This window comes from Pipra filicauda, unplaced genomic scaffold, assembly GCF_003945595.2.
Source record: "Pipra filicauda isolate LSUMZ 115617 unplaced genomic scaffold, ASM394559v2 scaffold518_size375886_pilon, whole genome shotgun sequence".
In the NCBI taxonomy this organism is placed as follows: domain Eukaryota; kingdom Metazoa; phylum Chordata; class Aves; order Passeriformes; family Pipridae; genus Pipra; species Pipra filicauda.
Window position 1 is genome coordinate 171,785 of NW_024104663.1, and position 72,089 is coordinate 243,873.

The following is a 72,089-nucleotide window of genomic DNA, read 5'->3' on the forward strand; positions in this document are numbered from 1 at the left end:
ACAAATCTGAAGGATTATGACTGGGTGATGTACACTGGGATTGTTTTACAGTGTAACTGGAAAGTTAACAGAAAATGGAAGGCTTAAGCGTTAATTACTTGACAGGGAACTCTTCCCAGGCTTCAGCTGCATGCACATTTTGGGGACTAGAATATGCAGATCCATGAAATCCCATTCTCAAAAACTTGTTTTCAGGCCTAAAATTAGCAGGGTGCTTCAACTAATGAATTTTGTTTCCTTTATATATATATGTATTTTTTTCTTTGTTCTCTTTTTTTGTGTGTTACTCAGTTTACTTCTCATTTGTTTTGCACATAGCACCACCCTCTCCTGCCTTCTGTAAACAGACTTCAAAGAGCCTGGAAGATTCCTTCATCGGGTCATTTTTAACACCGACACCCACTTCCCTATTTAGATGTGTAAGGCTGCTCTCAGTGTAGAAGGAGGTTACGATACGGTTTAAATGGAAGGGAACCACTATCTGGTGGCAAAACTTTATTTAATCGCATTTATTTACAGCGATAAAGCGCATGAGGCTTAAAGACGTGCTCCCGATGGCTGGGCTTTGGCAGCTCAAACTTGCCCCGGCGCCTGTCACGGGTCAGGCTGGGCTGACCGATTCCCTCTTCCGCTCTCCGCTTTTCCCATCACAAACCCGGGGATCACATCACCCTCACATCACCCCACCCCACCGCCCCGCCCCCCGCGATGGCGCGGCCGCCGCCCCTCCCCGCGGCTGCTGCGGCAGCTCCGGCGCGGCGGGGCCCGCGCTCCGCCCCCGCCCCGGCCCCGCGGCCCCGCCTCCGGGGCGGCACCAACGGGCCCGGCGCGTCCCCGCGGCCGCGGCGGCCACAGAGGCGGCGGTGAGCGGAGCCTGCGGGAGCCGGCCCGAGGCACAGGTGGGTGCCGGGGCTCGGGCAGGGAGGCCCTTCCTTCCTCCGGCTGCCCCCGGGCGGGGAAAGCGAGGCCGGGATGCCCCGCCGGGCGTTGTTGCGGCTGGAGGCAGCGGGTCGGTCGGCCTGGGCATCCTGCCGGCCCTGGCGGGGCTTCGGGCGGCTACCCTCTCCCCTGCCCTCTCCCCTGCCCGCGCCCCCTACCCTCTCCCCTGCCCTTCCCCTTGCCCGCAGTCCCTGCCTTCCCTTGCCGCACAGCCCGGCTGTGGCAGTGGCAGCGAGCGCCGGGGTTGTTGAGCGCATCGTGGCTGGACAGTGCTTTGTGCAGGGGGCGAGAGGGAAGATCCGATGCTTGCCAGGTTTACCCTCGGGAAAGGCGTCCAGCGCGGGGGTGTTGGTTTGGGGTGTGAGCTGGTGAATGTCAGTGCCCCTCTGTGTGGTGCTGCTGCTGCTTTCCCTTTCACATTCGGGATTATATTTTTTGCCTCCCTTTGGCTGGCAGCTGCTGATGCAAATCTCTGCATTAGTGCCACTGCTTCACTAATACTTTCCCTGAGCTGGAATAATGAAAGCGGTAATAGGACAGAGGGATTTAATGACGTAGCAGAGCCTGCCTGGCAGCGGTGCAATAGCTACATATGAATATGAACTTTCAGATATTTTGTATTTCTTTTATATGGGCCCCTTTTCCCTCTTCCTCCCCCCCTGCCCCAATACTTGTTACTTTTTCTATTGATTAGGGTATCTCCCCTACCTTCAAGAAGCAAAACTAAAAGGAAATGTATCTTGTGAAGGGAGGGGAAGGAGACAAAACCCTTCAATACTTTTGTTGTCCCTCTAATTTGGTGCATAGTCTGGGGGGTGTTAGGGAATTGTTTATTTTCTGGATAGCTTTATCTGTATCTCTGCTGTCCTAGGAAGCAGATACTGGCAAATGCTTAGTGTACATACATAACATTGTGCTGTCATCATTGTATTGTTAGAAGTTGGATGAATGAATTCCTATTACAGTAAAATGAGCCTACTTCCATGAAGAGAGATGGAGAAAAAGTGGGGAGACAGTGAAGGAGATAAGAGGGGAAACAACATAATTGTTATAATTATAAGCATAAAGCCATGAAAATAGCTAAATTAGCTTTTAATGGTTTTAGATAGTTTCTGCTTTTCTGATAGCCTACTTTTCTGATAGCCCCAAATTTGGGTATGCCCTGATAATATTTGTTTACCTTATGTAGTAGGGCCTGTTTGTAAGGAGTTGGGCAAGTTTTAGTCTTTGGCCCTTTTCCATAGTTGAAGATGTGCAGGTGCACATTTGTTTATCTCTGAACATATATACAGTTGAAATACAGTAAGAGTTTACTTTAAACTCTAAAAATGTGGAAAATATAAAATTAGAGCCTAACAAACAAATTTGTTTTCCAGTCCTGCTGAAAGAAAGGATGCCAAGTCACATGAGATGTCAGTATAGAGTAGAGCTACTGCTGTTTTTCCATTATGATTTGTGTTCCCTCTCTGACATCAGAACAGTAGCACAGGGCAGCACTGTACATGACCTACCATATATCCTCCAGCTATTTCAAAAGTTCTCATTTTCAGGCATCAGTTTGTACTTTTCAATTGTTTGTAAAGTTTGCACCTCTTTATGCAGGGTCAGTCCAAAGGGGTCTCAGCCCTTCAAAGTGTCTCCATGAGGAGGGAAGCACTGTACAGGTGGGGAGCTGAGGCACACAGAGATGAAGGGAAATGTGGAAAGTCTCCTAGGAAACCTCAGGGAAAGGAGGAGGCAAGTCTTGAGGTATGATTTCAGGACTGCCTGAAAAGTCAATAGAGATGTCCTTTTTACTGCGCAACACTGACTCTTAGTTTCTCTCTTTAGCTGGTAGTAGCAATTGTATGGGTATGTGGTGAGTCAGATCACCCTGTTGATCCAGCTAGAAGTTATTTTAAAATAATAAAATATGAAATTTAAAATATAAAATTTAAATACTTATTTTGAAGCTGGTTTTAGTGATGTTAGTTTTCAGTGCTGAGACAAGGGCAAGATTTAGGGGAGTGGGGAATGTACATTTGGGAGGTTGGTGTGGGGACTGTGGTTGTACACTTCAACTGGCCCTGAAATAATTCTCCTGGACTCTTGGTTACCAGTCTGATACCCTGACTGTGGGGCTATTGGCCAGTCCTCCATTTGTTTGAAAATGAGGATTCATTACAGACAAGTTTTGAGTCTTTGGTTTGAATTTTTGATTTCACTTGCTCTCAAGAAAATAATTGGCCTTTTACAGAAACTTTGTGAAGTATTGCACCAAGTAAAGTCTCAACTATTTGAATATCAGAACCAAATGAATAGTCATCTCAAAGTCAAAGTCCTCATCTTCGAGTGAGTGTGAGTGGTGGTATTTTGGAGGGACCAGCAGCTTGGAAGATAAGTTTGACATTTGATCCTTTGACTCTCTGGCTGCTGTGAGAAGTCACAGTTTTTGGCACTGGCCTTGGCTAACTTGTAGTGGAAGTCAAATAGTTCCTAACAGCTTACTCTCAATCCTAAAATATTTCTGGAGATTTGGCTGGCAGAGAAATCACAATGCTCTTACTTTGTTGTAGAGCCAACCACATGCCGAATTTTGCTTTCTGATGTGGGACGTACAAGTGAATTGCACCTGTCTCCTGATTGACCAGACTTATTGTCCTGTCACCTGCAGGAATGTGGTCTGTCCCATGCAGCTGTGACTGTGGGGAAGTCTGGAACAAATGTGCTTATAATCAGACTTGGACAGAGTTTACACTCCTATTTACAGAACAAGCAGTGTCACGCTGCTCAGCAGAGTGCTCTGGAGTTCTCCCTCAGCTACTTGTCCAAATCAGGGTCATGGCTACTTATGGCTCCCTTTCAGGTCATGTGTCCAGGTTTCCTTTCCCAGGAAAAAGGAATATGCAAGGAGAGTGCTTGTCTATGTCTCACTTGATTGAGCTTGCCATACTGCAGTTGATATACAACCACAATGAGACACCTGCTTAAAATCAATGGGAGTTACACACCCTCTGAGATATAAGCCTTAATAACTTGCTAAAAACTACGTAGAAATCTTGTAGGAAAGTAGAGCCCTAAACTGAGGGCTCCCAAAGTCCTGTGCCATGTCTGCATGGCTCCTCTAGAGAAAGTAAATTCAGGTTCTGACTTTGCTCTGAGAAGTGCACAACTTTGGTGTGGAATTTACTCAAAAAAAGTACGATCAGAATTCATGGCAGTGACCTTGGTTTTGATTGATGTGGGAGCTAACAAATAGTTAAGATAAAAGCTTTCAGAAGTTCTTAATGATTTTCAGTTTCCAACCTGAAATTATTATTTAAAATATAAAGAGATTTTAATGTGACAATCACACAGCTTTAGTGACTGTACAATGTGTACTTACTAATAAACAAAAGTACCTCTTTTAAAAATAATAGAATGATAGTTATTATGAGCTTTTGTCTTTAAGAAGTCACTGTTACTATGCTTGTGGTACAGACTTGAAGGGCTAAGCTTAATTTTAAAAAAATCATCTAGGGAATCTTCATCTAAAATATTTCCTTCTCTCCCCTACATGTTTGTCATAAATCTTTTTTAGAACATAACCTCTGAAACTGTTTTCAATATGGTAAAGACTTAAATCAATAGTAAAATTCCATTAATTGCAGTAGAGGGAGTTGATGTTCGGTACTAAATTGCTTCAGTGTCAAGAAAATAAATGTTTGATATGCAGTAAAAGAGTGGCAATAAGCACTGACTTTGAATAATGTCATTCACTTTTTTTTTTTTTCTTTTTTTTCTGGTAAATGTGGAATAATTCTCTTGAAAGGACCACAGTCTGATTCCCAAATATAGTCTGGTCTCTCTCAAGCTTTACATCTTTAAAACAGAAGCCAAGGGCAGATCAGGTTTATAAAATTGTCATAGTTTCAGTGTTAGCAGCAGAGTTGCAATAATGTATTTTAAGTGAACGCTGGCTCATCAATTTTTGTCTCCCTTTCATAATCTCACAAGTTGTATGGAAGTTCTTAGGAGAAAGGTTGATTTGTTTTGTGCTTATGCCCACCACTTCAGTGGTGGACCAAGGTCTCATCATCACATCAGGTATTAAAAGTGTAACTGTCTATATGTGTTGTTTTTCCTTGTGCTAAGTGTTTGGTTTGTGTTATGTTTACCATTGCTGCAAATTTTTCTCTTCTGGCCTACAAAGCCAATGCAAAGTCATAACTGTAGAACCTGAGTAAATGGACAGAAAGGGACCTAAATGTTACATCCCTCCTACTGAATGAAATGATGCCAAAGTCCGTTCTGGGTGGCCAGACCAGCTAGCACCATCTGCTTACATCTGTTCTGTAAAGCTCTCTTAACCTCTAGAAGAAGGTGACTACTTATAAACTGGCCATGGGAGTAGTCCACAGTCCATCATCTCTCATTAGCTGTGCCTGGGAATTGTTGGGAGAGTGTTTATTGGCCTGAGCCTAAAAGGTACCAGAAGCAGATTTTGAAATTGAAATAGATTCAGTTGAGATGTCCAGATTGTAATGGTCAGCTCTGTGATGGGATATGGTTTGGTTTACTGTTTTGGTCACAGGAACAGCAACATCTTTCCCAAAGATTACAGTTGCCTGTTCTTAAACCAGTCCTAGTAGATATTTGTCCTTCTCAAAATTTTCTGCGTTGGAAATTCCATATCTTCCAGAGGCAGCGTGCTCCAGTTTTTAGTTAGCCTTGCAGCATGCTACCTAAATCAAGTGTCTGACATTAGAACATGTTGAATAGCACTTGTATCCCTTAGTAATTTGGATGTGTGTGGATATCTAATCTCTTATTCATTATGTTGTGGCACCTGAGGAGACAGTGGGTATTGCAAAAGGAAAAAAGGTCTTTAGTTCCTATGACTTTAAGTATTTTACTTTTTGAAAAGAAAAGAAAAAAAAATGAAAAGGTATGGGCAAGAGTTGAGCTGTAAAAAAACCCCCAAACAATCAAAATTGGGCCACAAAGAGCACAATTACTGACTTTTCCAGTGGAATTAGGACAGTCTAGTATACCTGTATGAAAGAAGTGGATTATCGAGATGGCAATGCATTTGATCTTACTGTGGCATGTAGTAGAGCAGGACTTTAAAGAATTAACTTTGCTAGGTCAATCTTTTCTAAGTGAATAAATCAATTAAGTAATAAGGGACGTACTTAGCTATTTATTTTTGACTTATTTTTCCACGATGATAAATTCTGAAAAATGACTGCTGTCTTTAGCAATCAAAAGAGTTGGAAATTTTCTAAACTTCCTGGTAGATGATGGTAGTTAAATTTACATTAAAAATTGTACTTTTATAATAGATGCATTATTTAGAGCTGTGAAATGTCTTCTGGCAAAGAATAAAACTCAAGCCATTTGAAAATCCTGACAGAAACAGTACAGACTGTTCTCTCTTGCTGCAAACTTGGATCAAAAGAATTCTGAATTTTCCCAGCACGAAAAAAAATATTCTATGCTATGTCCACTAGCATGGTATGAGAACAAGAGTTTTACTAAGTTGAGTATAATTAGACAGGCACAGGGGCTTTAGCCCATGACGTAAATTCATGTTTATTGCTGAAGTTACTGCTGCCTGGTCAGTAAGTGAAAGACTTCTTGGAGTGGCCAGAGTGAAGTGTTGCTCCAAAACCACATGCAGTCTCTCTGGGGTTTGAGGAATGTTGGTTTCCTGGAGTGCTGACATAGTATGGACTGACTTTAGGTTTGGAGTATAAACTTACAAACCTCAGACTCCAAACAATCTCAGCTTTGATTGGCATGTATAAAAGTTAGAATAAGGGGCCTACATCCATCAGAGTCTAATTTCTGAACTCTCCCCCATTTTAACTACAGCATCTTTTATTCCTTACATTTGAAATATAAACCATTTTTGTCAGGAAATGGGGTTTATGTGATTAGTCTCCTAGTCTGTCTCTTAGTTCTACAATGATTTTGTTGCACGTCAGGTTCAGCCCAGCTTCAAAGGAGTGTCCATCACCAGCAGTTTGAATGTGACACTTTCTTTATAAGGGATAGGAGATTTCCACTGTATGGAAGCAAGCTGTACTGTGCCAGTTGGCCTGGTCAGAGCTTGAGGATGGTGCCTAACTTTTTTAATTTGTGAGTATAAAAATAATTTCTGTGTCCTAAGATAGGGCAGGCAGTGCAGCTAAGATTTGTTTTGAACAAGAATATTTGCAAAATTCTCTGTTTATGATTTTAGGAGCCCTGCTGGTGTAACTTGTTAAGGGGATGCATCAGTCCTCATATTTGGATTGTCTGACCATAACTCTCCAAACAGTGGGGTGTATATACTGTCCCAGCAGCTCCTTCCCTGCCAAGGAAGTTATGGCTGTTTTACACCTAGAAATTTTGTTACTTCAGCAAACCAATCATTAATTGGGGTGAACTATACAGTGTAATTTTGAGCCTAATTGTAGCCATTGTTAAATTTAGTCTCAGCTCAATGAGAAATGTGTTTCTTATTGTGCTTTAGGCTGGAAAAATCCTCAGTAGAAACTGAAGTATTTTTCCACAGCACAGGGGTAATTTTAAAAGTTTCCTTACATCTGTCACCCTGGAGGCTCACTTCTGAACTGAAGTGTGTGCCTGTGTGGTGCCATCTTGTTAAAAAGTTTAGATGGTGGCCACCAAGATAATTAGGAGACTAAGAACGTTTGACTTAAAAGAAGAGGTGGAGAAAGCTAGTTTTGTTTAGTCTTCAGACTATTTAGTTACTTGTTAGGGGGTATAGAGGAAACAGCTGGAATATTAGGAGGCGCACAGTTATAGGACAAGAGGCAACGGCACAAGTTGCAACAAGGGAAATTCAAATTAGGTATTGGGAAGAAAATTTTCTCTGTGAGGACAGGCAAACATAGGAACAGGAGTGCAGGAAGGCTGAAAAATCTCTGTCCTTGAAGACACTGAGAACTCAGCTGGACCAAGGTTGTGGGCTGTGTGGTCCAAGTTGTCCCTGCTTCGGACAGTCCTTTGGACCAGGTGACCTTTAGAAATCTGTTCCAGCCTGTTGTTCTGTGACACAACAGAGAGTGTGGCCTGATTTTCAAGTGCCATTCCCTATGAAAGAGCAGTCAGGAAAGCATGTTTCTAATGTATAATAGGAGCCCAAAAGTGCTAATACCAGTTCAGTGCAGCAAAACTAAATATAATTGTCATGAAATTTTTATCTGTTGGCTTTTCAGTAGGTGGCACTTTCTAGGTGCCTGAATTGAGGGCTATGCAGCAAGGCTTCTCCAAACAGTATTTAGGGATTATTCTTCCATTAGTTAACATCTGTCCTGGTTTTGGCTGGGATACAATTAATATTCTTCCTCTTAGATGGTACAGTTTGGGATTTTGGATGAGAATAATGTTGGTAACACACTGATGGTTTAGGTGTTGCTGACCAGTGCTTACACTATGCCAAGGACTTTTCAGTGTCTCATGCCCTGCCAGTGAGAAGGCTGGAGGGGCAGAAGAAGTTGTGAGGAGACATAGCCAGGACTGCTGATCCCAACTGACCAAAGGTGTATTCTATACCATGTATTGTCATGCCCAGAATATAAACTGGGGGGAAAATTGGTCATGGGCTGCTGCTCATGTACTGGCTGAGCATCAGTCTGCGAGTGGTAAGCAGTTGCATTGTGGATCACTTGTTTTGTATATTGAAATTATTTTCTTCTTATTATTATTACCATTATTTATTACATTATTATTATTATATAATTTATTATGGTAATGATTATTATTTTCTTTCTTTTCTGTCCCATTAAACTGTCTTTATTTTAGCCATGAATTTTATCATTTTCACTATTCTGATTCTTCCTCCCATCCTGCTTGGGGTGGGGAGTTGGTTGTGAGTGAGTGGCTTTGTGGTGGTTCGTTGCTGACTGGAGTTAAACCATGACAACATCTTGTATAGTAAATACTTAAAAAAACCCTATAAAGTGGGAAAATAGTCTTTGACTTCAGTGCAGTGGAAAATTGGATCTGCTTAAAACCATTCACTTGTCCTGCCCTTAAAAGCCCGTGGAAATAATGAGAAAAGTATATTTGGTGTTGATGGCATAATAAATGATAGGAGATGTTATTCTGGAAGTAATGCTTCTCTCTTCAGAGATAATTGGAGATATTTAAGAGTTTTAGAGTCTAAAGTCTGACAGTGGTTTTGTAGGCAACTGATTTTAATGAACTTTTGAAGTTGTTACAATTTGCTGACTTACAAGATCTCATTTGCTTTTTTCTTTTAAAAGCTCTTTACAAACATGCATCAGCTGTAAATAAATCAGGTGGGAAATCCTGATTCTGTGTAAAATTGTTAATTTGTGAAAGAGGAGAATACCCTACTGCTAGATTCTCTGCCTCTCAAGTATCTCTAAAATACAAATCAGGGATCAGAATCTAATTTGTTCTGTCTTTTGCCTTTCAGGTCCAAACCATGAATTACGTTGGACAGTTAGCAGGGCAAGTATTTGTAACTGTGAAGGAGCTCTATAAGGGACTGAACCCAGCCACATTGTCAGGATGTATAGATATAATTGTTGTACGTCAGCCAGATGGAAATCTTCAGTGTTCCCCTTTCCATGTTCGCTTTGGGAAAATGGGAGTTCTACGTTCTAGGGAGAAAGTGGTAAGAAAATTGAGAATTTTTGTATATTTTGTTCGTGAGTTAGCTCTAATAGCATGAAGGTTACTGAATGTGCTGTGGTCTGCTAATCAAGGTTTTCTTTAGACACGCTTGAATTAAGGTAGGGTTCAATTAAAATGGTTGTTACTAATTCTTGCATTTCAGAGCATAATTTATGAGATATTGGCTATAACAAAAACCAAAAAAAACCGTGAAATCTGTAATGTTTATTTTCAAAAAGCAAAATTTTGAATGTGCTAATTTGAACCTATACTAGATTCTATTAGTGTCTGTGTATTAAAACCCATTTCTTTGACACGTTCAGTGATAATTACGAAAAAGGAGGTATTAGTAAAGTAATATTTTCAGATAATAGAATGTTGAGGTTAATTGAAGCTAGAAAAAGCAGTGAGGACCTTGAAATAAATGTAACCAGGCTGAATGACATGGCAATATTATATCAGATATGAATTTACCATTGAGTAATGCGTGGCAGATTATTTTAGGAAATAATTTGTAACTACATGCAGTCTGGGTTCTAATGTAGCCATAATTGTTCAGCAGAAAGATTCTAAAGTCAACCTGGATATTGTTCAATTCTTACATGGATCAGAAATAAATTCCAATATTTAGGATGGGTAAAAGTTGAAAATGTAACTGTGCAATACTGTGTCCTGAAATACAACATAAATGTAGACTTGTCCAAATTTCCAAAAAATTTACAATGGAGTTGGTGGCAAGAACATTTATAGGCAAAGAGAGAGAAGAAATGGAGATAATTAAGGCTGTACAGTGATGTGATAAATGTGTGGAAGAAATAGACACATGAATTGAATGTAAAATGATTTTTCTTATTTTTACTTCTCATAGTGTGCAGAGAAGTCTGTTTAATGAATTTGAAAGACAGCTTATTAAGAATTTGCATTTGGAAGTACTTCTTGCACAATTCAAAATTAGGCGATGAATTAAAAGACCAAACAGATTTGTGTGGCAAGTGAAGCATTCAGAATTATATTTAAAAATATTCAATGTCTGTAAACCTTTCTGAATAAAGGAACAAAACAGCAATGAGCTGAACAAGTTAGGAAAACATTTCTGTAATTGATTGCCTTGTGAAGGGGTAAGAAAAGAAACAGAGAGGTTTACTGTTTTATGTTTATTGTAAGGTTTCCTACACTTCCCTGAGAAGAGTTTGCTCAGTGACAGCAGAAGGACAGCTGAACAGGAACTGTGTACCTAAAATAACTTTCTTTTCATATGAGAATATACTTATTTTCTTCCAGGTTGACATAGAAATTAATGGAGAGGCTGTAGATTTGCACATGAAACTAGGAGACAATGGGGAGGCCTTTTTTGTGCAGGAGACCGATAATGATCAGGTAAGAGTCAAAAGTACTTTTAATTCATTAAAAATTCAATACATAGCTCTTCAGAGTCAGTTTTGATTTTAGGAATTTTGTTGAAAAAATATACTTTTACCCATTTCATAATTTTGAAAGTTTCTGGACAATTTTCAGCTATGGAGATTAAATGCTATGCTCTTATTTTGGGATTTCTTTGAGTTGCTGAGATTTGAAAAAATCTAAAGTTAACATGTAACTGAAAAATAAACCATGCATACCAGTGTGTGAACAGAAATGGCATGTACAGAGTTCACATGCTCCAAAGTTGTGTGCAACAGATTAATGTCCAAGGATCTGATTTTTTGTGGAAATCTTTAATTTGAACACATGCACTCAGACAGACTGCCAGTAAAAGTGCACATGCTCTGTAAACATCTGTTCACAGGTTAATTCTGGTACTCACTGTAAACATGATCTCACAACTATTATTCGTGTGGAAGTATATTTAAGTGAGAATGTCTGCTTTTAAGCTGTGGTTAAATACTAATGTATATAAGTTATGGTCACATTAATTTTGAGTAGTCCACACCTAATGTAACATAAGAAAATTTTGCAGGAATTTCTCCTCAGATATCCCCAAAAATTTTTGTCCATGTCCAGAGCAGGATGAGTTTTCAAATTCTTATATTGAGTATGATATTACTAGTTTCAGGTGAGAGCTGTGTGCATGTGCAGTATTCATTTCTATATCTTTATTTTAAAACTTTTATGTGGCAACAACTGTTTGGTGACTGAAAATTGCTGGAAATACTTCCATGAGTATTTGGAGATGTGTGTATATATATGATTGAATAGCAGGATGTTTTTGTGACCTAGTTATAAACCACTGACCTGTCTGACTACTATGTGTCATCTGAGTTGTGAGGGGGAATTGGATTTTACAAAATGCTCAGGTTGTAAACTAAGATTTTGTTTCTGCTCTGTGTCTAGCATGAGGTGGATAGAGACTCATGCCACAACCTGGCCAATGTTAGATGCTCAGAAGATGCTCTTTATTAAGAGTATTGTTTCTGGCTTGTCTAAGGAGATGCAGCTGTGGAACAATTTCCATATGCCATAGAAGCATGCTGAGCTGAGGAATAAATGACTTATATTTTGGTAGTTGTGCATAGGTTTTAGAACCAGTTCTATGACTGGTTCATGGTTTGAATTTTTTCTTTTCCAGGAGGTAATTCCTTATCATCTCTCCACATCTCCCATTCTGTCTGAGGGAACTGCTTTAATGGAATCTCAGCTGAAGAGGAATTCCATAGACAGGATAAGAAACCTGGACACGAGTGCATCCTCACAATTACCAACCCAAGCCCATGGATCCCAGCCTTCTACTGAAACACCTCCAGTCTCTAGCTCTGTGAAAAAAAGGAGGAAGAAGAGGAGGAAGTCTACCCATAAAATAGACAGCTTAAAAAGAGAAGACACACATGGAGACACTTCAGAAGATGAAGACATGTTTCCTATAGAGATTAGCTCAGAGGAAGAAAAAGAACCATTGGACAATTCAAGGTATTGCATTGGAATTAAGATATGTAATGGAAACCTGTGTTAATGTTCCATGCTATGACTTCCAGCAGTAATTTCTAAGTTAGAACACATGGGTGATGAACATGTTACTTTAAGAAAAAAGCTTTAGGCTAGAGAGCTATTGGGAATGTAGTAACAAAAGTAATGAAAATGACATTGAAAACATAAGAAGAATCCTCTGTGGTGTTGTGAACTAGAAGGTTTGAAATATAACATTTCTCTATCTCCTTTTAGTTCTTCTCTGCAGTAGGGTTTTTTTATTATCTGATGTATATGACAATTCAGTATTCAGATATACTTTTTAAATGTCACATCTTTCCCCATACTTAGGATCCCTGTTCCAGATGTGTTTGTTGATGATGTTTCTGACATAAAGACTCCTGCAGTTTCTGTGCTTTCTCAGTCTGCACCTTACTCTCGTTCAGATGGAGAATGGTCACCTCTTCAAAGGTACTTTTTCTGATACTAGAATCCTAGGTAGTACCTTCATCTTCTTTTTTCCATTAATGTCTTCTATGCCAGTGTAAGTGAAGTCATACTAAAAATTTTGATATCAAACATGGTCACTGACCACTGTTAGATGCATTCTGTAATTGCGTTCAGATAGTGTGCCAAAACTTCAGGTAAGCTTTGTCCTTGATTCAGCAAATGTATGCATACAAATGCAGGTCTACAAATTCTGAAAAATATTTTTATCTGTTAATGTCACTGTTTGTTTATAAATACTGTTGAGAGGATGAATGTTTTGTGAAATGTGAATATTTGCCTGATGCACACATCTTGTAAAGACTTTAGTGGATAAAGGTCTATAAGTCTTTAGTACTCTGAGTGTAATAAAGATTGGAATTGATGTATAAAAGTAAGATTTTTTTAACGAATAAGAATATGAGCTTTTCATGTCCCTTTTAGTATAGACATGGAATATTTATTGTGAAGAGGACACATACAGTAATTTGCTTGCTTTTTCCTGTATGTGTATTTGTGTGCATGTGTATACCTTTCATGTCAAATCAGAGCATCTCGGATCTCCTTTCTTGTCTGTGGAACCCTGGCAAAAAGGGGCAATTTTTGCTTAATGTGCATTGCATTATAATTCCAATTATATTGTGTGTGTGCCCCCGTGCACGTGTGCTCCACATCCTCCATGCAGACTGCTAGAGTACAGCAATATTAACAAGACCTTATGCTAAGAAGTCTAATCTCAATATCCTGCCTCTGTAGTTGAGGGGCAGAGGAAGGGACTGTGAGGAGATTATTTCAGAGCAAGGGCTCAATTTAAATGTTTTGAATTGCACTCTGGAAGAAACTTTCTCCTCTGCCTGTAAAGCTTAATGTGATTAACCTCACTAGTCTGATGATAGCATATGTCAGTGCTCTGTCCTTTTGATGGCTTTTGGAACTGCGTGCTCTGTTTGTTTCTTGATTGCAGTATTCTGGATTTTGAAAACTCTAGATGTAAATTCAGCATTCATGTAGCTAATGCACAAAGAGTTTATGTTAATCAGCACTGTTTTTCTTTCTCCCAACGTGCTTTGCTGCCCAGTAAGCCTATAGATTGTGCAGGGCAAACCTCTCTCCTCACTGTTCCAGCAGATGGAGGCCTATCTAACTCTTGTCCTCAACAATCTTCCCACTTTTCTCTTCCAGACAGGTAGAACGGTTGTCCTCTTTTCTGGACTGCTTTTTACTCCTTTTAACACATTAATACACTTTTAACACATTAATACTCAGTGAACTTCGTTGAATTTATAACTGTACTTACTGCTAACCCAGATGCTTTGAAAGTGACATTGAAAACCACTTCCTCTCCTTGCTTCTTTGTGGGCTTTGACTGGAGGTAAGTTACCTTGTTGAATCATCCATTCAGTGAGGATGGCTGATATAACCTGGGTTAAAACTCAAGTTGATTAAGATGATAAAAACACTAAAAAGGAAGAACATAACTAGTGAAAACTTATATTCCTCTGAAGATTGACATTTCCATGTAGCTTTTTACAGTCAGCGTATATTTTAATGATATTTTTATCCCGTGGTTTTCCTGAGTTGTTTGTTTGTGCATAGGTTGCAAAAGTAAAAGCAAAACAAAAGCCTCAGAGATTAAGTGATCAATAAGAAATGAAAAGCTTGTAATGGGAGGAACCCAGTGCCAAAAGAAAACTCCTCTTCCTTTGTTCCCTGGTTTGGGAGAGGGGAAGAGTTTCTGTGTGTTGAATTGGACTGGGGGAGAATGTTGCAGAATAAAGATGACACAATAGGTAAGGCATCCTGTCAGAGGTTTAGGAGATTAAGACTTAAACCTTCTCTGTAGGTAGGATTCCTCTGAGGGTGGACTCTTTTCTACAAAGGTAAAATTGGATACAGACACTTTTTGTGTTATCTTAAATTTGAGAAGTCTCAAGATTCTGCAGTCAGGCCCTTTCTCTCCATTAAGTCAGGGGAGAGAGGTCACAGCAACTCAGTTAAAAAATTTAAAGTAGATGTCTGAATATGACCTCTACAAATCTCCATTAATGCTGGGAAAGCTTTGAATAATAGATCAGGCTAAATTGCTCATTCATTATCTCAACACAGTTGCCCTACTAGGTGCCTAAGGCTGTATCAGAACTGATAATCTTGAGGTTTTCTCAGCTTCTAGGTCTGCCCCCGACTGTGTTGCAGCACCAAGTCAAAGCGAGATCCTGGGATATTCAAAGCTCTTTGCCTTAGTGTTTTCTATTGCAAGGAAGGGCAGTTGCACAGGTTGGAATGGAAGAGTAGCGTGCTCTGGGTTGCTTCATGGACTTTCCTCTGGAGTTCACCTACCTTAGAGTCTGGATAGCTAAAGTGCTGTAGTAACTTGTCTGAGCTAGGCCTTCTCTGTGTCTGCAACTGTTGAAATAAATGCTTGGTGGGTCTTTCAGCAATTTTTTCCTTCCATGTGAAATAAGAAACTCTATTATGTTGACCTAAGAGGAGGTTTGGAGGCTCTCAGTTGTTGCTGTGAGCATGCTGTGTACATGGCATAGGCCTCTTTCCTTCTGACTATGTTTTCACAGGTTATTTGTCATCAGTCAAGATGGGACTTTTTCTCAGATTACACTTATGCTTTCTCAGAGATCTTTTTTCTTCCAGTGGAAAACACTGCAGAGGTCATCATGGTTTGCTATTGCAGAACTGCCAACTACAGGCCAAGTTCCTTGTTCTTTGACATTGAATTAGATTAAGTGCAATCATAGCTTGTTAAGGAATACATAGGATTGTGACACAAGCATTCATCGTTTATGGGATGTGAATCAGAGATGCTGATCTAAATGACTGAAGTCTCCCTTCCTGCTTGAGCAGTGTTGCCAGGATGGGTGGCTCTAGTTTGATCTGAAATATCTCAGCAATCTTTGCAAAGCTAGGGAATTTCAGCTGGGCTGGATCAGTCCCTAACTTAAGGGCAGAGGAACTGCAAGAGATAGTTCCACCCAAGACAAACCCAGATGTGTGCATGGATCATCAAACAGCCTTTTCCAGCAAGAGCCTTCACAGAGCAGAACTCTGCCTGCTTTAACATACATGCACGTGCAAGTGCCATAGTTCTGGTACTTGCATGTCTATGTCTGGGAATGTAAATCATGGTGCTCTGTAACAGCCTGGGCTCTTCCCTACTCAGCTGTGTGTACAAGGGAACTGTACTTTCCATGAAAATTATGGAAAAGACCAGGTTTCTCTCCACCCCAAATCAGTATTCTCACTGCAAAATGCAGAGGTTCTAGCTGAAATGGAAACAATACCTCTGTTCTCTCAGGTTGGCTAATTGAACCTGCCTAAACACACTCCAAAAGCCAGACTGGAGATTTTTCTAAGGTATTCTGAAGGTTGAAATGGCTGTAGTGCACAGATTAGGTAAGTCATGAAGTGACAAGACTTCTTTAAAAAGGTGTTTTTGACTTAAAGCAGCAGTAGGAGCATTATTGCCTGCTGAGATTTTCTGAAGTGCCCAGGGTCCTGATTTCCAAAGTTTCAATGCACCCTAAGCATGGAAAATACTGCAAATCCTACAAAACTTTCAGTGGGAGATGTAGAAGTTTTTGAAAAACCCACTAGGAGTTTCTTGAATTCCTAGAGCTTGAAAATACTTAAAATTGCATTGTATTTATTCCTTCATCTGTCAAATTGTAGGTTATACCCTAAGGACTGATAAAAACTTGAAATTCTTAGGACCTAAAAAGATCTGCCACAGCGGTATGGCTTATAAGTTTTATAATTTAATTAGGTAACATAAATATCTGTAGCTAAAAAGTCATAGCATTTGTCCATATTCAAAATGTATCTTATTGCAATATAGGTGAAAACAGTGAATAAAGTAGATAATTAGATTGATGTTATTTCAGATGTGAGTGTGAGTAATCATTTTGCTGTGACCAATGAACTCCCTACCAGATAGCTCTACATAACTGCCTTTCATTGAAAGAGGGAGACCTTAGAGTAGTAACTAAAAGGGAGAGGGACTTTTCACAAGGGCATGTAGGGACAGGACAAGGGGCAATGGATTTGAACTGAAAGGGGGTAGGTTTAGGTTGGACTTTTGATAAGAAATTATTCAGTCTGGGGGTGTTGAGGCACTGGAACAGGATGCCATGAAAATTTGTGGACTTCTCATTCCTGGAGGTGTTCAAAGCCAGGCTGAATGGGGCTCTGAGCAACCCAGTCTCCTGGCATGTGCCCCGCGGGGTGGTTGGAGTAGATGATCTCTAAGGTCCCTTCCAACCTAAACCATTCTATGATTCTGTGATTCTACCTTCATTAGGTTAGGAACTTCATGAGATAGGAAGCCTTTTGTGTTTGAGAGTGAAAGTAACTCAGTCTGGACCTTTGACTTCGGAATGTTGTGGATTCTTTTGTAGCTTTTGTAGTTTTTAAATTGGGATTGGATGAGTATACCAACACAAGTTATGGCCCAGACAAAAAATAATGGGCTTTGTTTAGGGGGTTCTGAGTGACATTCTATGACTTATGTTAAGCAGAAAGACAGAGCAGATAATCGGAATTTTTCCTGTTGCCCTTAAAATCAGTGAATCCTTGTTTATTAATGACTGACTTGACATCATGTTATTGTCTTTACCACATTAAAAATATGCTACAAGCTGATAATTTACTAATTAATTATTAAATAGTTTATATTAGGTAGTTCTCAAAACAAATAGTTAACTGTATTTGAACTGAAGGGATCAAATTCTCTGTGTAGGTCTCCTGCTGTTCTCCATATAAACATGAACAAGTTAGTATAAAGGAGTCAACTGGATTACTTAGACTAATTTATTACTTAGTCAGGATGACGTGTCTTGTTGATGCAAGTAATTTCTGCACTTCACATCCACTATAACAATACTAACAACTATTCATCTACTGCTGCTGGTACCATCCACATTGTTTTTTCCATACAGAAAACCAAAAATCCTCCAGAAATGTTCATGTCCAGTGTTCTTGTTCCATCTCTTTCAGCTTCTCAAATCCTACTTCCTTAACAGCACTTACTATAAAATGGATGAAACCTCTGAATGCCAGTATCAGAGGATCCTGAACTGTTTAACCATTTTGCCATCCTTTTATACTTTCAGTTGGCTCATGATTATTTCAATCTTCAGTGCTTTGTGTTGGTGGATATCAGTTTTGAAAGTGCTTAGTGCATTGTGGTTACTTTTGGTTTTGTAACATTTTTTGTTTTTCTTTAGCCAATCGGATTCACGCCCTCCTACTCCTCAGAGTGACTCGGAATTAGTTAGTAAACCTATGGACAGAAGTGGGCTGAAGGATAATCCCCACATGCACTGGGCATGGGGAGAGCTACCCCAGGCTGCAAAGGTATACAACGTAACTTGTTTAATTCCTGCTAGCATCTATTGTGCTTTAATGGGGCACATCTACTTATTCTACTGCAAACTGCTGAAGAGGGAATGGATCCTTGTTTTACATAAAATTACAGTTTTTTATGTAAGAGAATTGCATCTTACTCGTTAGGAGGTATTGGATCTTACGCCATGGATGTTCTCAATACTGATGATATACAGTAGAAAATTAAGAAGCACCTAAGACTTAGTCTTGTAAAAGTTACAAGTGTAAAAACAAGATAAAATCAAACCCAATGTCCTTTGGTAAATCATTGAAATTCATAAATGGTCTTAAGATGGAAATTAGGTGCTTGGTGTTTGCAGTATGCATCACAAAAATTAAAATGTGTTCCTTGAGTACATAAGCATCCAGAAACACCTGTATTTCTGCATGCCCAGACGTGCTGTTCTCTTGGCTAAGAGGATTGGCTTGGTGCCATTTGGCCCAGTTAGGTGGTGGGATCTGCAGTGTCCCAGCAGCACTGTCTCCTGTGCTGCACAGTGACTGTGGCAGCTGCGTACACTGCAGTTCCCTCAGGTACTGTCAGCTCCTTGGGATGCCTGTGGAGTCAGAGCATCGCTATGGGAAAGGGAAAATGGGAGTTATTATGCCTGCCCTAGGGTGTGAGAAGTAAAGGTCAGGTTTCAGTGGAATACTGCAATTGTGGGGGCCAGGATGGTGCAGGGTTTGGCCCTTCCTGCTGAAGGCTGGCTTCTCTGCAGACAGGAATGCAGGAGAGATGGGGTCACACACACAGTATAAAGAAAAAAGAAAATCCTGCTTTGCAGGCCAGGGCAGTGGGTATCTTGCTCAGAAAGAAGGCTTCTGTGTTCTGGCGATGGCACCAGAGTTATGGCACTATTATAATTTATCTTTAATTCACTGTTTGTAACTAGTGACAAAAGCAGGGACGGGAATCCTGAATTCTTAGTTTCTTCAGAAGAGTTCTGGTCTCTTCTTTAACAGGCCAAGGATGAGCTCTACCATCAGCTCTGTGTTATTTTCCTCCTCATGTGTATTAGAAGAAAATTGGGAGCCATTTTCTGCTCATAGAGAACTGATTTAAGTGCACAGGTCCATGCAGGAGTTTCAAGTTGGCATTTGTAGTCTAGAATTTAGGGTTTCCCAGCAGATTTAGGCATATCTTTTTTATTCCAGTAACACAGCCTGGTGTGTGTTGCAAATCTGATTTCTGGAGGCTTTTACCTCTGAAGTCCCTGTCTGTGTCCTTAGACAAGCTATTCTGAGTTGATCTGGCCATACCTGAACTGGGAGTTATACTCTGGATGCTGTTGATCTTCATGTAAGAGTTGTTTGTTTGCTATGACGTGAAGGTTATAGCATCTATACAGCTGCTGCTGTAGTTCAGCTCCCCTCTGTAAGAACACTTCCTATCCCACACTCAGAGACGATCTGAAATTTTTCCTATAAAGTGATTTAAAATCTAAATCTGGGGTACAGATGAATGACAGTGTCCTGGTGCCTGAGAGCATTCTGATTGTGCAAGGACTTCAGTCTACACTGCTTTCTCCTTCCTGTTTGTCAGGGTTACCTCCTGAAGGAAAGCCAAGATTTTCACAGGAAGGGAGGAAGGCAGGGTGGGAGGTGGGATGTGCAGGTGAGTGGAAAATGAAGACTGTAGAGCAGATTGCAGAACAAATCTTTCCTGGCCCCAAGATGCAGATGAATTTTGTGCAAGCAAACACACAGCAGAAAGGTCATTTGTGCACTGTAGTCTCCATCTCAGTTAGTGATGGCTTTCTGCTGTAGGTGGTTATCTTGAGAATCTCATCTCACTGGAGTGAACTGAACAGGTTAAACTCTGGCTGTTGCATTTTTTAAGAGCTTTTCTTTATAATAATCTGTTTAATTTTCCTCACAGGCCAGTTCTTTGCTCAAAGCAAAGGAACCCAGCGTAGTGGATGTAAATCCTTCTGAAAGCACTCACTTTCGGGTCATCCAGAGCTCTCCTATAGAGGAGCTTAATACAGTGTCTCCTTCGCCTGCCCTTGGACAAGGAGATGCAGCAACTGCTGATGAAAGTGAGCCCTTACCAGTTGAGACAAATAAGCCAGAGACAGAGTCGCCAGGAGCAGCTGTACCACCGTTGCCTGCCAATGAAGAAATAAAACAAGCTGCAGCTTGCTCAACCCAACCAACTGGCAAGACAGATTCCCCTTCAAGAAAGAAAGGTAAAGCTGTTGATTCTGCACTTTTACATATATGATTTTGTCTTCAAATTTCATGGTGGTAAAGCACCTCATTGCCATATAAATTAATCTGTGCCCTGGAGACACTTTCAGGTCTGGAAGGAGCTTTCAAAACCTGAGTTGTGCAGCAGGCTGTTCACAAGAGATATGTATTAGAAGATTCTCCTTGGTCTGGAGTTCTTGGCAGCTCTGTGCATATGAGCAAGACTGTGAGCAAAACTTGCTTCAGTTTCATTCATGTTTGATAGATTCAGGGGTTTCACTCTGTAGATAAGCACTGTGTAGATCTGCTGGTTCACCTGAGTTATATGTTGCTGATAACTGTGGAAACTCTGCTCTGGTAAAACACTGTAGTATGTCTTTTGCACAAACAGCAGTTTTGCCTTAAAATGAGGTGCTTTTGTTTTACATGAGCCTTTTCAGTTCTGTTTGGTAAATATCGTGTCCTGAATATGTGAAATATAACTCCATCTACTTTTCTACTTCCTAATTTCTGGGCTCTATATTAATGATATTTTATAACAAGTGTTACAATCTTCACATGAAATTTATTTGCTTACAAATTATCTGTTTTAGAGCACTCATTCTATAATTATATAAGCATTATATAAGTCTAGTTTGTGCAGCTGCTTTTCAATCAGTAAACATTCAAGTTTCTTAGCTTCTTCCCCATGCATTCCACTGTCTCTGAAAACAAAAAAAACTGATGTGTTAGTCTGCTTACTATTAAGTATTTGCATAACTTTTTTCTAATTACTTTTCTGATGTTTGGTGTTGAAAATTGGGATAGTGAGAGGTTGTGCATTTGAGAATCAATTCCAAATTAGTTTTTGGCCACGCAGCGGTTACTTGTCTAGATGTACTAGCAACAACAGGACAGTGATGGCTCTGTGTGTTCGTCCTTGTGAGACTTAAGAGCGTTGTCTTGTCCCCTACAATGGTGCATGTGCACAGACAGCACATCAGTTGTATGTGCTCAGCAGTGAGTTGTCTCCTAACAAGCCAGTTATAGTGTGTTAGAGACTATAGTCTAGTCTGTTATTTCCCTTTTGCAAGGAGGGATTGAAGATTAGGAGATTAAGTGCTCTGACTGCCATACTGTGACAGTAGGCCTATGCAAATACTTAGAAGGTTTTCTTCTTGCTGTTTTCCTGCAGTGACCACTGACTTCTGATTCCTAGTGATCTTGTCTGGCATAGGGAGTCTTCAGCATGTCTCAAAACTAGTCCTCTACTGTCCCATTTTGTGTATTCATAGTTTGAACAACCTGTTTTGAAATTTTTGGCAGTACCATTCTGTACAAATACAGTTTACAAACTGTTATAACTTGTCTGATTTCTCAATCTTAAAATGAATAGTTAAACAGTAATAACAGCTCTGGATTGTTACTCAGAAAATCTTAATAGGCTGATTTGTGCTGTTCTTTACAGACAAACGAAGCCGGCATCTTGGTGCTGATGGTGTCTATTTAGATGACCTCACTGACATGGATCCAGAAGTTGCTGCACTTTATTTCCCCAAGAAGTATAAGTTCTTTTCTTATATTTTTACTTTCTAAAGAGCTCTTGACACCTTCCATATTTAGATCAAACTCATTGCCAACCAGATAAGACCTCTTTTTCAGAGTCCAAGCAGAGATGAAGGTAGAAGGAAAATAAAACCCTGTAGAGAGGAATATTAGAGCTTTTGGAAGGTGCTGCATTTGGGCCTGAGAAGTGTGCTTGCAGCTTGTTTTCTGTTTTGGTCAATTAAGCATCATATATTGTTTGTAGATCGTTATGTAATATACACTGATATTTGTGAGTGTTACTCATGTCTTTGGAGAGCAGTTGGCTTTGGGTTATATTTATCCCCATGTCCTGGCTTATTACCATGAAGAACATATCTTACTGTTAACAGTATTAGCAGAAAATTTTTGCTCTAGTGTTGCTCTACTGTGGGTGATCACCTATAAATATGAATGTGAGAAAATAATTTCTGGCAGATGCATGACAGAGTTATATGTGAAAATATTGCACCCTGAGCATACAATTTCCAACTCATTCTGATCTTTATTAGATCCTCTTGTAACATTTATAGCTTCTCTTTCCACATCATACTCTAGTCATTTGACTAAAGTCATCGAGCAATAACTAAAGTAGCTTGTGTATTTTATTTTTCTTATTTGCTTGCTTAAAGTCAGCTGTTGTAATATTAACATTTCAATAAAACTGAAAAAGATTAGTAATATGGAGAAAATGTCAGATTGAAAATTTCTTAAATGCATTCTTATAAATCTGGAGTGAAAAGCAGTTTGATGAGCTTGAATTTTGTAATAATTATCTCATCTATACAAAAATTTTAAGTGAGCATAATGATTTATTGTTTCTTTAAATTTTAATCCTAGTAGTTTATATGTAGAGTGTTTTATTTATAGATACATGACACATAAATACACAAACATACACATTTTTGTTTGGGTTTAGCTATCAGTTTATATAATTAAACATATTAGTTTATTGTTTAATTTACATTATTCTTGTTCCCATGTGCTGTAAAATTTGAATGAATTTTTTTACTTTCTTTTTTTTTTAATCTTAGTATGCACCAAATGTTATACAGTGCTTGTCAAAGGGAGTGAATTTGGGAAGGAATACATGAAGACTGAATTCCTGATTTTTCTTTTCCAGTGGGGATAATGTCCAAAGTAAGAGCACGAATGACACGGGGCCGCGGTCAGCCAGCCACTCTCCACAGTCTGTTGGGAGCTCAGGTGTTGACAGTGGAGCCGAAAGCACCTCGGATGGAATTCGGGATTTGCCCTCCATTGCCATTTCTCTCTGTGGAGGCCTTACTGACAACAAAGAGATAACCAAAGGTACAGAATGATTTTCTGAATTGCAGGCATTTGCTGGCAGCCAGGTTTGAGCATCGAAGCCTGAGGCTGCGGAGCCCTCCTGTGGCTGTGCTCAAAAACGTGTTGAGAAGATAAATACTGGCCATGTAATAATCAGTCTTCTAGAACTTTTTATGCTTAGAATAGTAGACTTATATAGAATTTACTATTTTTAACATGTTTTAGTAATCCACTACATACAAAAATGTTTGAAAGTATTTTATTGGTATTTTTATTTCCTGATAGTGCTATGTTTTGTATCACAATAGTGTTAGTGGTGCTTTTGCCACTTGGTATAGTATATAGCTAGGAAATTCACAGCTGTCGTCAGGAATGAAAAGGTGGTCTGTAAATGGGGACACGAGGATAGAGAGTTGGAATACTTAACATGAGTTCCTGTCCCAACTCCAATTTCTTGTGTAACTTTTAAGTACATCACCTACAATACTCTATTCCTTAAACTTCCAGTGGCATAAGGAGAAGATAAATGTGTTAAGACTTACACTTCCTGCAGTATTGTGGCATCATAAAATCATATGAGCCTAATGCTATACTGATTGCTGCTCAGAAACTTTGTATTAAAACATTTCAAATATACTGTGATTTATTGGAGTCATATTGTTATCTGAATCACTTGTAAATTTTATAACTTTTCTAAAAGGTTTTCCTCCCTCATAATTACATCCCTGAGCTTTCACTTAGATTGTATGTTGAACAGGAAGGACACCCAGAAGCAAAAAAAGAAACCCTCAGCATCTTCTGAGAGTGAGAGTCTCTGAACCACTTGCTTCCATATTACAGTTAAATTTCAGCACCCTCATAATGAGTGTAAAACCTGTGTACCTGAGAGATGCTAAGGGGTTTAGGTTGGCCCATCTCAGGCATCTATAAATGCATGCTTTACAAATGTAACTTTTTCCCCCACAGAAGAATTCTTAGAACATGCAGTCACATATCAGCAGTTTGTGGACAATCCTGCTATCATCGATGACCCTAACCTTGTGGTTAAGATTGGAAATAAGTAAGTATATTTCAGAAAAAAAAATTTACTGTTGTAACAAAGACACTTCTGTGGCACTTCTGTGCATTAGATCAGTTTAGCCATAGCTGAAAAACAGGTTTTGAATGTCTGTAGCTTGGATTCATCCAGAAAGATTCAATTCCATGGTGAATTCAGCCCCTTCTAGTTACCTTTCCTCCATTAAATTGAACGTAAAGAGCAGTTTCAAATGACCTATTAGAGCTAACTGACACAATTTGAATTTCAAGAAGCTACTATTAAATGCTGATAGTATTCACACTCAATTGACAGAGTAAAAATTAAATATGATATGAACTTGCTAAGGCTTGCCCTGAGCCAGTTTGGATAATTAATATTTGCAGGGATGTGTCAGTCTGCTTGCAGTCACTCAGTACCCAGCAATTTTTTTGTATGTACTGAATATTTTGCTAATATGCCTGTCTGGAGGCATTGCTTTTCAAGACTTGTCAAACTTCAGCCACTGAGTATGAGACTTAAATTTCTGCAAGGCTAAGATTATTTCATGTTTATATTGCCAGCAGCAGGGCAGCACTGTAGTCTATGCTATATGCAGATGCAGCTATTTGAAGGATTCTTTAACTTAAAACCTTACACCTGGCAAACAGTGTTAGAGGATAGAGGAGGCATCATGGCATTGTGCTGCACTTAGAGGTTTGGCTACCCTTAGTCACAGACTTTGCCTATGCAAATCTCATGTACCAGGTGATAGTTTGTATTGTGTATGTTATGGCCTCTTACCTGACCCTCTCTGTGCTCTGAGGTGAGTCATTTCCTGCTTCCCTGACAGTCATTTGGATTTGATGATAGTATTTACCTGCTTACTGAATGTGTTGAGAATAAAAGAGTGCTTAGTGAGGATCTTACTGTCATATTCTCTGAATGTTGTGTGAGCTTCAACTTCCCTAGACAATGGATACTGTAATTGTCCTACTGTCTGTAACAAGAGTTGATCCCTCTTCAACATGTAATAGCAGAAGCTTGACATTCTACAGACTACAGCCCTTGACTTTTATGTAGTTCCTTGATGAAAAAATGGAAAAACTTGTAAAAAATGTGTCTCATGCTGTGATAATGAGGTATAGTAAGGACATTAGCTGGATGGATGGTTCCCAGAGAGTTGTGGTCAATGGCTCTATGTCCAGGTGGAGGGTGATAATGAGCAGTGTTCCTCAGGGCTCTGTCTTGGGACTGGTGCTCTTCAGTGTCTTTATCAATGACGTAGACTGTGAGATGGAGCACACCTTCAGCAAGTTTGCAGATGACACAAAACTGAGTAGTGCAGTTGAATCAACAGAAGGAAGGGATGCCAGCCAGAGGGACCTGGACAAACTTGAGAAATGGGCCCATGAAAACCTCATGAAGGTCAACAAGTTCGAATGCAAGGTACTGTGACTGGGTCAGGGCAATCCCAGGCATGAGTACAGATTGGGAGATGAAGTCATTGAGAGCAGCCCTGCGGGGAAGGACTTGGGGGTTCTGGTGAATGAAAAGTGGGACATGAGCCAAAAGTCTGTGTTTACAGTCCAGAAGGCCAACCACATCCTGAGCTGCATCCAAAGCTGTGTAGCCAGCAGGTCAGGGGAGGTGATTCTGCCCCTCTACTCTGCTCTGGTGAGACCCCACCTGCAGTGCTGTGTCCAGCACAGGAAGGACACGGACCTGTTTGAGCAAGTCTGAAGGAAGGACACAAAGGTGTGATCAGAGGGCTGGAGCACCTCTCCTATGAAGACAGGATGACGGGGCTGGGGCTGCTCAGCCTGGAGAAGAGAAGGCTCTGGGGAGACTTCATTGCAGCTTTTTTCTGCTTCAAGGGAGCTTAGGAAAAAGGAGAGCAACTTTTTACATGGGCTGATAGTGATAGGGTAAGGAGGAACAGTTTTAAACTAAAAGAGGAAAGATTTAGATTAGATGTTAGGAGGAATCCTTTACTGTGAATTGCTGGAACAGGTTACCCAGAGAAGTGGTGGATGCACCATCCCTGGAAGTGTTCAAGACAAGGTTGGATGGGGCCCTGAGTAACTGGTCTAGTGACAGGTGTCACTTCCCTTAGCAGGTGAGTTGGAATTAGATGATCTTTAAGGACCCTTCCAACCCAAACCATTCTGTGATTCTGTGATGACTTGAGGAATGTGTGACAAATACCCTTTCTAAAGGGTCTAGCTTCTCTTACATACCCTGAAAAGTATATGCCATAAATACCTGTGGAATAAGATGGGTCTGTTATTACTAGTGCAGACCAGAGTTTGACCTGTGTTTCATGGCTTTTACCTGCCAGGTGATAAATACGAAGTAGATTGTCAATTGGGATTACAAAATGCAGTGATTATCTCTCTTGCGTGCCCAGGTACTATAACTGGACGACAGCTGGTCCCCTTCTGCTGGCAATGCAGGCATTCCAGAAACCTTTGCCAAAGGTGAGATTGAACATGAAGATTGGTAAGAAGAGGAGTTGTGAAATTATGCCATTGATTAAGGGAGGGAAGAGGGTTGTTGTACAAGAGAACACAATACTATCTATCCACACGTAACTGTTCGTCTGGCCTATGCTAAGGGCTAAATAAGCCGGACTAAGTTTGGTTTGTGAATAGTGTTTGCCTGCCAGGCGATTACAACTATTTTGAAGAAGGAAAACTTCCTTTTTTACTTCGTTAATATGGATTGTAAACATAAAGTATGTTGACCCATGTTAGTGTTTGAGAAAAATCATCTATGAGTGTGAAATTCAGTGTGTTCATATTTTTTTTTAGTGGTTAATGTGTATTCTAAAGGCTGATAACTTTTTAGGCAGTGCAATTTTAGTTTAGTGGAGAAACCGGTATTTATAGTTGGAGCAATCCGTATGATTGGGAAGATTTACTTGGTTGAACTGTACCTCTGAAACTAAAATTACTCATTTATGCTACCAGTCATCGTACTGGTTTTCTTCATGACTTGTTATTTAGAGTTTTGATTTGCGATAGTTATGAAACTAAGGAATGGAAATGCTAAGATACTTTATTAAAACAGACACTGTGAAGTGATTGAAAACTGCAGTTTTTGCAAAAAGAAATCACTCATGTTCTGCAAAATAGACTTAAATGCATGTCTTATTTTAAGCATGTGAATTCTCTCACTAAAAGTCAATAGGACATTGCTTGAAGTTATCAATATGTTTGAGAACCTCTTTAAATTGTAGCTGTTGTTCTCAGTGGTGGCATTCCATTCTCAGTAGCTCCATCTACTCCCTGTTTTTGTTATTTTGTTTAAAAAGCTGTCATTTGCTCAACTTTATTCCTCTGTAATTTCTTTTTTGACCTCATATACTTTAAATAATACAGCAGAGGGAACCTAGGGAAAAACTGAGAAAAGGGGTCCACACATTAGCTGAGTGAAACCTCCTCCCTTTACTGCTAAGATTTCTTTGAATTTTTTTCAATTTTTAAAAAATCACTAATGAACATCACAGCTTTCTTTTGGTGACTTTGCTTACAGTGGAAGCTAGCATCTCAGAAAGGCAGTGGCTAAGCTGATCCAGGGCATACCAAACCCTGTGGCCACCTTTACTGTAATATTTTCCCTTTTCATCTTTTGCTTCTCTCTGAGTGAAAGAATTCAGTTCTCTTGTTGCAATGCATAAGGCTCTAGTCATTATGGATATTGAAAGAAACTTCTCTGCTTATGTCTAGTACACAGAACCAATGAAAAGTAGCCAGGGTTTATAAAAAACCCAATTCTAACATTGTCATAAAAGCTAGTAATGTCTTTGCTTTTTTTCTAAACTGGTGATTAATGATGAACTTTGCAGTTATTTTTAAATGAGAATAGCCATCTTGCATGTCAGTTTTTTACTGTTTTGCATGACAACTCCTTCAGAAAGTGATATTTTTCTTTTTTTTAACATATAATTTGTACTAAATAACTTAAAAACAGTAGGTTCTCCATTCTAGACATTATACTAATATCTCTTTATGCTTTTTTTCTTCTTTGATTTGGTTTCTTTTTCATTTTCCTTTTAAATATACCATAAGTATTCATGCTTAAGTTACTTCAGAGCAGCTCTGGATACCATTAGATTTTGCTTTAGTAGAATGTATGGTCTACAGACAGTATGTTTACTTTTATTCTATTTATTATCAGTTAAAATTGTGTGTTTGGCACTTTTTCATTTACATATATCAGGTTGTCCTTTGTTTTGGGCCTTTTTTATGTTACCATCCATTTATCACAGGCAACTGTGGAATCTATAATGAGGGACAAGATGCCCAAAAAAGGTGGAAGGTGGTGGTTTTCATGGCGAGGGAGGAACAGCACTATTAAAGAGGTAAGTTTAAGAAGCAAGCAAGAGTTTCTTTTTGGTCGCAAAGGGAAGGCTGGGTATCTCCATATTCATCTCTCAGAACTTTACTTTAGAGAGCAACTCAGTAGTCAATTTGACTGAGGATATAGACATTAAGAGATATTTAAACATGATCTGGAGTCTGATTTCTTTTGACTTCAGAAAGCTTTGGATCAGACCCTACCTGAAACATTTGACTGAAGAGTTTTGGTTCTGCCTTTAATTTTATAAAGAAATCTGAGGCAGTATTATCTAATCTATTAAATCTCTTTCTGGGAACATAAAATCAAATAGTTGTGCCACTAATTTAATGTTTTAACGTAGATGACCTACCTTTCTGCAGCTTTCTTTTGATAGCTGAGGAGCAGACATATTTATGAGTAGTGTGAGCTGTAAAAATTAAGCAAAACCTAAGATGGAAAACTGACTATATATATTAGTTTGAAAGTCTTCTGGAGTTTCTTTTCAAAGCATTAAAAGTTTGTGGTAACAGTCTTAGAGCCATGGATGAACATTAAAGAGCAGTGAAAAAACCAAAGCTTTATATGAAATATTGATCTCCTGTCTAGACATATTTAATCTTTAAATTTTTCTAATAAAACCTCTTCATATTAATTTATTCTACTGAAGCATTAGTACTTGGGGGGAGAAAATGACTTCTAATATGATTTTATGGTTATGCCTCAGTCAGGAACTTCTTTAGCCTTGAAATAACCATTGTACTGATCTGTGAGTATGGGCTTCAGAGCATGAGATTTTAGTTTTGTAGTTGTTTGAAGTTTTTAGAATTTACCTCTGGAAGTATTTGGTTATCTCTTGAGTTGTAGAACTATTCACTATTTAAAAATCTTGTGGAATGACAATCAGTAGTGTTCAGGCTCTACTCAAGAGCAGTTTGGAGAGTTTTATTGGATTAAAAATTTTAATGATTCTATGAAAGGGAATTGCATTTTTTTCCATCTCCAGAGTCATACTTTGCTTTTTCAGGTGAAATCTAGCTATTTGAGGTGTATGAACTGAGTAGTTATGGAGTTGATCCCAGAACTTCAACAGTACTAGATATAAAATCTGATATTTCTCTACTTCTTCCATGCAAAACTAAATCTCAATTACCCTCTGGGTTTTATATTTTCATTTTTTAGGTCTTTGAACAGCCTACATTCTTTAAGGAAACCATGCGATTTTACTTTGCCTACAAGCAAAGGAAACAAACATGCTGTTGATTTTTTTCCAAGTTCATACAAGACAGAGTTTGATTTTCAAGTGTTTTTCTAAAGACATTTGCTTTCTGCTCAACAGGAGATACCTAGCTACTCATACTTGTGTTTTTGCAGGAAACAAAGCCAGAGCAAGGTATGAGTGAGAGTGGACTTACAGAAGACTCTTCACAGATGAGCAGGGCAAACAGGTATCCTCAAAATTATCTGTACCTCAAATAAGCAAGAATTACCTTTTAAAAGTGAAAGCACCTCGTATATTTTGATCAAAGAAATACTGTCTCAGTGAAATAAGTTTAGTTTGTTACTAATTGCACAACATAAGTGCAGATAGGAGGTCTCTGCCCATGGCAGGGTTGCAGACTTTGCGGGTGCACCCTGGCATTTCTGTGGTTTGACTGGCAGCTCTGTGGCACACATTCCCATTTCAAGGGAACATCATGGATGAACCCATGTTTTTGTCAGATCCCAGTTGCTAAAATTTTCAATTTACTTGGCTTTATGGCCTGACCACTTAAATTGTTCCTGCATATTTTGGGAAGTTCAGGGGCCTAAGACTTTCCAGAGTGTTTTTCACAGGTAATAGCCATGTTTTCTGTTACTTCTTTCAAGGATTGCAGGAGTCTCTTCCTTCTTGTGCTCCAAACAAATCACAGTGTATAGCCAGAATCTCACCTTTAGGAAGGTTTCATAAGATGAGCTTTAACTTGCTTTGGAGGGATGAGTTACCCAGGAGCAGCTCTTCTACCTTGTCCCTTTTCTGTGCTTACAGATCTTAGTGTAAAGACAGCTCATTTATGTGCTGTCTGAACTTACAGTTGAAAAGCCCCAGATTCAGATATTCTCATTATGTTAAGTTTGGGAATCACCTTTCTGAAACAAAAAGGTCATTAGCTGTTGTTCTTTCTGGTGGTCAACAACTGCAATCCAGGTGAATGGGCTGGAAGGAAGATTCCTCATTCTGTAGGAGACTGGCTGTTGTCTCTGTTTCCTCTCTGAGATTGAGAGCCGTGGAATAAATCAGGAAGGTTGATTTTACTTTTAAGGATGACACATGACATTTAGGTCTGTTTCTTACATGGTTGTTTGAAGATAAGCTTTAAAGTGGGATTAAGACTTCAAGCAGACTAGATTCTGAAATTGGTGTTCTTTGTTTAAATTTTAACTGGCCTTGGATGTCTGTAATTAAAAATTTACTGTTTGCCATCACAATGTGACAAGTGGGATGTTGAGAAAAGTTTTCGAGATGAGATGTCACAAAAGATAAAATAGGCTTTTAAATGTTGCTAGTCACAACATACAGTACCTTGGTACTGGGTCAAAACTTCATAACATCAAACAATGTCCAGGTGTGATTGAATAAGAGGCCAAATGCTGATTGTTTTAAAGATAAGATTTGTAGGATCTGAAAGAGTATTTTACCTTCTACCTACAGTGATAGATTTTTTTTTACTGTAGGAAAACTTTTTCTCTGAAGACTAATACCCTTAACAAATCTCTAAAAAATGGTTGTACCAGAAAAAAAAGACCCAACCTATACCAATGCATATTTAAACAGAATAGTGTGAGGGAGCTCAGGTTTTATGACTTTTCATCATTGTATCCTGAATGGGATAATCCTGAAAATTCTGGAAAAGAATAATCCAATGAGCTGAACTTGGTCAGTGAAAGAGAAAGATAAGTTACTTTCTGTAATAAAATTTCCACCACCTGCATTTCTTTTTTATTAATTTTTAAATTCTTTGGGGAAGGAGAGAAGGGGGAAGAGAAAGCCAGAATAACAAATGCATCTCTCTTCTCCTGAGAACAGAGGATTTTTTGTAGTTATAATATCTGGTGGGTATTTTTTTTTTTTTACCACTATGAGATTTTTGAGTCAATGCAGCACATTAGTTTATATTTGTTAAATTTAAGTAGTGAAAACAAGTGAATGACTAGAGATATCCAACATAATGGGGAATAATGGGGAACATGCATGAATGAAAATTCAGTGCTTCATTGATATATTCAAAGTCATATTGTGAATGACCTCCTGTGAGACAGTACTTGGAAGCAGAGAATCAAGGACTTACTTGGTGACTCACTGTTAATGCATTTTTAATGGATACTGAGATGCATTTACTGACATGATAACATAATTTTCTGTGTGTGCAATGTTCCAGAATAAAAGATGAATCTTCTTCAAGTGATGAAGACCCTAGAGCTGCCAAACAAAACCTTGGGTCATTACAAACCAACTCCAGTCATCTCTCATTATTGTCTGGAGTCAGTTACAAAAAATCTCTTCGACTCACTTCTGACCAGCTTGTGAGTTAATTTTACATCCTTGTCCTCAATGTCATTTCTAGTACAATATGAACCACATCGTTATTCAGGCTTGCAAAGCTTAATTACCTCTCATGTCTTCCATTTAATTCTCTCTCCTGTTACATTTTAAAAAAAATCAACTTTTCCTTTCTCTTTTATATATTAAGCATGAATGTTGTTCCTTGCAGCAAGTGCTGGCATTCAGAGGTGGGATCTCATTTAGAAAAATGTCAAAATTAAATTCCAAAGTATGTGTTTTACACCTGTGTAAAAGTGTACTGGAGCCACATCATTTTTTGTAGTATATATAATGTGTATATATACACATTATATATAATACATATACTATATATATAAAGGCCTCTCTTTTTTCTTTTTTTCCTTTTCTCCTTTCCTCCTTTCCTTTCCTTTCCTTTCCTCTCATTCATAGGCAGACAGTCACATTTTGCATAAATATGCTTTTCTGTTAATAACTTCTAAAGGAGCTACTTGTGAATTTACCATGAGGCCAGACTATTAACTGCTTTGAAGCAATTTCTTTTCCTCTGTGACAGAAGTGTTTTGACTAATAGTGACAAAACTGTTTCAGTTTTGTGTTCTGTACATTTCAATTTGATCTGGAAAAATGGGCTACTTCAGGCAAATACTTTTTGTCGTCTTATCTACAGGCAATCAATTTTCTGAAGGAAACTTACACAAGGTGTACAACATTAAACAGCCCATTGCTCACTGCCTGGATAATTTGTAAGAAATACAGAATTTTTCCCAAGAGATAGATGGCATGTGTTGGTAATTTTCTATAGCAAACAGAAAGCAAAGGTGGCATAAATATATTGGTACATTTCTGTTTCAGAAACCTTGCAGAAATTAACTGAAGCTAAAACCGCTCTTAAATTGTTTTCTTGATGAAACAAGAAAACAGTTACCCATCAGTTATTCTTCATTCCCACCTCCTTTTCACTTTTTTACTAATTGAAAAACAGCCATGAAAGATAACTAAGAAAAAGATACACTTAGAATATTAAATTCCTACAGGTTTGGGGAAAATGAACAGGTAGGTCCACAAATAAAGTCAAACCAATAGTCTCTTGTCCAGCATGTCACTGAGTAACACAGGAAACAGTGAAAGTCAGCAAAGTGGGAGAGTGAAGGATATTTAGTGGAGACTGAAGGGTAATAGGTCATGTGGTGTGAGAGGTAGGTTATTGTATGAAAGAGATGAAATACCACAGAACACAAATCCCCATATAAACACTCTTAATTAGAGTTTATGGAACTTCATGTTACTCACATGCCTCTGCATGTGTACCTATATCTCAGAATAGAAAACCCCAGAGATGGTTCCTATGCCACCATTTGTTGCTGTTCATGTGAACATCTGGGGATTTTATTTTTTTTAAATATACCTTAATTGTGAAACAGATTTTTTTTTATTTACTTTGTTCTGTTCTATATATCAATGCCTAATATACACAACGGAGGACAAACCTCTGCTGTCCTTATTTAGACCACAGCTCTGCTGAAAGCAGTAAGATTCAGTGTGACCGAGGCAATGATCATCTGTGGCTTTGTGTTTGCACTGTGCCCATTTCACATGCTCAGTTTGTTGATCATCTTGCTGATAATGTCTTGCAGAAAAGCTTAAAGCTCAAGAATGGCCCCAACGATGTGACCTTTAGTGTTACAACACAGTATCAAGGCACTTGCCGCTGCGAAGGCACCATTTACCTATGGAATTGGGATGACAAAGTTGTTATTTCTGACATTGATGGAACCATCACACGGTAAGTTCATGAACAGGGAGAGACTTTATCTGCAAGGACAAGTTGCTCTTTAGACTAAAGGCAAAAATAATTAACAGGGAATTCTGAATCAGAGAATCATTACATTCCAGCGTTTTCTGAGGGTATTTATTTTTTTAAAAAAATTTGGCTATCAAACAGTGCAAGAATCCTTAGCTGAATTCTTAATTTAATAAAGATACATGCCATATGTTCCCATTATTTGTCACCTGTTGGTGTTTCATGATAGTATTTACAGTAGTATTGGAGGACTTTCTGCAAAATCCTAACTTTTTTGCTGCATGACACTTACGAAGCGCACTTGCTGCATTAAAAAGAAGAAACATGAGAATTTTGTTTTAGAAGAAATTACTAGGGCATTCCAGTGAGAGGCATTACTATTATTTAGAAGACAAGACTCCAAAATCAATGTCAGAATTAGAATCTGATGGAAAGTTTCAGATTAGTACTTTGGATAAAAACCCAGAATTTTGGAGTGACCAAAATGATTCACTGACTCGCTGATTTTTATTTAGTTAGTTATTTAACATTGGGGAAAACTATTGTGTGTGGAACAGGGGAAACACAAAAACATTGTCTTTTTAAGTGAAATGCTTAGATTTTGTTTTTAAATCAATTTATTTCAAAATGAAACTTAGCTTTATGTAATGAGAAAAAAGAATGAGGAAAAATAATTTCCAAGAGTAATCTGGGAGGAACTAAAATACTTGATTTAAACTGAAACTCTCTTCTTTCTTGTGATTTATCCATTGTATTGCAGACTTCTTTTTCGGTATAAACTTTTGTTTTTTAAGCTTCAGTAAAGTTAATGGGATCTATTCTTCACTCTGTTGTTGAGCTGCCCAGAGTTACTTAATCACTTCACCTTACAATACCAGTGCAAATCCACCCTAAACCACTGCCCAATGTTTTTCCCTCTACGATGCAAGATATTCAGGGTGTGGACTTCTTGCTGTGTATCTGTACAATGCTTAGTCAAGCAATGTGTCTGTTTGCACCATTTGTTATTATACTGTAAATAATTTTCTCATATAAAGCAGGAAATATATTGAAATCAGAATAAATATTTCAAAATACTTCATATGTGACCAACTCCTGGCTTTATGTGGAGAAGTTTGAAGTAAGCTAGAATGTGGCTTATCTCATGCTCTCAATTTCCCATAAACTTCCCTTATGAATATATTTGGTTTATTTAGAAAATATTTAATGTAAACCTGAAAAGGTATGCTTAGTACTGGTGGCCTCCTACGTGTCTGATTGATGGCCTATGTACTGTAATTTCCATGTTACCTTATGGGTCACAAGCTTATCTATCTTGGGGCACGAGAGTAATTAAAACAGTGTGGCCAAGGATGAGCACATCAATCTGTCTCAAAAGAAAGGGGAATAATAAAATAATCCTCCTCTGATTATGATCAGTACCTTACAGAAAACATTATTTTCATTTGCTGCTAGCCAAGTAAGCTAGGGGGGTTTGTGTTATGAACTGTTATTATAAGTGTTGGGTTTTTTCGGGTCGGTTATATTGTTTTTTCTTTATTCAGGTCAGATACTTTAGGCCATATTTTGCCAACTCTTGGCAAAGACTGGACACATCAAGGGATTGCAAAGTTGTACCATAAAGTGAGCCAGTGAGTATTCAGTAAATCTGTTCATGCATCTGTGGCTTGTTTGTGTTTATTTATTTGCACATAAAAATTAAAATTTCTCTTACGTTTCTCTTAACCTATAAGGGTAAAAATTTCATCAATATCTCATCACTTCAGTGATGCTTACACAGTGCAAACATCTACTGCATGGTGTCCAGAGCAAAACCTGCTTTGTGATACCAAAAGCAAAAGCCCCCTATCTATGAGTAGTGATTGCTCTGCCAACCATCCCAAACAGATACCTACAGTTAGTTCCAAAGACTGTAGTAATTTGAATGAGTTATACAGTTGCAGTGTGTAATTTTTTAATACTGATGATTATACAATTAATTTTGTTATTCCTCTATACAAGTGTTTGTTGCTATTCCATTGTTAAATTGAAATGTTAGGAAGGATCAGTCTTAAAATATTTTTGTGTCATTGGTTAATTTTGAGAGTAGGTGATAAGTAAACATTGCTTAAAGTACAATTTAAAGTTATTGAAAGTCAGTAAGGCATATACTGTGAACAGCCTAAGGAAAAGGCTTTAACCTGGCAACACTGTATTATAATCCAGTAATTGACCTGCACTGATGCCTGTTGGTCCACAGTGATAAATAGTTTCCATGCCACTGGAGGAGGTAAAGGATTGGATTCATCATGTTTAGGTGTGGCTTTTGCATTCTCTGTAATCCATGGAAAAAGGTGGGCATCTTCAGAAAGTAGCTCAGTACACCTGAGATCTAACCATGTTTAGAAAAAAATATTTTTTCCCGTTAATTATTGAAGAAATATTGGGCAACAGTATATCAGCTGTGCTCTAGGTCAGTTAATGTCATTAACAAGGAGACTATCTGGGTATTACCTAGAGCAATATATTCCAAAAAATTGTGGATGTTTCCTCTGATGAATATGAACAGGAGAAAAACAGTCAGACAGTACCAGCTCACATGGGGTGATGTGTGGGAATGCTTCTAGGTGAGCAAGGCTGGTGCAAAAGTACAAGTGTACTGTTGGTTCCCTTGATACATTTTACAATGTAGTCAAGCCATTGTGTATACTGGAAAGACAAAGACAGAGTATGGTGAATTTTGTAATTATCCACTGAGAGAAAAAAGGAAATGAGGAAAAATTAATTAATGTCTGAATGGGATCAGATAAAGTATCTGATTTTAATTTTTACAAGGAGGATTACTGATTGCTGTTTTCTTTTATTGTATTAAAGTCAGCTTTTCTTAGATATTCAAATTACCATAAATGTACCTCTGGTACACATCACAACTGTCCTCTTAGTTAATCTGATTTGTTCTGTGTGCTAGGGTTATGCTAAGGTTCGTTTATTGCTTTTTGTTTTACATGGATGATGAATTATAAATTATGGATGATGAAATCTAATTATGCCAGAGACACTTGTCTGTGTGTAAACATACGTGTACACAGAAAAGATAAGACAGCCTGGGAATTCACATGCTGAGTTCTGTGTATAAGCTCTGCATTACATTTGGTGAAAATGTTAATTAATTTTTTTAATTGCAGTTGTTATTTCTGTGCCTGCCAGCACTGTCAGTTGTTAGGGCTTTGATGATCATAAACATAGGGGAAAAAATAGATTTGAGTCATGTTGGTTTTCAAATTACTGAGTTAATTATGTAGTGGCTGGATATTACAGCTGAACACCATATAAATGTTCAGTAGTTAGATCTAATGACCATGCGTGCACTGAATACAATATTTCTGTATTTTATGAACAGTAATTTCTTTATAGGAATTGGAAAGTAAACTGCTATTAAGTTGAACTAGTATCAGATAGGACTCTGTTCTGCCATGAACAGAACCAAAGGCAACCTATGACTTCTGCCAAAACTTATTTCAGTGTCAAGTTAAGGATTACTTCTCATACTGTATTTTGAAGTTCAAATATGTTTCAACTTGAAGTAATATGTTACTGCTGCACATAAACTAGTCTGTTTTTGTAGAGGCCCAAGAGGCAGGAATGCAATACTGTTAGTAAAGCAAAGGCCTATACACCATTATCTGTTTTATGCCAAGTGTTTTCATCTTCACAGATGTCATTTCAGTTAATTCTAGGGACAATGGTTCTACCATGCAGGGGTGGATAGGAAACCATGAGGAGTTGTAAGTCATGAGAAGGGCAGAGATAAATGACCCCTCTTTAGGTGCAGTCACAAAATGCAGTGGAACTAGATAGGTTTTAATTATTCAGGTTTCTGGCATAAATGTTTTTATTCCTTTTAAATCAAGTTACGTTAAACATAAGTCTGTTTAATAGTCATGACTTGGTTAATGTAAAAGTAAGCCCCAAAATTAATACTTAAATACCTGCTTTATTTTTACAGTAGTTTCTTCTTTTGTATCTGCTCACAGAAATGGATATAAGTTTTTGTACTGCTCGGCACGTGCTATTGGAATGGCAGGCATGACCAGAGGATACTTGCACTGGGTCAATGAACGAGGAACTGTGCTGCCTCAGGGGCCAGTGTTACTGAGTCCAAGCAGCCTGTTCTCAGCTCTTCACAGGTAATGCAATTTTGCTTTTATGCAGAAAGAAACTGCAAGGTTGGTGGAGGCTGAATTCTCAACTTTTTTAAATCGGAGTGCTTGAAATAATTTATGATTTTTTTTTCTTACATATTGGTGCAAAATTTCACTAAGAAGAAATTTTGTTAGAGAGAGACCAAATTCAATAGGTAGTTAATAGATGGTTTTCTTAGTTTATGTCTTAGATGTATATTGAGGCAACTCTATGTTCTCTGTTTGCCAATAGCTACTGCTTGATGACTTCATGCGTTTAATATTCATTCATTCATGGCTAGGCTTCGCGAACAAAGATTTGGGGGAGGGCTCTACCCACATTTGCTGCAAGTGCTCTGGTGGCTAAAGAGGCCAATGCAAGATAGACCAGTCCAGTTGCAAAAGGCACAGCAGAAAGACTCCTTGGATGGTATCGGCAAGACACGATTCTTTTTGCGTTGTCTTTTCTCCTCGAGAGTGATCCTGCGTGTGTTCTCAAAGGAGACAGCTGCGTTATAGATGGTGTGTCTCCAGACCTCCCGATTGGAGGCCAGAGTAGACCAGTTATGATGATCAATATGGCCAAGGCTGAGATGTTGTTTCAGGGAGTCCTTGTATCTTCTCTTTGGGGCTCCTCTCTTGCGGCAGCCAGTGACAAGTTCACCATAAAGCAAGATCTTAGGGAGGCGGTGGTCCTTCATCCTGGAGACGTGCCCTGCCCAGCGCAGCTGTGTTCTCATCAACATGGCCTCAATACTCGTAGACGTGACAGTTCGTGGGCAATTAGGGCAGAATGACGCTCAGGACATCCACTATCTGCAGTATCAAGTATGGTTCTGATGTTCCAGCATGTGAGTGTCAATTTGGGTACACCTTTGAAGGCAGGTGTATGCCTTTGTCTGTTAATCTTTGTTTGACCACAATTAGAAGATGCCCATTGTCCTGCGGTTAACCAACCGGGTGAAGGGTGGAGATGAGCTTTGGTTAGACCACCTTTTCTGGGCCCCTCTCCATGTGGAGCAAGCAGTGCTGTCCTTGAAAAAGGCTGCTTGGTCATTCAGGATGCTGCTGCAATAGACTGTCATCTCTGGGGTCAGTCTCAGGCGACCAATGTCCTGAACCACCTGTATGCAGAGTTGGGTCTGCTGCTTCCAGTGCACCTTTCACCTGCCATTTCGACCCTCACCTGTCGCTACAGGGCTTTACAAATGTGGGTATAACCTTCAGGCCTGCGCAATGGATTTTTTAGGTGAGATGCAGCATGCGCAGAACTGGACCCACCCTTTCATCCTAAGGTTCATCTGCCGGGGCCGAGCAAACTCGGACGGTGGCAGCGAGGTCCTCAGGATGTAGGTTTGATTAGAGTGACCTTCTCTTAGATGGATGGCCTTACAGGGCTAAGCAAGCTCCATCTGCCCGGGTTAGGAATCAGAGTTGTCCTTCTCCTGGGATGACTGCCAGGAGGCTAGTGAGCCCATTCTACCCATGAAGACATTTTAACTGACCCTTCAGTTTTGACCTTTCTGGCATGGGAGACCCTGCTGAAGGCATGTACCTTCACCAGCATAGCTCACAACCTCATAGGGGGTGTTTATATGGTGTGTATTTAGCTATAGAAGAAATGTGGACATTTTAATAGCAATCCTTCTTGTCTTGATCTGTAAGGTGTTCCAATTGACATAAATATATTTTTGTGTGAGATTATTTCTTAGTGGGTTTTGAAGAAATTCGTGTGAAAATGAAATGAACTTTTTACGTGCCTGACTGCACTGTGGAATTCTGTGTGGACAGTGTTAACTTTTCTAGGTGTTGAATTGCAATAAGTGAATAAGAATAGCACAGATTATGAATATCATACCTTCTTCCTAATTCAGTGAAGCATGTCAAGTGATTACTGAAAATATTTTAAGCTAAGTTAAAAGCTGCTGTGACAGGATATATTTCATTAGAATTTTTAATGGAAGGTTGTTCAGATGTTCTCCTGATTGAGTGGCATGCTACAGGCAATCTTACCAGTCACATTCTAAATATAAGAAACTGTGGAGGTATTATTGTGCACTTCTCGGACTGATTAAACAGTAAATGCAGCGAAAAGGTAGTTACTGTTATCTTATGCTCCTCATATCTAGAAATACATTTAAAGTGATACTATTTTTGGTATCTTGTTTAGACTAAAGAATGCCCATCTTTCAGTGTACACTGTTGTAACTGCTGTGGTGTGTGGGCAATAAATTACTGCATTGTTATCCATAGATTTAATTATTCTAGTTTTGAGATCAGGTGTATGCAAGGAAAGATAGTTTTATTTGTCTATTGCGCATTCTCAAACTTTGATTTATACACGGATCTCCTGTTCCAAAGGGCTGTTTTACTCCTATGAACTTTCTATATTATTCACATCTTCCTTGACATATGTGTTGGTGCTAGGATCTGGGATTCTGAGCTTCATAAGCGCTTTTGTGTCATGCTGGCATCTTCCTATGTTATGGGAACTCCAGACTCTGCCACCTGCTCAGTCTTCTTGCCAAGAGAAGCTGTTGTGAAAGGGCTTTTGCCCAGGGATGAGATAACTACTCTGTTCATTAATGAATTTTATATTCTGTAAGGAGAACTGAAGAGAAATAGAAGATTCCTTTATTCCTTAACTTTTGTTAATTAGCCCTGATGGAGGATCCTGACTGTAGAAGTATCTTAACAGGCTGAGTTGCTTCTAGCACATATGGTGATCGGAGTCCTTTTAAAAACAAAATTTAAAAAAAGGCGCTATACATAGTGAGGGCTAATGTAATCTCTGAATCATTCTGCAGTTCACAGGAGGCAGTTTATTTGATGACAGTTTATGCCTCAGAGGGCTTGATTTAGCTACTCCTTGTAATCCACCATCCTTGCTCAGTAACCATCTTTGCAATGTAGGTTTCAATAGAAGTTCCCTTGGATTTATTTACTGTGCCCATTATGTAAGCTTTGGAATACTTGGGTTTTGTCTTCATGAGCACTCTGACTTCAAAAAGAAGTAAGAGAAGAGTGGGTACTCTGTATCAGTATCCAGCTAGGCAAAAATGTTGAATAATGAAAATAAAGTGTTTTGTTCTGTATTTCATGTGTACTTATTCAGCTTCCCTTTTTTATAATTTCAGGGAGGTCATAGAAAAGAAGCCAGAAAAATTTAAAGTTCAGTGTTTGACAGACATCAAAAATTTGTTTTATCCTAACACAGAACCCTTTTATGCTGCTTTTGGAAACAGACCTGCTGTAAGTAATAGCTGAATTTATTTCTATTGCAGAGAACAGAAAGGCTGCTGTTATTTCATGGTTCTGTTGCATTAGAGCCTAGAAGCTGTAAATGAGAGTTAAGAATATTTTATTAGGCCCTGTACTAAGGAAAATATAAAGGTTCTTCAAAAATACCACAATGTAGGATGCATGGAAGAACAGCAAAGTAACTATGTTAGATCTGCATAAATTGGCAGTTAATCTTGTGGTGAAACACTGATCTCCTTTAAATCCACACAAATACAGTGTCAGTGAGATACCTGTGGACACACAGAAAATATTTCAGATTAATATTGGTAGGACTTAGGCTTCAGACTCTTGAGTCCACTCAAAAGAGCTTGGATGTCTCATTGAAGTCAAAAGTTTCTACTTTGTATGGAAAGTGATAAGTTTGACATGGAGAGGGGAAGATAGATCTCTGTCACTTATTTGGAGACTGTATCTTTGGGCCATAGATGGCTCTCACTCCTGCCCTAGGCCAAAGAATAATTTTATGCATTTAGAAAAGTAAACAGTCTCAGGAGCCAGGGCAGAGGTGGGGACCGTGGCATGTCTTTATCCCTTCTTTAAAAGCATTATGTCAGAGGTGACAGGAGGTCCTCACTGTCCAATTGCTATATTAAATTGTTATATCCTACACAGCTTAACTTCTGTTATCAAGATACCTTTAAACATATGGTTCTGAAATAAGTTTTTAAAAACTTTTATGATTTTGTATTATGGATGAATCTATTTCCAGTTCCATTTTTTTGAACCTTAGGGAAATAAAATAGCATAATCATTTTCATTCATATTGGAATAAAATTTCAAGTAAAACACTAAGGTAATGTTTCTGAAGTAATTGCTGATAATTCACTTCTCTGATTGCTGCCAGTGTACAGGCTTCAGGTATGTGATGTACCACTGGCTTTGTGAAAATCAGGATCATAGCTTTCTCAATTTTCTACTCTGCTTGTTTTGGTTTTGCTTTTTTTTTTGTTTTATTTTTCCAAGAACAAACTCCGGGAAATTTTTGTACTCACGGGTCTTACAGGTGTAGACAGTGCATGGACTGCCAAATTGCTGAATTCTTGAAGTGACTGCTGTTCACTTTTGTTCAGTTAATTTTTTTGGAACAGTCTTTACGATGTAGATATAAAAATAATCTCTGTATCTTCATTAACATTCCAGTTTTTTTCACCACCTTGGCTTTTAAAACCATGATTTATATTAGCAAAATGGAAGATTATTTTTACTCTGATCTTCTGGGAGATATTTTCATCTTTGATTTTGTCAAGCTTTTCTTCAGAACAGATCAAAACCTATTTATTACTTTCCTTAGCAATCTGGACTTCTTAGAAGACATTCTTAATTCTTACTTCTAACTCTACCTCCCATAGTTGCATCTCCATTACCTGCTGGGGTTTACTGCTGCTATTTTGGCATATATTTCTCGCTTTCCCTTCTTTTGCTCTTGCTCTGACATGGAGCATGGCACAAATCTGAACTCAGGAGCTAAGAGATGTTTCCAGGGATTTTAACGTAGACAAATTTGCTATGACTTCCTTTCGTGACCTTGTCCTTAAAAAAAAATTCTTCTTTTATGTGTCAGTTACATTTTAACCTCTGTACACTAGATACACAGTACAATGCACTCAGGAAATTAAATACTCTCTGAGAAAAAAAAAAGGTGCTTTTACACCAAATATCACTAGTTTTTTTATTGAATGTTATTGTTATGTCAAAGGAAAGTTATTGAAAAAAATGACCATGATTTTGATTAATAGTTTAAACAGGTCAATAGATTAAACTGAAGTGTCAAACTCTTTACCTAGCAGCAAATCGTGAGTTAGATTTACCTCATTTGTAACATAATGGAGAATATCAGGTACACGAGAACTAAATAAATTTAGTACCAATACTTTGTGAATATGTTCTTCTGTGTAATATATTCCAGTAAAAATAAACATTATAGTGCAAAGGTAGAATCATGATTTCTCTTTTTTTCTTTTCTTTTTAGGATGTTTATTCATACAAACAGGTGGGGGTTTCTTTAAACAGGATATTTACAGTTAACCCCAAAGGAGAACTTATACAGGAGCATGCAAAGACAAACATCTCATCGTAAGTAATCTCTTATCCCTAACATCTTATGGACTAAATTAATTTGCTGTGCTAATTTGAGACTCAAGTTGCCCAAAGATCCATTCAATTTCAGTAATGAAAGATTCCTTAGAATACTTCAAAGAAAACATAAATTTGGAATAAAATACAGACTTTCCACTTTCCTTCAGTTAAGCTGACAAAAGGATTTTTTTTCTGTATTTAATATAATATATCCCATCTACTTTAATCATGTAAAAGAATTTTAAGTGTATGATTTAGTCTGCATAAAAATGAGACTCACTAGTTTGCTGAAGCCATCTGTCTTTTCATGGCCTTTTCAAATTTCCTTTTTCTGGAGCTCCTATCTAGAAGAACCAGAAAACAAAATCTGAAGAGAGGACCGAGTGCTTCCAGCAAGATGCTTAGGCACTGGTAGCACCTACCACTGGAAATGGCGTTTAGTAATGTCAAGAGTGTCCTTAACTGAAGGGGAACCATATGGGTATAAAATAGGAATAATCAGTTGAGCAGGGAGCTGCTTGAGTGAAACTAGACAGAAATGGAGATGCAGAATGTGGTGCTTGAGTATTTGATCAGATAATCTGGGTGTAAGATGGCATCTGTTTCTTACTAGGTAAGAATAATTTGTTAGAATTAATGGATTAGAATGAATTTCTTATCTGAGCTGTGAATCCTTTCTGGAAGCTGTTCACCAAAATTGAGTTTAGTTTTATTCCTTTGAGGAGGGTGACTTGTCCACCTTGTCTGTTGGTAGTAGTCATACCTTACTGGTTGGGGACTTAAAAAAGTTCAAAATAAGATGATCTGAAATGGGTCTTTTTATTTGTTTGTTTTCCAGCTATGTCAGACTCTTTGAAGTGGTAGATCACATTTTCCCTTTGCTAAAAAGAAGCCATTCTTCAGACTTTCCTTGTTCTGACACCTACAGTCAGTTCACCTACTGGAGAGAACCTCTGCCGCCGTTTGAAACTCAGGATGTACATCCAGCCTCGTCTTAACTGCATCTCCAAACCCTTGGCCTCTGCTCAAAGAATGAGTTGGCTTGTATTGACAGGACAGCAGGTGGCTTTTGCTGTTGACAGTTCACCTGGAATCTGTGATGATGTGAGCATTGTATTCTTTTGCTGTGAGCACACTTAGAAATGCTTTTTCATATTTAGTCACGTTTCCAGACAAGAGGAGTCTTGCTGGGAGTAGGAGTTGCATTTCTAGGTCTTCACCTGGCTCCTCAAATTGTGCCATGCACTTTCATTGTGTAAGGTCACATAAAAGTGAACTGATGTTGGAGTTGCAGTTAAATGTGCCATAAGGTTGTAAGGTGGTTCCATGTCTGTTCTGCATCACTGAAGCCATCTTTCATCTCGTCAGAACCGCTTGCCAGTAAGGGAGCTGAAGGTGCTCACCGTTCCTGACATCGTCTGGTGACACGGACAGGGGTTGCAATCCATACATCAAAATTTTTCTCTCTGAAGGAGCAAATGATTCTTCCCGTTTCCCCTTGCTTGACCAACAAACTGTTTGTTTAAGAGTTAATTACTGGTCTAGATCCTCACTGATATACATCAGTATAGCTGTCAAAGCCAGTTGAGCCATGTTGATTTATTCCAGCCTGTTTTGACATGGGATATTTCTGAGGAAATAAATTATGTGTAGTCTAAATAGAAGATAAATGAAATAGGATGGCCAAATTCTGCCAGTCTTTTTCAATTTGAGAAGTATCATGCTTCAACAGTAGCTATTTAGATCAAGGTAAGTGGGCAAATGGAAGATACAGGCTATACTGTGCGTGGTGCTCACATTACTGAAGTGGGTGATTTTCAGTAAAGGCATTTTACCCACACCATGTGCTGAGGTTCAAGATTGTTACTGAGCCAAGAACACTGAGGATTTTGTCAAAATGGAATAGTTTTATTTGAAACATTACTTTGACTAAAATGTGACTTTTGATGCCGGTGAATGATGCATCTCAGGTTTTTACTGTATGGATTTTTTTGCTTTGTCTTGTAGTGTAAAGAATGGATACTTTTAGTGCAATTTACTCTCCTTTAAGGTAATGAACTCTCCTCTTTCATATTTTTTTCCTTATTTATCCAGACACAAGCTGTAGTTACTTTTTTTTGCTACCTGCTTTTGACAGCCTTAAGACTTAAATATGCGTGCTAAAAGCAATACTGCAGATCAGTTGATGATGTTTTCCAAATGGTCTGCCTTTACACAATGTGGTAGTTCAAATGTGGACTTCAAGTGCTCACATGCCAAATGATTCTCAAATGTGCTTATAGTTAGGAAAGTAACTTTTTTTTTTACTTCTAAAATATAGTGAAAAGTCTAATTGTTCTGAAACACTGAAAATGGCAGCATGGGATTCTATGTATATTGTATTTCAGTATGGCTAAACCCGTGGTTCACAAGCTGTGGTCTCTACCAGCTTGTGATCTCTGAGACTGTGGTACGTTTTACAGCTGCTTTGTAGTTTTTTCAGTTAAGGGTTTAATAACAGGAAGGCAGAGTGGCCCAGGAGAAATTTTAAGATATGATTATGGTTGTTATCACCCAGAAGTTTTGGAATGGCTGCTCTGTATCACATTTCTTCTGTTACAACAGATTCTGGTTTTGCATGTCAAGAGTGATGGCAATGTAGATGGGATGGTAAGTCTGCACGAGGGGTTTTCTAACTTTTAGTACTGCAGACTTTATCTGGTATGTCAGTGGGCCAATTTATGATTTTTCTCTGTGCCTTCAATAGTAATAAATATAAGTGCAATCCTTTACACAGCTGCAGTGTGCAGTGGTGAGCACTCCCTAGGTCTTCCTTTCACATGAACGCTTCTGCTTCAGGCAAGATGCATGTCCACTTTGGAGATACCAGGATTAGACACAATGAGGAACAAATGCAGATTGATTGTTCTCTCTTGGAAGTTTGAAGAAAATGCAAATATCTTTTTACTTAAAGATGGAAGAAATGTGGGGTGGATTTTCTGAAAGACGGTCGATGGGGATTGCAGGTTGCCAAACTGAGATAGTTGCGTCTCTAAATATAGCCACATGTTCCTTTAAGTGTCTAATAATATTTATAATTAATGATTGAATAAATGGATGAATGTCCTAGCTGCATCCTATTTAAATTCAGTTTTGGTAAAGGCCTATTTCAAACCATTTGTTATGTAAAATAAACCTAACTAACCCTTCTCTTCAATTAGAGGCTGTCAGTTTTGTCGTATTTATCCTTAACAATAGTAAAGATCTATTTTCCTAAGATATTACACACAGCAACTCCCAACAGAAAATGTGCTCCCTGAAAATTCTCCACAATTAAATGATGTGATATGTTTATTTATAAATTAATAAATAGGTAATCCAAGGTTGTTTGTCGCCATTTGTATTTCAAACCAAATGATAGTGTGAATAAGGGTCTGTTTTAATTCTGTCAGACTGTAGCTGTGGTGAAGTGCTGGTACAGGTAACCCTGAGATGCTGCAGAATTTGTCCCAGAGCTTTTCAAGACTTGGTTAAACAGGGTTATGGCTGACTTGATCTAGTGCTGGCAATCATCTGCTTCAAGGATGAAGTTGGACTGCATGACCTCCAGGGGTCTCTCCTGACCAGCATTTCTGCGATTCTGTGACATTAAACGCCTTGCCACTGACATGCTGTGTACCCCTGTGTATCCGAAAGTTGAAATATAGCTGAACAGTGTCCGGGATGTGTGTTTGTGAAATGTTTATCAAATTTGCTCACAGAGACACTTATGAAAATCAAGGGTTTGACCTGCTAGAAACATCAACCGTACTTTTCCAAAAAGTATAAGACATTTTGATTTGGTAGCTGATTAATTTTAGCATAATATTTAAACTGCTTTGTTAATTCATATAGAAGAAAAAGGGATCGTTTAACGAATTCCTACTCTTTCTGTGAAAGAAAAAATACCAACCTTGTTTGCAGTGTAATGCTGGGTTTTGTTACAGAAAGAATATGCTAACATAAGTATGCAGACACATTAAATCACACTATATTCAGTTCATGCAATACGCAGAAACTAGTATATGCAGCAGTTTATTTTCTTCAAGCTGATGGCCACACCACTCCAGCTGGGTCATGAGGGGAAAAGAATACCATACTTGGGGCATTAGTTACGTTGAAGATAAAATGTTACTGCTGTAATTTGGGGAGGGAGGAGAAAGAGGGTATTGGGTATTTTTATTTATAGATATGGATTATTATTATTTCAAAGCCTATTTATATACAGTATTTACTCTGTATATGTATGTGCTACTGCAATTATGAAAATAACACTTCATTTTGATCTGAATGCAACAAGGGTAGAAATATATATTGTAATAAAGGCAAATATAATTTTTTTCCTGACTTTTCTGTTTTTCTGTATCCTTTGACAATGGCAGAGTGCTTTTGAAGAACTACTGAAACCTGTAAAGTGTGGCTTTTGTAGCTCCAGTCTCTTTACCTGTTTCTTATTGGGGATATCCAGTGTAACTTGCACTATTTTTGCAGTTTGGCTAAAATGTTTTACCCAGAGCCTTTTCAAATGCAAAGAGTTTGCTGAGAGAGATGGGACCAGGGTCTGGTCTAGCTGTTTTGGGATATGAGAGCAGCACTTTGAAACCAAAAGCAACCAGACAGGAACTAGAGCAAATTGGAGCTGCTGGGAATCCAACCCACCCCAGAATTTTTTTGAATCTTTGTTTTGTGTAATTCCTAGTGTGACCTAAGCAAAAACTAGCCATCTGTTTTGAATGGAGATGTTGTCACTCATGGCAGTGAGACCAGATAGTCTATTTTTTTGTGTCTTTTTTTCTTTCTCCTCTTCTTTGACATTGGCCATTCTGCTGTGGAGAAACCAATACCCTTTTTTTTATCTCCTGTCCCTGAGAACACAGAGCTGCCTTTTTCTCCCACTGCCAGGTTTGCTGAGCAAACTGACTGCAGTGTAGTGATGCTGCCAGGCTTGTGTGTGCTGGTATGAAAACAAAGATGTTTGGGGTTGATAAGGCTCTGCGACATCTCAAGTTCTCTGTTAAAAATACAAAAGCAGCCGTATTTGGGCAGCCTGCAATCACTGCTTCTTCAGTCTTCTTTCTCTATTTTCTGTGTGTCTCTTGCTTGTATAAACATTTACCCTGGAACTCTGGAGACAGACTTTGAAATGAAGGTGCCCTTTTAATCTGAAGTCAGAGAAATGGTACTTTTGCATCAGCAAACCAAACTTTATAAGGACAATACTCATTGCTCCTGGAATATCCCATTAACACTAGAGGTACAATAGTCTGAGGGAGGAAGCTCCTGAGGAGGGAAGAGTATGGAGTTAGAGTTTTTTTGATGCCGTGAGTAATGTAGGGAATATTTCCAGAATACTACGTGTTCGTCCTTATAAATAAATATGCATTGCATATGCTATCGAGTACCTCAGGATAGTTCATTGCAAGAGGCAGGCAGAAGATGGCTTGTGCTGAGATAGTGCCTACAATTATTATAATAACTTTCAGCTCTTCCATGAAGGCATAAAAAGGGAAGTCTGAAGGTTGTTCTTAGTATGTTTTAATTTGTTTTGTTTTGTGGGTTTTTTCTTTTCATAGAAGTCCAGCAAAGAATGGTGGTGAATGGAATATACTCACAGTGCTACAACCTTAGATAGTCCCGACTCTTTTTCTTGCAGTAAAATACAGCCCCTCATTCTCTTCTGTAGCATGTTGGAAATATGCAATGAAAGGGTTGGTTGCAGATTAGAGGCAAGAGACTGGCTCTAAGCAGCACCCAGCAGTGGTGCTGCGGAATTACAGCTACGGGATGCTTTGGGAAGAGATCTTCATTAAGACCTTTCCGGTCATTGGGATGTGAGGGAGAAAAGTAAAGGTAAAATGAGAAATTAGTTTTCTTCTAGGAGGAACTTGAAAAAGTGAACAAAACCAGAACAAATGGCTAAAAAGCACCTTCTTGTTCCTACCCTTGTGCTGACCCTGGGTGGTACTGGGTCAGGTGCTGAGCTCTGCCTTTTGCCCCTTAAGCAGCACTGCCTGAAATCCCACGTGTCTGCGCTGCACAGAAAAGGTGAGAAAGCCATTTTGGCTTCATTTCCCAAACAGAAGGGAATAACATTGAACAAAAGGAAATCTATACTCAAGTGTCCAAGGGACACTGCTAAGAGCAAAACAAAGTTGCAGTTACAGCTAAATTTTAAGCTTATGTAAGGACTAGGGCTTCTTTATTATTTCATGAACTTAGGAAACAAAGTTTTCACCTGCAGTATGTACACCGCTGTGGTACCATGCGTGCATCCTTTTAATATGGCTTGCTTCAGTGAATAAATACAGACATCATCATTTTTCACCCTATTTAAGCAAGTGTTTAACTCATCCCTCCCTGAGCTGAAACTTAGGCATGTTCTTAAGCACTTTGCTGGATTAAGCTAAGTAATTCCAAGAAAACTGTGTGCTGGGGAGATAAAGTTTCTGAGCTGAAGAATTGATCTGGCTTTACTAATGGTTACCCTTGGACTGGTTTTTAGCCTCCAGCACTGTCAGGTGTTCTGCCTATTGCCAGCAATCTATTTATTGATACAGGAAATCCATTTTGCCTTGCCTTGCTTTTAATGAGTTTTGCAAGCAAGTGGCCCCTTCCTGTGACTCATTCTGTGTTTTCTGAGCGGGAGATTGTGGTTTTAAGTTTCACGTTGGAAAGTAACCGCTGTGTCTGCTTTCCTTGTCTGCTGGAATCTCAACAAGAGGAATACATTTTGGAACAAAGAGATGTAAATGGAGTAGAACAGTTCATGTTTCTTTGCAAAATTGTATAAACATCCTTCTTTTCAGGACAGTTAAAAACACTAGTGCAAAGTGAAAATAAGTCATGTTTTAAAATAGCAGCTTTATCTTAGAACATTGCTGTTAACACGGGCAAAAAAAGACATTTTTCCTGGTATCTCAATATGTGTTGACTCTTTAATTTTTGGATATTTATTGGCTATAAATCAAACAGTGGAGACCTTTCTCTGATTTTACTGACACAGGAGCAGCTCCATTAGCATCTGAATGGCTGCTCAGATATGGACAGTTACAATTGCCATCTGAAGTGTGAATAGCAAGAGCTACAGATTTCCATCGAATTCATGATCCCTCTCATCCCTTTAGAATACTGGAGCCAAAGAGGTAGGAGATGTGGATGTATTTGTTTCTGAGTTTTGCCAAAAATATGGTGGCGGAAGGGCAGAATCCTCAGCAGGCTCGGACCGTTAGCACTGAAAACTTAGATTTACGTTAAAAACAGCCATAAATACATCAAAACCAATGACCAGGACAGTTTCCATTCCCCATTGCTAGATACAACTATTTATATTTTGGGCTCGGTGGCTATGTCTGTGCAGACAAATCACTGCCCAATAAAGGGCAGAGGTTGTTTTTAGGCACCCTCACCAACGGGCTCGCTTGGCGAGTGTCCAGCTGCTTGCCTGCCACATAGGGGAATTGCTGGCCTCTGCTGACCCTCAGGCTGTGCCCAGCCCTTGCTTGGATGAACACTGGTTGCCCTGGCTCAGGTCATGCTGGGGACCTTGTTGTCAGCATACTGTGTGCCAGAGCTGTGGCTTGTGCCCTGACACTTTGCTTATGTACCTGCACTGTACCTGGGAAGAGCCAGATCTGGGGTTTGGGTTTGAACTGTAGATCCTTTCCTTATGCGTGTCCCAGCTGGCTGGGTAATGAGATATTGGGACCTCTCCTTCTGGAGGTTTTGGTATGAGCTGGGCTCTTCCTATGCCTTGAGAAGGTGCTTCAGTTCATCTGTAGTTCAGTTGAATCTCAAGAGGAGGCACTCTCTGGTCCTGAACTGCTTTCACCTCTGTCTGGTGCAAGCCTGTGCAATATTAACCTATGTTAGGGAAGCTGCAGTTCTGCAAAAGGCCAGAAAAATCTAAAAGCTCTGCTAGCACAGGCTTCTTAGAGTTGAAGTGTGAATGGGGATATACAGAAAAATCATACCTGAGAGCAAATAAGCACGTTGGAAAAGCAGAAATTCAACAGATCATGCTTCAAATGTGACCTTCCTGTTACCCTTCTCCACTGTCAAGTTCAAGTTGGCAGAGACAACAATTGGAAGGAAAAATTGTGAGGCTCAGAAACTGAAGGAGTTTTATTGGAAATGTACTGAGAAGAAACAAAGAGGAAGACCCAATATTATCATACTCCTTTCCTATAGGGATCTGGATATATAAAAATACAGTGCTCTGTATTGTGGACTTTGTTTCTTGCTGATGTATTGTGTGAATGACAACAACGTGAGAAATGTCTTTATTTCTCAAAGTATGATGGAGTGGGGTGGGTTTTGGGGGGATTGTTTGTTTTGTGTCAGTAACAGATTGTATGGAATTACAGTGACTTAGGGAGCAGTTCAGCTGTTCACACCTGCATTGCTTTCTAATGCAGTCTCTGCACAACTTGAGAGCCTGCACAGGTATTGCACCTCTCTGCAAAGCTCATTTCCTCTAGCTCTGGATTGCTCTTCTGCACATCATTGGTATGGAAACACTTCCATTTCTTTCGACCTAGTACATTCTTGTAAACCAAAGCTACGTATTCTTGGGTAGCTGATCTGATCTGCCAGTTTTGTTACTGCCTAAAGGAAAAAGTCACTCTTTCTGTTTCCTTCTTTATTCCTCCTGGTTTTCTACTCCACTGTACTTCTGGGATAGTTTTGTTCTGTGTTAGTGAACTAAATGGGCTCAGAGGGAAGCAGGACCTTATGCTTCTGTCTACGTCCCATGAAACTGGAACCTCAATTTTACTGTGTCCATGGCAATTCTATACCTGACCTCTTTATTCTTACAGTAATCATCGTATAATTGTGGGCAGACCTTATAAAGTGACATGCCTGGTGTCTATCAGTGAACTTGAGAGCATGGACATAACCACATTCAGATGAGTCCATGAATGGTACCACATCATGTAAAGAAACTGGAGGATCAAAACCATCTGCTCAAAATAGAGGGACTGATAAGGAAGAAAAACCTGGTCCCAAGTAAGGAACTGGATCCAGTCCGTGCCCTGACACAGAAATCTTGTGTTGATTGAGGTGAATCCTTCACTGTGCTTTGAGCAGAAGACAGGGATGATGGCAGTTCCTCTGTTCCAGGCATGACCTGCAAACAAGGCACTCATCATGGCTAGGCTTCGCAAATGAAGATTTGGGAAAGGCCCTATCCACATTTGTTACAAGCACGCTGGTGGCTAATAAGGCCAATACGAGATAGACACGTCCGATTGCAAAAGGCACAGCAGAAAGACTCCTTAGGTGGTATATTCTACAAGGCGTGATTCTTTCTACGTTGTCTTTTCTCCTCGAGGGTGATCCTGCGTGCGTTCTCAAAAGCATCAGCAGCATTATAGATGGTGTATCTCCAGGCCTCCCAATTGGAGGCCAGAGTAGACCAGTGATGAAGATCAATATGGCCAAGGCTGAGATGTTGTTTCAGGGAGTCCTTGTATCTTCTCTTTGGGGCTCCTCTCTTGCGGCAACCAGTGGTAAGTTCACCATAAAGCAAGATCTTAGGGAGGCGGTGGTCCTTCATCCTGGAGACGTGTCCTACCCAACGCAGCTGTGTTCTCATTAACATGGCCTCTATACCTGTGACTGCTGCTTGTTCTAGAACAGATGTATTGGTCACATAATCTGACCAGTGGATGTTTAGGATTGTACGGAGGCAGAGTTGATGGAAGCGTTCTGAGAGTTGCAGGTGGTGGTGGTAGATGACCCATGATTCAGATCCATATAAAAGAGTAGACAGCACAATAGCTCTGTAAACACTGATCTTTGTACTTTTCTTCAAGTGTTTATTTCACCAAACTCTTTTATGGAGTTTTCCGAAAGCACTATATGCCTTTGCTAACAAGGCACTAATGCCTAGGAAATGCTGTGATGTGAAGCCGAAGGGTCATGCAAAAAAGGTATTTGAACAACCACCAGTGATTCAGCTTCTGAACACCTGACAGTCACGTTTTATCCTTCTTGGCCCATGAGAGGGAAGAATACTGTCTCCATTTAGCATCAGGAGACAAAAGCATCTTGGTAGCCTCAGTAACTTAAGCTTCCATTTCCTGAGTCTGTTGTCAGCCCAGGTACTCTGTCAGCCTTCAATCTGTTCAGAACAAGGATTGAGAGGAGGCAAGGAGCTTGGGGCAGATCCTGATTTGTCAAGTAAAAGCTTCTGGCCTTTAAATTCATAAAGGCTAATAATGCCTCCTGGTACTGTGGTAGTCTTTAGGATGCCTCATTATGATCCCTGCAGTAAGAGATCATCTACAAATAGAGCCCACCTAGAAGAAGAGAGCCACCTACCAGAAGAACCCAGAAAAATGGGTATTGCAAGTATAAGGCTATTTGGATTTGCTGGAAATAGAGAGTTAGGCTGGTGCAGAGAGGCACCAAATTAGCATTAGTCATTGTAACAGAGAACAGTATATACACCAGGGCATCCTGGCTTTTGTGGACTAACATCTGCTCTTGGGGTCACTGCATGATGTCTGTTTGCTTGCTGGTTATGTCCCAGCTAATTTTGCAATGTGAGTCTAAATCCTTCAACCACACATCCAGTTTGTAATTTAAGCCTGCATAATTTTATCTCTGCTTGCTTACACCCACTGTCTCCTGGTTTACACAGACCATTGCTGGCTTCTGTAAGAATTGCTGCATTGATTGATACACGAAACAGGAAGGTAGGATATTTTAATGTGGAACAGTATTTAGAGAGATGCAGCATCTGTGTCTAAAGTGAGAGATAGTTACAGGGTTAGACAAGTAGGCCATCAATTACCGGAGACTGAGGTTAGGACCATCTGGCTGTTTGAAACAACACCAGGTGTTAGCAGAAACAAATTTCCTGTGTTGCAACATAGGAGGAAAGCAGCAGGCAAGAAACAGCCCTCCAGAGCGAATCTCAGCCATGAAAAAGGCCGCTTCTCATTTCCTTTTTTAGTGGCATCTTGTGGGAAAAAAAAAAATCACTCCAAGAGCCTGACACACCTGTATCTCCTGCTCAGTGCCTCCCAGGGCTACTCAGGGGGCTGTTCTCAGCCAGGCGTGGGAACCCCTCCTCTGAGGAAGGCTAAGCAGGACTGGTACCCTCACAGCTGGCTTAGCCAGCTCCTGGCTTTCAGTCCCATCCTGACCCTTGTGGATGGACCTGAGCACCAGTGTCCTGGTTTGTATACCCAGCATCCATGTTCCCCTCGAGGCCCTCCTTGCTCCGAAACCCACAGTACAAGGTATCTCCAGCCACACACATCATTGCCTCAATTTCCCTCCCCACCCTGAATTGTCTCCATCAGCCAAGGGAGAGGCACCCAAGGGTGGGCTGGTTGCTGGTGGAGAGTGCCAAGAGGTGCAGAGAGATGACAGTCACCCACAGTCTGCTCAGCAGAAGAGCATGCACTTACAGCTATTTTCAACCATTGAAGGCTACTGGGATGTGTTTTTAAATAGTCGTTGTCTTGATATATGCAAAAAGTGTTACCGCATTGTCAGTATGCGTGTTGTTAAACCTGAAGGAGTTTCTCATGTGGTTATGCTGCTTCAAATTTTCTCATGTATACTTGACAATACTTTATTATTATTATTTACATTAAAAAAGGGAATAAACCATAATGCTGAAATTCATCCAACCTAGAAGTTACACTTATATGAATAAATCAGGAGACAATCACATCTCCCACTGAAGTTGTTCTTACAACTAAGCTTTAAATGTAGCAAAAACTTGATGGAGGGTCTGGTAAGGGGCAATGTCCAAGCCAGTTGTTCCTGGTTCCCAACTCAGCAATGTCCTTACACAACAAGCAGGCAAAAGGTTAAAAACTAGGTAAATGCAATTTCAGTAACTGGCAACAGAACTTTTGATCAGTATTTCCTTGTTTCTATTTCTGTCAGAGAGAAAAAACCCTCACAAGTTTATTTTAAACTTTAAATACCATCCTTTAATTATTTTGTGAGAGAGGGAAAATCCTTTGATTTGGTTATAAATGCCAAATTTACATGAATTCCTCGATAAAACACTTTATTTAGGGCCATGGCAAAGGTTACTAAGTGACAGCAATGTAGTTCTGTATCAGAGCACTTCCAAACCCCTACTGCCGAGGAGAAAATGAAACAGCTGATGACACCGGCATGTGGGCAGGATGGGAGGCTAAAGGGCTCTGACTTATAAGCAAACCCATACCTATGTATTTTTAGCTACCTATTAAATGCAGGCTGGTTTTCAGAAGCTCTGAGCAGTTATGACATCGTCTGAATAATGACCACAGTGAGGTGTCCAGGTCACTGCTGCCCAGGTACTCTTGCAAAAGGGGATAATATGGTGTTAGCTCCAGCAGGATTTGAAACCATCAGCTATTATGCAAATCAGAAGGGCTCACACTGTCCATTAAAATGCAACAAGATGAATATTGACCTGGGGATAACATTTCCAAAATATCCCTGTGACAAATACAGAGATAGAATTTTGACTAATGAGAATTTCTAAACATTGGCTTTGAAGAAAGAGTGTTTGGTGGGAAATGTTGCAGATAACACCAATAAACATTCCTGAAAATAATGCTTTGATTGCAATTCATGCTTACAAAAATATAGCAAATTTCAAATGTCTAGTCAAATTAGTTTCCTTCTGATTTACCTGTGAAACTGATTTGTATGTATGAGTAATAACCACATGTATGACCTTCCGTAGCGGTAAGCAAACACTTATTAAATTCAAGAGATGTAAGCACATAAGTCAAATGAAACCACTGCCTGTTTTTGGGAGTGGAATAATAATTTTTATGTTCCTTTTTTGGTGAAATATTTTGTTGTATGTGACTATTTCATATTTTGCACTTAGAGATATTAGAAATATTAGAAGTAATATTTATTTTAATGATAGGCACTACAAATATATCACAATCTTTAACTCTTTAAAATGCTTTTTAAACTTTTTTTATGTGACTATTTGTCAGGTGTTGACTTGGGTTTTTTATCTGGAACTATTTTACTTAGAATTTTGTTTGGTTTGCAAATGAGATTTCCTTTTTAACTTCTAAAACTAGGTAAAAATGAGATAGAGGGATGGTTTGACTGTTAAATGAATGCATAAAATTAACACATAACTGCAGGTTTCTAAGATAGGGCTAGAAAGACAAATATCCAGAAAAATGTGTTTACTGCATCTAGGTAGGACATTTGCTTTTGTGTTTTGGGCGGCTAAGTGCCTATTATGTATTTCTCTCTTCTTCTGCATCCAGCTCTTCTGCATTTCAAATTGCACTCTACCTACGTGTTTAGTCCTTACCTCCCTCACGAGCATTCTGTTTTGTGTGCAAGTGTCAGGACCTGTTTCTATTTCAGACGGATGTGAGACAGGGCTGTGTTGGACCTGATCCTGCCTATATGTCCATCTGGTTCTCTGTTGTTGGGAGGCTGTGCTGTGGGGTTGTGGCAGGAACCAAACAACAGCTGCTCGTGGCCCCAAGGCTGACTGCAAAGATTTCACAAGGACTTACTTTACTTACTAACCTCTTGAAAACTACCAGAGATGCCCCACCCTTATCAACCCTCAGACTGCCCTCTCCAGTAAGCAGTTTTAGCTAGGAGTAATGATGCACTGGATTTGTGCGAAAACATGGCACAGCATCACTTTACAAAAATACTTATAAAGCGATCTTTATAAGGCCTACATACAGGAGCCAGGTGATTGGCTGCATTTGCAGTTTCATCCTGATTTCTCACATATTTTCAACCCTGTGTAAGAGTGTTCAGGAAACTTGGCCCCAGACAGCGAAAGTATTGTGGTGAGAGAAGTAGAGCTCAGTCCAGCTTACACTCAGTTTGGAGCTTATCTAAGCTGCAGGGTGATGTGTCCGGCACAGACCTTGTGCTGGGCGAAACGCGGGTGTTGAGCAACCACCACCACTTTGGCTTCTCTGGTCACTGCCCAGCACTGTTGCTTGCTGACTGTGCAAGGCTGAAATTTTGAGTTTGAAAGAGTAAGACCCATCTGTCAAGCAACTCTTCTGCTTGATGAGGTCCATACAGGTGGGTGATAGCTTGGCTTGCAGTATATTGCTCCGTGGTAAAACACAGTGCTGCCACATCCTGAATGAGTCTGCTCCTGCAGTCAAACTGCTGGTACCCCTGTAAGTACCCTAGGATATTTAAATCCCCCAGGCTGATGGTGGTGCTGAAGATAATTTTGGCTCCTTGACCGCTGAGTCAGTTGCTGGGGCTTATTGGCCAGGAGACCGTTTTGGATACAGTCTCGGGGGAATGCCTAAACAACTGCTCTGCAAGTGGTCCTGGGAGGCTCTGTGCAACCCTGGTGCAACCTCCTGCCTTTCTGATCTGGAGGCCAGGATAGAAAACCTTGCTGGGATCTGTGATACAGCCCCCTTCCCTTTGGCTTGGTAGGAGGAGTCAAAAGAAAACAGAGAAAGAAATATTAACACAACTGTCTCTGATCTGACTGAAAAATGTATTCTCAAAAATAATATGTGAGAAAGGCATCAGAATTTTTGCCTGTTTAAAATTTCCCATTGTCTTCTAAGGAGCAAATACTTTGGTGTATATTTTGTTTAGCTGGATTCTTTTGCTATGATGGTCTGTCTACACTGACTAAATTCTTGTGCTAATGGCTCCACGATGCTGCATTTAAAGATTATAATACATTTATAGTGCATTGATAAAAAAAAAAGCAGCTTTATAAAAGCCAGGTATTAGCTATTATTAAATAAAAATAATTTACAGCTTACCACAGTCACAATGAATGAGATTGACTCACTCATGGGCTTTAGGACATTTTTTCTAGTTTTTGTTTTACGAGACTTTGCATAAAGGATGTTAGCTCAGTTGGAGATTTTCTCTTGTACTCTATGCCAAGGTTTTCAGAAGTGACTAATGACTTTGGGTGCTTAACTGGAAACATTGTAATAACGCCTGAATTTCAGAATGGCTGAGCACCCATCATCTGAAATTTAAGTCCTTTTATGGTCGTTTAAATTCAGCTCTCAGGACTGAGATCCTCTAATACATCAGGAACTCTCAAAAAGCTTAGAAGTTATGGAAATATATTAAAAAATTTAAGATGCAATTTCCTCCTTAAAAGCCTCCCCATGCCAAATTTTCCATGTCCCAATATGTGTGGAATTAGAAGAAAGAAATTGGCAATTATTGAATGCAATATGCTTTGAATTTATGATAAAGAAAACATTGTGTTCATTTGCTTACCACAGCGTGGTAGCCCTGCTTTTCTGATAAATTGTGATAGCCATAATGTAGCAAGGGATCATGGGAGACCTCACCATAACCTTGTTTTTAAAGAGCGTTGTGTCAGTCCTCCAGATCTTCAGCATAAATCAGTGAAGTGGTGAGGAAATTCAGCCTTTGTTTTGCAAAGGTGGACACAAATATCTTGTCTTTATAGAGAGAGAAGTGATTCATGGGACATTGCAAGCACAAGAGGCTTGGAGTACCTGGGAATGAATGTCCCGCACAAGATGACAATACTCTTTATTTCATAGACTTTCTGGTGCTGTGCTGCCAGAAACCCACATAACCCACTGTTATGTAGTGGACACACTCCCTTTCACTAACATTGCAGATACCGAGTCAGATCTGTCTTTGATACCTGCTGGTGCAAACTACCACCAGTTAAATTACACCATCAGGCACCAGGTGGGCTTAGCATATCATGGCTCATTGGGAGGTGAAGTCTTCTCTTAGATAATTGGAGAACTCTGGCTGATTATCTCATAAAAATCAGCTCTTGCATCAGGCGCGGAATAGGAGGAAGTGAGTCTCTTAAAGGAATTGTATCTGTAAGCTTTTACTTTGTCTAGCCAGGCAGTTACCCACAGCTTAGATCAGATCTGATCTTTTTATGATTTCCTACAGGTATGCTTTGATTGTCTCCTCACTTTCCAATAAATACTCTAAGAGACCATTGGGCAATTAGTGAGGAAATCCCTGGGAACTTTTCCCGCAAGTTTAGGCTTGGCATGCAGAGTATAAGGGACTTGCCCAGGATCACATGCTCCCAGATACACAGGGCACATCGATGGCTGTTCCCAGAAGCGGATGCCAAGAAGCAAGCTAGTGAGGGGCATGGGAACAGCCTTGTGACCACAGCCCACGGTATCGGTGGTAGACAGAGGGCTACAGCTGGACTGTGAGAAATGAAGCAGCGTGTTTGGTTTTGAAGTGAGAAACACAAATGCTTGCCTAAAGCATACTGGACATCTCTGAGCACCCAGCTTTACAGCAACAGTGATACACAGAGGTACTGTGAATCCTTTATCTCTGCCTGACTGATCATTTCATCACATGGATGGTTCTGAAAATGTAGCTCTAGGCAAGAACAGAAGAGTAAGTTTATCTTGGCATCTTCTACTCACTTTTTGTTAGAGGGTTGTAGCAACTGTTATTTCCTCCAAATGTTTTCCCACATCCTACCTCTCTGAGCTTGGACTGTAATCCTACACTTATTCCTGTACTGGCTCCTTACCTTTCCAGTCTCTGTCTTCATATCATCTGAGCAAGTTCTCTCCCTGTCTTCAGCCAGCTGACCCACTGCCCTTGTAGAGGACACTACGGAGACAGTGGTTTCTTGGTGCCTTTTTTTTGGTAACTGTTAATTTTATTTCTTCTTGTCCAGATGAGCCTACCCCAGTCTGCTTTATTGAAATCCAGGAAGACACATGAGGACCTCCTAGCGTGCACCCACAGTTGTGGCCAGGATCTCCAGGACCTCGCCACCCAACATCAGTTCCTCCTGTTGGGCAGGCTCCACTTCTCTCCTCCCGTGACAGATACTCTCAGGCACAAGGTCTGTCAAACAGCATCCAGGCCTGTTGTGCAGCTGTACCATCTCTAGTGGCAGCATAAAATCACAGAATCACAGAGTATCCTGAGTTGGAAGGGACCTACAGTGGAGTCCAACCCCTGGCCTTGGACAGGGCAGTCCCAAGAGTTATACCATGTATGGTTTTGGGTTTTTTTCCTTCTGTCCCAAGAATCACACCAAAAATGATTTTTTTCCTGCTGTCCTGCCTCCTCTGAATTACCAGTTGAAGTCCTCAGCAAGGCAGACACCACAATGGCAAGGGTAGTCTAGTGCCACGTGCCCTTGTATCACTTCTCCTTCTCCCTTCTCATGATGTGATGTGCTGGAATGGTTGCAGGAAACATGACAGAAAAGGAGAGTTTGTGAAACATTCTAGCTGCTCAGCCACCCTTCAGCTGAGGGTGAACAGCTTGTGCTCCTAGACATACGCAGATGCCCAGACACTTCTGTTCATGGCATTGTCCCTCAGCTAAAATATGTGATGCCTGTTTTAATAAGAGCAGAATAGCAAGATATGTATGTCAGACATCAAAAGTCTTGGGACTTAACAGTTTTGCAGATGTAAAATGAAGCAGACAATTTTTTTTTTAAATGAGTCTAAGAGTTTGGACAACAGTATTGGACAGGGGAGAACACAATTGACTGTACTTGTACTCAAGCAAAGGTAAATTGCACTGAGTTAGTGTTTGGACTGGGTAGAAAAGGTAGGGTAATGAAGTCTACAGAGAGAGTCTGAAAGATGACACTGGAGGCATAACCAAACCAGCAATCTGTTACCTGGCTCATCACCAGGGAATAAGGTTTGCCCCACTTACAAGGAAATGAACAGAGCCCTTGAGGTATTTCTGAAGAATAAGACACTGTCATCTGCACTTAACATGGCTTGATATGACTTCTAAACCCCCAAAGCCACATCTGCTGGTAAAGAAGCAGAGCTGCCCTGGCAACACGGTGTCTACAAACACCATGGTGCTACAGCCCCGCTGACACCACCCAGGGCAGCAAGGTCCCCAGCAGAGTCGTAGCTGCAGGAAAAATGTCTGCCACCCTAACCACATCCCATCTTGTTCCACTTCTGCTGCCAGAGTGATTTTGGTAGCTAACTAGATGATCTTTAAGGTCCATTCCAACACAAACTATTCTATGATTCTCTGGTAACAACTTTTTTTCCTTTTCTGTCTGTCCATTGATGGCTGTGCTGTGCCAATGAACAGCACAACAGTGTCAGCTCAGAACATAAGACATTTTGAAGAGGCCTCCCCAGCTCCATCCCATCCCAGCATAGCACCCCAACCCTTCCAGCACCCCTCTCAGGCACTCAGGCGCCTGTGCCTAATTGAGGCAGCGGCTGGTTTTAATATGAGTTCTGAACACTGTTTTGGTTTTTTTTAGATCCTCGATTTCTTTCAAAGGGATGGTGCATCATCCTCCCACTGCCCGGCCTGCACTGCCCCGGGAGTGGTGGGACAGCCTGTGCAGCCTCCAGAAGATGGTGCCCTGCTGTTAGGAACAATGCTGTGAGCACAGTCATTCCAGTTCACTGGCACAGTGTCATACAAAATGCTTTGTGTCTGTCAGCACATTCCTGGAAGGTCACAGTGAATGATGAATGCTCCTGTGTAGGAGCTGAGGGGGTTTGGGTATTTTTTTCTTCTCCTGTTTTTTTTTTCCTTTCCCTTTTCCCCATGAATTGCATCACTTGGCAGCCTCTTGGCTTCATTCATTTGACTCCTGTGGTTACAAATCTTTCCCAATTGTTGTGAGCCTGCTTCCTCCACAACCCCTCTGTGGCCAAAGCAGGATATTCATGACTGACTGCCCTGGAGAAGCTGGATGACTTCCAGCTACTTTCCACAGCAGAGTTGCTCACTTCCCTCCCCTCGAGGGCTGAAATATCCTGTGGTTCTGGTTAGCTTTCTCTCTGGATGCACATCAGTTAAAGCATATGCATCATCATGTGATACCCAAGGTTGTTTCAGCACAGCTAATTGTGACAGAGACTTTATTTAGATGCCATGTATAAAAAGATGAGTAAAGCACTTCAGTATGAAGTCAGAAGGATATTTGACTTGATCCTGAATGAAAAGCTAATTTTAACTGGCATGCAGCATTGGAGTTCTCCATTGAGCTTTGCACATATGTCTAAGATGTTTAAATAATTCCAATAAACTATGATGTCAACTTTGTAGCTCCGTTGCCATTTCCTATGATTTGGTTCATGATTTCTTTCCACTCTGAGTTACTAATTGCTTGTGAAGCTTGTGCAATTGAATGGGGCTCTTCTGTTTTTTCACAGTCCCTTCCCCCATACAGAAAGCACACAGACTTGCTAGTTTTAGCTGGGGGAAAACCACCTACAGCTAAATTCAGCATTACCTCTCAGTGGGAATTAACCAGAGTAGCAGTAGTCACTTGGCATAGTACAGCCAACCACATTGATGAGGACTTCGTTGGTGTAGGGAGTGTCTGGATGGAGAGGAAGGAGGCTTAGGAAGAACCCATGCCAGAGTGAAATTGAAAGATGAACACTTGCAAACAGTGTTCAGGGCTCATGTGGACACACATTCTTCTGAAAGATGGAGATGCATTAAATGGTCAGGACTGTTAACAGCCTCCAATACACCTGCTTTTGTTTGAACAAATGCAGCAGATTCTGAGAAGGCACCACTGGGACCCCAAGAGTACGTCTGTTCAGGACTCATTCTCTATCTCTGAAGCCATCTGGCAATGTCTGTACTGTTAAACTCTCTTTGCCTTCAAAACAGGTTGGCTGCATCTAACTAGGCTAGTGAACAGCCTCTGGTCTAGTTGTACCCAGGAACTGGTTGTAGGATGCTGGCAGGCCTAGTTCAGACGTGGTCCTGGCACTGCTTAACTATTCTCCAGTTTGGATGATGGTGATCTGTTCTTGTGTCCTGGTTCTACTTAACTGTTATGTATGGATGTGGTTGGACAGACTCTTGTGGGCTGTACAGGGTTCACCTGTAGGACTAGGAATCTTCATTTTGGAAATAAGAAAAACATCCTAGAGCAGGAGAAACTGGATAGGGGGGAGAGAATCAAGATAGAAAGTCAATTCTGGGTGAGGAAAAGTTCTGGACTTCAGTAAGAGACTAAATAGAGCCAGAGAGAAAAAAATCAGGGGCCAAGTGAATCCTTGGGAGTCCAAGTTTGTGAATTAAAGTGGGATATTTTATTTTCCAGAAAGTTGTAAGAAAGCACATGTTGCTGCCAGTTCATTGGTATGTAGGGAGAAACTAATCGAAACATCAAGGGGGGTTTCTCAGTGACAACAAATAAAGAGATTTTGCAAAAGCTTTGGTGAAGACAAGCAAGTTACAAAATGCTATCCAGTAATGACTACATGCTGTAAAATGTGGGATGAAAGGAAAAAAGGCTTGAGGACATTTCATACTCTATACATTTCCAGAGAATTCATCAGAACTTTCAAGTTTTTGAAGAAATTTCAGGAAGTGGAAAAGCAGAGGTTTTGCACAATCTGTGAGTAACTTAAAAAAACCCAAACTACTCCAGTCAGAGAAAGAAACTAAAACTGGTTTGGGTTTATTTTTTTTCATGAAATCCCTTGGTGTTTTTATTTCCCAGGTCTGCACTTACAGGCTCAAATTTCTTTGTCACTTCCCTTTGTACAGACCAAGAGCTGTTCCATACGCAGGCACACAAATAGCATCAGAAACCTTCTTCGGGTAAGGGTCACTTCAGATCAAATGAGCTCTTTGTCAGCATCTCTAAAACCTGATAACAATACGTGGAAGCAGGTTGGCCAAGAGACATAACAAGATTGAAGCCACCTTTTTCTTTCCTCTTCAGCATTTCTTGATGTCACCAAAGGGAGTTGCTAGCAGGACTCTTATACCTGTAGTGCTCTATCAAGCCATAGTGGGTTGCTCTGTGTGTCACTTGTGAAAAACACAAGGAATTACTGATGTCTGCAGGGCTTTGGGGGCACCGTGTGGTGTGAAGCCAGGTCTGTGGCACATTCCAGAGACGTGACAGAGGTCCATGCAGAGGTGACATAACCAGTTAGAACAGCCCAGCTTTGGCCCTTCAGGCTTCACCAGAGGCTGTACATGCTCACACAGGATGCTGGCTTTGCAGCTGGTGGCTGTAAGTCCACTGTGTCTGCTTTTCACGTGTTGCCTATAGCTCTCCGCATTCTGTTTACCCGAGAACGGGAGATTCTCAGGTCTTCTTGCCACTCAGTACCTCTGAGGAGGAGATCACAGCATGACTGACTGGGTCAGTTTGAAAGGGCTACAGTGGGTCATCTGGTCCAACTTCCCTGCTTAAGCAGGGTCATCCTACAGCACATTGCACAGGATTCCATCCAGACGGTTCTGGAATGTCTCCAGTGAGGGAGATCCCACAACCACTCTGGGAACCTGTTCTAGTGTTCAGTCACCAGCACAGTAAAGAAGTTCTTCCTCATATTCAGGTGGAACTTCCTGTGCAAATGTATATGTATATGATGCCATGTCTGGGAGCTGCTTTATGCTGATGACGCCACCCTTGTCGCCCACATAGAAGTAGCTCTGCAGAGTTTAACATCCTGCTTTGCAGATGCTGCTGAGCTCTTTGGGTTGGAAGTCAGCTTAAAGAAGGCTAACGTTCTCTATCAGCCTGCACCTCAGGAAGTCTTCCATCATCCCCACATCACCATTGGCCAATCAGAGCTCAAATCAGTTCAGCAATTTAATTACCTAGGCAGCCTCATCTCCTCAGATGGTAAGATTGATGGAGAGATAGACAACAGGTTAGCAAAGGCATATAGAGCTTTTTGACGAAATAAGCACTTGAAGAAAAGTACAAAGATCAGTGTTTACAGAGCTATTGTGCTGTCTACTCTTTTATATGGATCCAAATCATGGGTCATCTACCACCACCACCTGCAACTCTCAGAACGCTTCCATCAACTCTGCCTCCGTACAATCCTAAACATCCACTGGTCAGGTTATGTGACCAATACATCTGTTCTAGAACAAGCAGCAGTCACATTTATTGAGGCCATGTTGCTGAGAACACAGCTGCGCTGGGCAGGGCACGTCTCCAGGATGAAGGACCACCGCCTCCCTAAGATCTTGCTTTATGGCGAACTTGCCACTGGCTGCCGCAAGAGAGGAGCCCCAAAGAGAAGGACTCCCTGAAACAACATCTCAGCCTTGGCCATATTGATCTTCATCACTGGTCTACTCTGGCCTCCAATTGGGAGGTCTGGAGACACATTATGTATAACACTGCTGCTTCTTTTGAGAACTCACGCAGGATCACTCTCGAGGAGAAAAGACAACGCAGAAGGAATCGTGCCCTGCAGAATATACCACCTAAGGAGTCTTTCTGCTGTGCCTTTTGCAACCAGACTTGTCTATCTCATACTGGCCTTTTTAGCCACCAGAGCGCTTGTAACAAATGTGGGTAGAGCCCTTCCCAAATCTTCGTTCGCGAAGCCCAGCCATGATGATGATGATGATGATGATGATGATACCATGTATACAAAAGCAGTAAGAAGGGCAATGGTGCTGCCTGCACCTGTCTTCCAGGGCTGTCACAAAGATATTTGTATAATTACTCAGTGCTAAGAACTGCAGCTCATCTGACACCACATGAGAAGAAAGCCTGCAAATCTGCCTTTTCCATCTGTCCAAAAGCAAACCTCAGTGTGCCCTGATGCAGCCAGAAGAGCCTGTAACAGAGAAGATAAGGAAAAGCGGCCCGTTATCATTCTCACTGCAGCACAGTTTGAGTACTCATGAGTCACAGTTTGCTCTCACCTCTGACTGAAGGAAAGTGCCTGGGGATGTGTCAAGAACCTGAGAAAAGCAAGGACTCTACGGGTCTTCTCAAGATATTCTGTCATGCACAGGACACCATTTGAACCTGAATAACAACAAAACTGTTACCAGCATCTCTAGAGTGACATCAATAAGCACTTGTCATCGGGATTGAGAGATGGAAGGAATTAGTACATGCACACATATGTATGAAGAAAAAGGATTAGAACTTCTGAAGTTTTTCAAAGAAGGTTTTTGCTGCGCACTCTGATGTTTGACCCATGCAAATAAAAACTTCCTGCATATTTTTGCCTCCGCAAATGTCACTTACATACAAGGTTCTGGGCACTAAGAGTTATTTCAGAGTGAGACCTCCTCTACTGCAGACAGGACAGCTGTAGTTTTCCTGGTTGCCTTGATCCACAGTAGCAGCAGAGCTACCTTGGAAAAACAACATGACTTTCTCTGCTATGCTCCATAATCAGCACTGACAGAGGAAGGCAGCACCACAGTTGTTTCCTCTGCTTCTCTCCCTGCTGTCCTGGTGAGGATGAAGGTGGGCGAGGACAAACCTTCTCCACACGTGAGATGTCCTGCTCCTGGGTGGTGCAGGACTCCTGTGTCCTGGCTCCTTCATGTGTTTGTCACAGACAAAACCCATGCTTGGTTTCAATTTTATTCTTCTGAGATCCCTGAGAGGGAAAGGCCAGGACATGGTGGGATGGATGTGAGAGCTATCAAATGTGATTTTCAATTACCAGTAGAGTAAGTCTAGGCAAATTCACCATTGAAATCAACAGGGGTCTTTTTAATGGGTTCAACTGGGCTCGGATTCTTACTCTAATTACGTGCCTAGGCAGGGTTTGAAGACTGGGAGTCATCCACCTAAATGTAGGTATTTGATGAAGATGTCTAAGGTAGAACAGTACAAAGAGACAGATTTAGTCAGGCAGTGGGTAAGACTCTCTGATTGAACTCATCCCATGCTGTTAACTGTGAAGAGTCATTAAAGAGTTTAATCTTCTAATCTGGTGCCTTGAATAGTGCCCAAACTTAGTGGGAAGAATAGGTTGAAGCACCTCAGTATCCAAGTGAAACAGTGGGAAAATTATTGCATAATTTTCCTGTGCCACAGTTACTAAGATTAGAGTGGAAATGTGCATGTGTTGCTTAGTCTGATTGAGGGACAAAGAAGGAATATAATAAATTAAAAAAAAATAAAGTGAAAATAAACTTTTATTTTTATGCTTTATCCTAATGTAGCCAGAATGTTAAGAATTTATCACCTGAGATAAAAGACTTAATCATTACTAAACCCTTTGGCAATTGTTTTAATAACATTAATCAAGATGAGCTCATTTAGTGCTAATGGGGGTGTTTTAAGTACTTTTATAGGATTTTCACTGAAATTCAGAATTAAATAATTAGGCCATTATTCTAAAGTGTTTTCATCATCCCTCAGGGAAGCCCCAATTTCTTGGATTTCATCTACTTGGTTTTATTTCTTCTCAAGCATTAATTCTGACTGCCCTTGACAATTTTGGAGCACCTCCTCCCAGTTATTAATTTGACCCTCTTCTGGGCAGTTTGAGGTTGGTTGCCCCTGATAATCTATTTTGTCAATGCAGTCATGGACAAGAAAGATTTAAAATACCGCTAAATGAGGGTGGCGATGGATGATGAGACACCAAGGGTGCTGATTGCCATCAGCTAAAGGGTCTAGTGAGTTGAGTTTTTCCCAACACCCAGACTGGATGAGCAATTGGCTAATTAATTGCCCAATTCTACCCAATGTTACCTTAAGTGTACTTAGTCTTTATTAGAGGCTGCAGTCTTTGCAGTCTGGAACACATTGGCAGTTGCTGAAGGCATTATGGAAGGAAGGCAAAGAGTTATGGACTTAGGTCAGCTGCCTGAATTTATGTTTTTAGTGCCAGCTAATATGCCAAAAAGAGTCTGAAGCATCCTCATAATGATGGTAGATGTAATGTAGGATGCATGATAGACCTTTACCTTCCTTGAAAAGCAGTTGGATGCCATTAGTGATCTGAAACAACATCCAACGTTTTGGGCAGTTGGGCATTGTGGTTGGGAATCCATTAGAGATTAGGACTCCACATGTCCATGTATACCCATTTATACATAAACTAAAGACTCCTGTTATAATCGGTGGAGATCTAGTTAATGCAGTCACTGAAAACCAGCGTGTCATTTGGCTGCTTAGGCACTGTCTGTCTACACTTAGATAAGTTGAGTCACCCTCCAGACTCTGCTGACTGTATCTAGTAGATCTCTGCTAATACAGTGCAAACTGGGATGCCTCAGGCTCAGTTCAACTGACTGAACTTTGATGATGATTGCCATGGTAGATGCTCTAGAGTACCCTGGCTGGCCTCCAGCTCTATCTTCAGAAGCAGCAGGTTGTCTCTGCCAGCCCCATGTGGGCGTCTCAGACATTTTATGACACCTAAAAAAAGTGCAAAGTGGCTACATGTGGGCACAAAAGTGCTGCCTTTTCTCATAGAGGGCAGGATACAAAACACAAAGTCATTTCAATACAAATGCTAAAGCTCTCTGAGTCATTCATATAACGATATGTTCATTTATATGATAGTTGTATTAGAAGGTTTTATTTAATCTGGTAGGAAAGCCTGTATCAGCCATTCTCAGTTTTGATAATCATAGGAGATGTTGCCATTTCAAACTCACCCCATCAAATTGTCAGGTCATATTCTACCAGCATGCCTGGTAATTCACACGCCTAAGCCTGAAGAATGACAGCAAAGGTTAACTGTAATACATTTAAACAGGAAATAGTGCATATTTTTTTCATATTCAACCAGGCTTACAACTGCTGTTTTCTATTTTTTCTCAGAATAACTGAAAATTTCTTACTCTTCCTCCATTTCTCTTACTCCATTATAGTGATTCAAATAGTACAGGCTGGTAGGTATACGAGGGGAAAAAGGAGGAAGCATGTATTTTCACTTTATATCTTGTCTGGAAATTAAGCTCTGAAAATTTCTTTGAAAAGATTATCCTCAGAGCAAAGATCTTTATTCCGATCATTGTATTGGGCACAATAAACAACCTACATTATATACAGCAGAAGAAAACTTCAGCTTCATAAATCCCATTTTCCAAGGCTTTATGTGGTAACAAAGATCAAATTTTGTAACCAAAGTGTGTATATCTTGTAGCGTGTACATTCTGTTTGGTGTCAACTGTTGGCAAAACACTCAGCATTTCAGATTTAATAATTTCTAGTTTTTTATTCACAGAAGGAAGTTGAACTATTACACTGAGCAACTAATATGACTGAGAATAATTATTTTCAATATTATTATTTCAGTATTATTATTTTGGATAACAATAATTTGGTAGTATTGTTAAGATGTTGTATTTTTACTGTGAAAAGAATCTTTATTTTCGTGTGCTTTGTGATCCCACAGATAGGTCTCAGGTTCTGCAGCACACATTGGACATGCCTTATGACCATATGTTAGGAGGTCAGAATCCAGGTAAAAATATCTGATGTATCCTGTTTGCACTTAATTATAATAATTTAATCCTTTACACAAAACTGATGCAACAGGTTTCCATTTTAGGAGGTTAAACTCCATCTACATGAGTGATGAATGCTCTGTTGCAGGCTGCAGCTGACATATTACTCAGTCTAACAACACCTGCTGCATCCAGTCCTTGAAATTATTTAATCAGGACTTCCAAAGGCACAACTCGATTTGAGCTTTAGCTAAGCAAGAACTGAGTAGGGATTTCAGCTGCAGCAGGTAACTGATGCAAAAATGAAGCTGAAAAATTGACACCTCTTGTGCCTTTAATTCTTGCCAGTGTTGCACCAAACAACAGTTGAAGTAGCCATGTCTGGAGAGGCCGGTTTGTTATGACTAACCTGGTGGGTTGGAGCAGAGGAAAAGCATCTTGATTAATTGTAACATTTGTTTTCATTTAATAGCTTCATAGATTCCAAGGCCAAAAGGGAGAACTCTGATTATCTAGTCTGACCTTGTGCAGAACAGAGGCTGTGGAGCTTCAACAGGTGAGCCCTGCGCAGAACGAGCCCTTCTTCCCTGGGCCATAGGGAAACTCTCCAGCCAGCTATATGGGTGAGCATTACCTCATGCAATGTATTGGGCTGTATCCTGAGCTCATTTTACCATCTTGTAAATCCTGAGAAGTTTCACTTGGCAACATAGGGCTTACATGCATGAAAGAGAAATCAGACTCTGGCTCACCCTTCCTCACAATATGATACCCAGTGAAAATTTTTCTTTCCTGGATGAAAATTGTAAGATACTTATTTATGTGCTTGTGGTACACTGCTTTATCCTGCAGTGTAATATTTTGATTGAATCAATGAAGTTGAGGTAACTGGCCCCTTGGTCCAATCATAGAATCTGGCCTTGTTTAGATGACAAGAAAAAATCTTCATTGCTTTTATCACAGTTTATAGATGTGTCTGACCTTCTGCCTTGTACACATCAGATTTCATCCCTAATACCAGCACTGAATCCAGCATTTCTCATGTAATCAGAGAAAAACCTCCAAAAGACTTAATTTAATAATCAACCATATCATTAAACAGTTCTTTTCAAGTACTTTCAGAAGCTGTGTGCCTATCTCTGGAGAGGAAAAAAGGGAAAAGAATGACAATACAGACTGAAAATCCCTGAGTGTAGTCAAATTACATATTTATCCTTCCTGTTAAAAGCAAAACCAATATATTTTAAATACAGCTCAATCCAATGTGACAATAAATGAAACAATTCAAGAATAGTCACAAGGTAATATTTTGCTGGTCAGAAAGGTAATATTCTTCAAGGTAATATTCTGCTACTTGGAAATATTCTGAATCTGTGCATCTAGTTATAGCTAAATAGCAGACAAATGCTGTTGTACTGTAGTTAGAAGGGAAAAGAAAGGTTAGGACATCCATGAGTGTCAATCAGGTTACTAGGTAGCTAAATTTGGGTTTCTGCCAGCCAAAATTATCAAGGCCTATATTTGGCTGAGATCATCAGGTTTCTTTGATACTCGCTGTTATTTGCATATCTGTATCTTGCTCAATATGTTGCAGTTTTTTTCAAAAGAAAAGGATGTAGTTCCTTTAAGTCCTGAGTCCAGAGTGAATATATGAAAATGATTCATGATGTTATTATCCCAACCACACTTCCCAAGTGATACTTTCTAATATCAGAAAAATTTGTTGCCATGGTGACTGGCCTGACCTGAAACAGTTCAGTTGATGCTGAGCTTCCTTTCCCTTCCCCAAAAAAAGGAGCTAAATATAATCCTTTGGAAAGGCAATTTTTTTCTTTTGATTAGTTAATGGCAATCTCTCACGATCTGTTGTTCATGCCATATTGGCTTATTAACACTCTCAGTTAGAAGAAATAGAGACTTCAAAGAAAAGTGAGCTTGAAAGTAGGCTACAGTTTTAACCGAAAATTATCCCTGCAAAAGGATGTTGTGCCCATCTGTCTCAGGACACCATCTAATTTAGCTTCTTTTGAATGGAAATTAAAAGTTCAAATGTGCCATTAAAATCCAAGAATTCCAGTAGTGGGTGAATTCAGCATTACCTGCCCGCAGATAAAGCAGGCAGTGGCATGTTAAAAGTTCCTTTGGTATATTTTTTTGAAAATTTTCTTTTCTTTGAAAGGGATACTAAGAAGAAGGAAAAACCAGGAGTGACATCCCTCTGCAGCTCCAGCAGTATCTGGGGCATGTTGCACTAATGGTGAAAAAGGAGCTGAAACACACAGAAGGCCATATGTG

General features: G+C 39.8%; 1 protein-coding gene across 4 annotated transcripts; it reads left to right on the top strand.

Annotated features, from left to right (window-relative positions):
• Positions 1-819: 819 nt before the first annotated feature.
• On the top strand, positions 820-47,337 carry LPIN1 (lipin 1). 4 transcript variants are annotated; one of them, XM_027722035.2, is made up of 21 exons: positions 820-899; positions 9,353-9,553; positions 10,834-10,929; positions 12,119-12,456; positions 12,805-12,924; positions 14,018-14,125; positions 18,174-18,303; positions 20,213-20,522; positions 21,971-22,064; positions 23,210-23,397; positions 24,343-24,436; positions 26,802-26,871; positions 28,665-28,757; positions 30,107-30,180; positions 32,152-32,296; positions 33,932-34,080; positions 35,643-35,729; positions 38,112-38,264; positions 41,396-41,510; positions 43,531-43,634; positions 44,476-47,337. In XM_027722035.2, exons 2-21 carry the CDS (start codon positions 9,362-9,364, stop codon positions 44,633-44,635), a joined length of 2,820 nt encoding a protein of 939 aa, XP_027577836.1. In that variant the 5' UTR covers positions 820-899; positions 9,353-9,361; the 3' UTR covers positions 44,636-47,337. The 4 variants fall into 4 exon arrangements, with proteins under 4 accessions (XP_027577836.1, XP_039242880.1, XP_039242881.1 ...); XM_039386946.1 differs by lacking the exon at positions 14,018-14,125 and adding an exon at positions 28,465-28,542; XM_039386947.1 differs by lacking the exon at positions 14,018-14,125.
• Positions 47,338-72,089: the final 24,752 nt, after the last annotated feature.

Excerpts from the sequence above, each read along its gene's own strand:
- LPIN1 (XM_027722035.2), top strand. The coding sequence starts at position 9,362 with ATGAATTACGTTGGACAGTTAGCAGGGCAAGTATTTGTAACTGTGAAG. Across the intron at positions 24,437-26,801 it reads GTGGTTAAGATTGGAAATAA|GTACTATAACTGGACGACAG; the intron begins GTAAGTATATTT and ends TTGCGTGCCCAG. Across the intron at positions 35,730-38,111 it reads TTGTACCATAAAGTGAGCCA|AAATGGATATAAGTTTTTGT; the intron begins GTGAGTATTCAG and ends ATCTGCTCACAG.